The sequence below is a fragment of the Nicotiana tomentosiformis genome, chromosome 9, assembly GCF_000390325.3.
Source record: "Nicotiana tomentosiformis chromosome 9, ASM39032v3, whole genome shotgun sequence".
Taxonomy (NCBI): domain Eukaryota; kingdom Viridiplantae; phylum Streptophyta; class Magnoliopsida; order Solanales; family Solanaceae; genus Nicotiana; species Nicotiana tomentosiformis.
The window spans coordinates 39,169,956-39,242,044 of NC_090820.1; the positions used below are offsets into that span (position 1 = coordinate 39,169,956).

General features: G+C 38.5%; 1 protein-coding gene and 1 long non-coding RNA gene across 2 annotated transcripts; one reads left to right on the forward strand and one right to left on the reverse strand.

Annotated features, from left to right (window-relative positions):
• Positions 1–18,955: 18,955 nt before the first annotated feature.
• Positions 18,956–20,046, forward strand: LOC138899463 (uncharacterized). The gene is made up of 3 exons (XR_011411113.1): positions 18,956–19,234; positions 19,316–19,563; positions 19,842–20,046. It is a non-coding gene; the product is annotated as an uncharacterized lncRNA (long non-coding RNA).
• A 10,725-nt stretch (positions 20,047–30,771) lies between these two features.
• Positions 30,772–33,318, reverse strand: LOC104093772 (probable aspartic proteinase GIP2). Its single transcript, XM_009599587.4, has 2 exons — positions 32,647–33,318; positions 30,772–31,865 (listed from the first exon to the last, which is right to left on the reverse strand). The coding sequence occupies exons 1-2, from the start codon at positions 33,194–33,196 to the stop codon at positions 31,087–31,089; spliced, it is 1,329 nt and encodes a 442-aa protein (XP_009597882.1). The 5' UTR covers positions 33,197–33,318; the 3' UTR covers positions 30,772–31,086.
• Positions 33,319–72,089: the final 38,771 nt, after the last annotated feature.

Here is a 72,089-nt window from a genome sequence, read left to right on the forward strand (position 1 = left end):
TTCCCGGGGTGATGCAGAATAGTGATATCATAGTCCTTTAGCAACTCCAACCATCTTCGCTACCTCAAATTTAGATCCTTTTGTTTGAACAAGTGCTGGAGACTCCGATAATCTATAAATACCTCACAAGACACACCATAGAGATAGTGCCTCCAAATCTTTAATGCATAAACAATGGCAGCCAACTCTAAATCATGGACAGGGTAGTTTTTATCATGGATCTTCAACTGTTGCGAAGCATAAGAAATCACTCTACACTCCTACATCAAGACATATCCAATACCGATCCGAGAAACATCACAATACATTATATAAGAGCCTGAAGCTAAAGGCAAAACTAGAACTGGAGATGTGGTCCAGGCCGTCTTGAGCTTCTGAAAGGGGCACCCTTCTGGATCAACTTAGTCAAGGGCGATGCAATAGATGAGAACCTCTTCACGAAGCAACGATAATAACCGGCCAAGCCGAGAAAGCTTCGAATTTACGTAGCTGAGGACGGTCTGGGCCAACTTTGAACCGCCTCTATCTTCTTCGGATCCACCTGAATCCCCTCACTGGACGCCACGTGCCCCATGAACGCCACTGAACTAAGCCAAAACTCACACTTGGAGAACTTGACATAAAGTTTCTCCTCCCTCAACCGCTGCAACACAATCCTCAAATGCTAGGCATGCTCCTCCTGGATACGAGAGTACAACATGATGTCATTAATGAATACTATGATAAACGAGTCGAGATAGCGTTGAAACACATTGTTCATCAGATGCATGAATGCTGTTGGGGCATTGGTCAGCTCAAAAGACATCACAAGGAACTCATAATGATATAACGGGTCGTGAATGTCGTCTTTTGAATATCCGAGTCCCGAATCTTCAAATGGTGATACCCAGACCTCAAATCAATCTTAGAGAACACCCTCTCTCCCTGAAGCTGGTCAAATAGACCATAAATGTGCGGCAAAGGATACTTGTTCTTGATTGTAACTTTGTTCAACTCCCTATAATCAATGCACTCCGCATAGTACCATCCTTCATCTTCAAAAATAGAAGCGTTGTACCCCAAGGTGACACGCTAGGCCTAATAAACCCCCTATAAAGAAGTTCCTGAAGATGCTTATTCAATTCCTTCAACTCAGTTGGTGACATACGATACGGGGGATAGAAATGGGCTGAGTGCCCGGCACCAAGTCAATACTAAAGTCAATATCCCTTTCGGGCGGCATGCCCGACAGGTCTGCAGGAAACACATCCGGAATGTCTCGCACCACTGGAACAGAATCAATAGTTGGAGTATCAGCACCAACATCCCACACAAAGGCCAAATAAGATAAACAACCCTTCCCAACCATGCGTTGGGCCTTCAAATATGAAATCAGTCTGTTGGGGACATAGTCTAGAGAACTTTTCCACTCAATCCTTGGCAACCCCGGCATCGCCAACATCACGGTCTTAGCATGACAATCCAGAATAACATGACATGGAGACAACCAATCCATACCTAAGATCACATCGAAATCAACCATACTAAGCAATAAGAGATCAACTCTAGTCTCCAATTCCCCTATAGTCACTATACATGACCGATATACGTGCTCCACATCAATAGTATCGCCTACTGGCGTAGATATATGAACAGATGAAACTAAGGACTCACGGGGCATATCTAGATAATTATCAAAATACGATAATACATATGAATAAGTGGAACTAGGGTCAAATAATATAGAAGCATCCATATGGCATACTGAGACAATACATGTGATCACTGCGTCTGAAGCAATAACATCTGGTCTGGAAGGTATAGCATAGAATCAGGCCTAAACGCCACCTGATCGGCCTCCCCCTCTAGGCCAACCTCTAGTTGCCTAAGCCCCACCCCAAGCTGGCTGGGCGGATGGTGAAGAAACTGGTGCTGAAGTTTTAGTCCGACTCCTTTGCTGAGTTAGACCTCTCGAAAGGCGGGGACAATGTCTCTTTATGTGACCCAAATTACCACACTCAACATAACCCCTCCCTGCATATGGTGGTGAGTACTGAGGCGAACCCCGAGAGAAAGAATAACTATTAGAAGGACCTGGTACAGATTAACCCTCACCTGATGGTGCACGAGATGAACTCTGAGCTGGAAGGGCATTGAGAGATGACTGACCCTAATGAGCACTCCATGAACCATGGATGGATGATGCATCATGGGGAACCGAACGAGCCATCTGGGCATGCCTATAAGGACATCCCCAGTTGTGGTAGAACTGACCCCCAGAAGGAACACCGCTGAAACCACCCGATCTACTAGGCCTCTTGGCCTTCCTCTCTCTGTGCTCCTGACTGCGGACCATCTCTATCTGCCGAGCAATATCAACCACCTCATTGAAAGTAGCACAAGATACCCTCTCCCTAGTCATAAGCAATCGCAACGCATATGTGAGGCCATCAATGAACCTCCTAATCCTCACCCTATCAGTAGGAACCAACCAAACTGTGTGACGAGCCAACTTTGAAAACCTCATCTCGTATTGGGTCATAGACATGCCCTCTTGATGTAGCTGCTCAAACTGTCTGCACAGCTCTTCCCCGCGAGAGTGCTGTATGAACTTTTCCAAGAAGAGAACGGAGAATTCTTGCCATATAAGTGGTGTTGCACCGATCGGACTGTGCCTCTCATAAGCCACCCATAATCTGAAGGCAGCCCCAATAAACTGAAAAGTAGTGAACGAGACCCCACTGGTATCCAGAATACCCGTTGTGCGAAGAATCCGTTGGCACTTATACAAGAAGCCCTAGGAATCCTCTAACCTAAATGATGGAGGCTGAAGCCTTCCAAATCTCTATAGTCACTTCTGCTCATCATCAGTCATTACGAGGACCACCTAGGCATGAGCAGCTGGAACCGGTTGGGCTAGTAGTAAGCCTGTATCTAAAGTCCCTGCATCACCTGCTCCGGAGTTCGGGCAGCAGGGGTACTAGTACCTCCCCCAGCCTGAGAAGTGGCTGGTGCAGCTTGAGCCAAAACCACCTGAGCAAGGCAAGAACAAATAGTCAATGGTTGAGCCAAAGCCTCTTGAAGGCTTGGAATCACAATGGGCACAACTGGTACCTGAGTTGGCCCCGCTGGCTCAACCACTTTCGGAACCTGCTCCTGAGCTAGAGCAACTGGTGGATTTGCAGGTGCCGCTCTAACTGTTGTACAAGCTGCACATCTGCCCCTACAGCAGCCCCTACCGCGACATCAGCCTCATGTGACTTTAGCTGGTGGTATTGGTGGCTGGCCATCCAGTCCGGTAGCACGTGTCATCTCCATCTGTGAGAGAATAGAAAAATAGAAATTTATTGACCAGAATCAACAAATTCGCACGACAAGAATACAAGAATGTGAAGTTTCTTAAGTGTTCGGCAGCCTCTCGAAGATAAGTAAATACGTCTCTGTACCGATCGGCAAGACTCTACTAATCCTGCTCTGATACCAACTTGTCATGGCCCAAAACTAACTTGTCGTGATGGCGTCTATCATGGTACTAGGCATGATGACTACACAGACATTTCCAACACTCTAAAGCTTTGAAAGATAAGAAGTTAAAATTAAGGAAAACCTTTTTAAAAAAACAGAGTAAGAAATTATAATTCAATACAAAATCTCTCCCAAAACCGGGGCGTCACCGAGTACATGAGCATCTACATAAAGACATAGTCTAATACATCGTCTAGGTAATAAAAACCAAAACATAAAATGAAAGATAAGGAGGGAGAGTTAAGGTCTACGAACGCCAAGAAAATACCTCGATAGTCTCCAAAAATCCGGACTCCACAACTCAGCAACCGCCGTGACCGGAAGCACCTGGATCTGCACACAAGGTGCAGGGTGTAGCGTGAGTACAACCAACTCAATAAGTAACAAATCTAACCTTTGGACTGAAAGGTAGTGACAAACTCAGCAGGTACAGTTCAATATAGAAATAATACAGAAATGTAGGCATGCTTTCAAGTTCAACAGTTAAAATCAATTAAAGTAAAATAGATCAATTCTGAATTATATGAGAAGTATGGCTTCTCTACATCTACATGCCAATGCACATGCTGTATGTGATGCACCACGTTAAAAACCTCGTATACTCACATTCTCAGAATACTCAATCACTCACTACTGTATATCGCCAATCCAGCCCAGGGAAGATCCATCCCCTATATATATATATATATCAACTAACAGTCAGTCACTTAGTACTGTATAAGGCCAATCCAACCCAGGTGAGGATCTATCCCCAAATATAAATAATTCGAACAAGATCCATGTTCAGGGAAGATAAATCCCTCAATATAGTCAACTGCGCTCACTAGGAGTGTGTACAAAATCCGGAGGGGCTCCTTCATCCCAAGCGCTATAATAAGCCATATCCAGGTATAAATCAATAAAACATGTTGTTGCGTGTAGCTCGATCCCATAACTGTAACTCTCAATCAGGCCCTCGGCTTTACTCAGTCATCAATCTTTCCTGTCTCTCTCTTTCGGTCTCAAAAGGTCGTGAAACTAGCCCAAATTGATGATATGATATAGCAATAAATAGCAACGGAGACTGAGATATGATATGAAATGAATAAATATGACTGAGTATGAAATTTTAATGTAATAAATAAGTCGACAACAAGAAACGACCACTATGGGTCCCAACAGTACCAACATATAGCCTAAACATAATTTCTACCATGATTGGCAGCTCAATTACTTATCACATGATGAAAACACGGATATCAACAAGATAAATCAACTATACAGTTTCATGGGATCGACCAGGTCACAGTTCTTACGGTGCACGCCCGCACACCTATCACTTGGCAAGTGTGTTACTTCAACACCAATCATATAACACATAATTCGGGGTTTCGAACTCTCAGGGCCAAGTTTAGAAGTGTTACTTACCTCAATCCGAGCAAATCTCTACTCGAGCTGGCAAAATGGCCTCCGAATGCCTCAAATCTAGCCACAAACAATGCGATACAATCTACATGGGCTAAAGGAATCAATTCCTTAAGGAAATACTTAGTTATTAATCAAAATTCAGAAGTCGACTCCAAATCCGACCCCCGGGCGCACGTCTCGAAATCTGATAAAAGTCAAAAACCCGAAATCCCATTAGACCATGAGTCCAACCATACTAAATTTATCAAAATTCGACACCAAATCATCACCCAAATCCCCAAATCAAACTCTCCAAATCTCTAGCCTCAAACTCCCAAATTCCACCTTAAATACACATAAACTAGGTGGAAAACATCAATGGGGAAACACGATTATTGAATAAATTAGACCACAAGTGACTTACCTCAAGAAATTCCCCAAAAATCCTCTCAAGAATCGCCAAATCCCGAGCTTGAAATGTTAAAAATGGTGAAAATCTCGAAACCCTCATTTTAAATAATCTGCCCAGCATTCTCGCTGCTGCGGCTAATTTAGCCGCTTCTGCGGCACCTCTTTTGCGGTCCCTCATTTGTATATGCAGAAGCCACTAAGCCAACTAACTGCTTCTGCGATCAAAATTCCCGCTTCTACGGGTGCGCATCTGCGCAAACAATCCGCTTCTGCGGACCAGCCTCCTTAATCCTTTTCCGTTTCTGTGATCCTCCACGTGCAGGTGCGAGTCTGCACCTGCAGAATTCCTTCTGCATCTGCGCTCCACAGTACCCCAGTAAGTCTTGTGCTTTTGCGCATATCTAGCTGCATCTGCGGCATAGCACTTGCGGCCAATCCCAGCTTCAGAAATGCACTAAGTCTCTTTTTCGATCCGTTAACCATTCAAAATCAACCCGAGGCCCCAAATATACCAACAAGTCCTAAAACACAATACGAACATAGTCGAGTCCCCAAATTAGCTCAAACAACATCAAAAACACGAATCTCCCCCAATTCAAGCCTATTGAAACAAGAAAATTCCATCTTCTATAAACGACGCTGAAATACATCAAACCATATCCGATTGACCCCAAATTTTACACACAAGTCATAAATGACACCGCGGACCTACTCCAACTCCGGAACTGGAATCCGACCCCAATATTAAATAGTCCACTCCCGGTCAAACTAATAAAAAAATCCACTTTTCACCATTTCAAGCCTAATCCAACTACGGACCTCCAAATCACAATCCGGACACGCTCCTGAGTCTAAAATCATGAAATTGAGCTAATGGAACCATCAAAACTCCATTCTGGAGTCGTGTACACATAAGTCAACATCTGGTCAACCATTTCAACTTAATCTTTCAACCTTGAGACTAAGTATATCAATTCATTCTGAAATCCCTCTGGACCCGAACCGACTTACCCGACAAGCCACATAACAGCTATAAAGCGAAAAATAAGCAGTAAATTAAAGAACGGGGTTACAACTCTCGAAATGACCGGCCGGATCGTTACATGAGAAATGATAACGAGTCATTTGATGGCTCAAATGAGAAAAGGCTCCCACCAAATATGCTTTCTAGAATTGAGATACTTAATCAAGTGCAAGATCTTAAAGGGTTACAATTGACAAAGGATCCAAAGAAAAGGATTAAGATATCACATGATGTTTGGAAAGATAACTAGAATAAGAGGAGTATCTTTTTTAAACTTCCATATTGGAAATCTCTCTTGTTGCGACATAATTTGGATGTTATGCATATTGAGAACAATATGTGATAATATTTTGGGGACGATCATAAATGCCAAAAAAAAGACCAATGATACCATTAAAACTCGACTAGATTTGCAAGAAATGAACATTAGGCCGGAATTGTACCCTATTAAAAATGGAGAAAAATATGAAGTTCCAACTGCATGTTACACATTATCTCCCCAAGAAAAGAACAACATATGCCTTTTTCTTAAAGAATTTAAAGGTTTCAGATGGATTTTCATCTAATATTTCTCAGTGTGTTAACTTGAAGGTGCACAAGATTTCTAGCTTGAAGAGTCATGATTCTCATGTTCTTCTACAATATTTACTCCCTCTTTCACTACGTGGTATGTTGTCTAAAACTGTGTGTGAACTCCTTATCGAGTTGTCTTTATTTTTTAATGTGCTGGGAGCAAAGGTATGAAGGACTGATGACTTGGATCATACTGAAGCTCAAATTCCTATAACTCTTTGAAAGTTAGAAAAGGTCTTCCCTCCTTCATTTTTTGATGTCATGGTGCACTTGCCTACTCACTTAGCTAATGAAGCTAAGCTTGCTGGACCTGTTCAGTATCGATGGATGTATCCTATAGAATGATAGTTATATTTTTGAAATCTCTCATTGGTAATAGGGCTTGTCCAGAAGGTTCCATTGCAGAGGGTTACCTTGCAATTGAATGTATGACCTTATGTTCAAGGTATCTGCATAGAATCGACATAAAGTTTAATCATCCATAATGAAATTATAATGGTGGTTAAAAAAATTCGGATGGAGGTTTATCTCTATTTTGTAAATCTGGAAAAACTTTAGGAGATCCAAAAACTCATGATCTTGAAGTAGATGAATTGGAACAAGCAAATATATACATACTGAATAATTATGATGAGGTTCTACCATTTCTAGAGTATGATATCTTTTCCTTCATATCATATTTTGTTTTCCTTGTTTCCTGTCGGATTGTTTCTCCTTTATGTATGACATTTGTGATTCGAATAAAACTTATAGAGAGTTTGCACAAATTCATATAGATTCTACTCAACACTTATCTAATACAGAATGGAACATACAATTTATCGTATGATTTAAATATAGGGTGAGTAATATATACATATCAAATTTCAAAATCAAATATTATATTACTCATTCTAAAGTAATTAAGTTTATCCTATTGATAGGTTGCACAATTGTATAAAGGAGATGATAGCCGACTCATTGAAGATCTCTCTGCACTTTCACGTTGTCCAATCCAATATGCATTACATATAATGGCTACATTGTTAATGGATATAGATTTTATGTATAAGATTATAATAAACATTTAAGGACTCAAAATTGAGGTGTGGTTCTTGTCGATGAGACTGGTGAACATAGTGAGATTATTGATTACTATGGAGTTTTAACTGATGTTCTTGAATTACAATTCACCGGAAGAAGAGTGATTTTGTTTCAATGTAATTGGTTTGATGCGTATGATAAAAAGAAAGGAATTAAAACAGATGAATATGTCATTGTAAGTGTTAATTGGGGATGATTTTTGAAAACAAACGAGCCTTTTGTATTAGTAGACCAGACATATCAAGTATTTTATGCTAATGATAATTCCAATAAGGGTTGGCGTGTAGCAAGAAAGACATAACCTCGTGATTCCTATGAGATTTTGCAACAAATGGATGGTGATGTTGTAGCTTTAGAAAATCCTACGCAAAATAAACGAAAAAGAAAAATTGAGGTGAAGTATATCTTTATGCCATGACCATATTCATATTGTTATGAATTTTGGTTACCTGATCTTTTTGTTAGTACATTAATGTTTTAATTTGATTTTTTGTAGGTTTGATATGAAACCATCAAATAATAAAAATGAAGTGGCATCCACTATGAAAGTTACTACCAAATATGCATTTGTTGCACCAGGTTCTATAGGGAAGGGACGAGGTAGAGGGCTTAAATCTATATGCTCTTTAGGGGTATCTGGACCAGATATTCTATTTTTTTCATCTACTAATTAAGTTATGCAGTCCAACCAAATTGTTGAAACGAGTATGGTTTCTCAAATTTATTGTGTTATTAATTTGTACACTTAAAGTTTAGTGCTAAAGTTTTTACTAATATGATTTCCATCAGAATGCTCATTATGCTAGTCAAAGTATGTCAAGACCGTCTAAGAGCGCCATGTTTGCTGCTCAAGGACTTCGAAAAATGAAAAAAATCCTTTGGTTCATGACAAAGAGAATATAAAAACTAATATTCCGTTTTCTCCTTCTGATGATCAAGTTATGCAATCCACCCAAAAATTTGAAACAAGTATGTGTTGTTTTCGATTGAGAAATTTAGTATAGTTGTGAATGTAGATTGTTTAGTTGATGATAATGACTGCTTGGTGTATGTCTTTTTTTGTGTTCTGTTGTTTGCGTCATGCTTTTACATCACTCTGGACTTGCCAAATTTTCTTCACTTAGATGACTGTTAGGATGCCAAATGATCCTCCTTCCTATAAATGATATAATATTTGTTGACCAATATTATATGACCAATTGCTTCTTAGATCATTTTAGGAGTTACTTCTTATTGGCATTTTGAGGATCAAAATCAGAACTAAGAGAAATGGTCTCGTTCAATTCTCGTCTGTCTATGTGGATATGTCAAAACTGTTCATTGATAGATGGTTTTTATAGTTTTTGTTCTTGGTAATTATATTGCTTTGCTGAGGTGTTGAGCGCATGATATCTTGTGGTTGTCCTAGTTATTAAGATAGTTATAGGATATGGATCAGGTTAAAGGTTGTAGGATCTGTTTGGTACACGCATTGACCTTTTTCCATAACAATGCTTTCCTATTTAAAGTGTTGGTATTGAAAATGTTCAGTAGTAAAATAATGAAAACAGCTTGCGGCGTAATGTGCTGTAACTTCTCAATTCTGTTCTTTTTTTTAACTGAATTTAATTTAATGCCAAACTTTTAGTAATATGATTTCTTACATCAGGTGCCACGACCCAAAATCCACTAAAGGCAGTGATGACGACTAACATCGGTATCAGGCAAGTCAACAGTGATTGATCAACTTAATTACCCATTTTTGTATTTTGAAATCATAGTATTCGTCAATTAAATCGTATGAAATAGAATTTGCACAACTATAATAACGAACAACCCGTTGGAACCCCCAAAACTCGTTGTCACAAGTGCATGAGCAATTTCTAAGGAGAACAATAATAATACAACATATGTCCCGAATGTAATAAGACAGAATAAAATAAATAGTACAATGGAGACTCGGTGGACTGCGATGCATAGCATGGAATACAGCTCACATAAAGTCTCCTCAACAGGTGCGCCTACACGCCAAGGTGATTATCAATGAACCTGTCAGATCCTGCACATTTAGTGCAGAAGTGCAGCATGAGTACGTAAATCAACGCGTACCCAGTAAGTATCTAACCTAACCCAGGAGAAGTAGTGACGAGGCGTCGACATCGACATCGACACTTACTAAACGTCGAATAAAGAAATATAATAAAACATGAGCATATATGAGGTATACGGCAATGATGGGGTAAATCGGTAAGTTACATAATGTTCCAATTTCTTCTTTCAAAGCATAAATTTTCTAATGCTTGTATTCTACCTTAACTGCTCAGAAAAATATCAAGTGCCATTATCAAATAAATAAGAAATACCATATAAAATGCCGGACATCAGTGGAAGGATTATCTCATGAATATTCGGACTACTAGCAATATAACGCATGATTCTGCCGAGGTCATTCGGCCCGATCCGAAATAATGTGTACATTGCCGAGAGTCGTGCGGCATGAAACATAGATGCATCTATATACTGCCGAGGCGTTCGGCTCGCTCCACAAAAAAAGGAAGCAAGTTATTAAATTACGATATACGTGCTTACAATACAGTATATGAGCACAAAGTGAATATAATCTTTACCGTTTCTCAAATAACTCGCCCACAAATCAAAGTGATAATGTGCGGCCTAATATACATATATTTATTTCTAATCAATTTCAATTATAACTTCAATTAATCAAGCAAGCGTAATGAGTTCAAATAATTCAAATATTATATGATAAGGTCCAAAGTCTACCAGGACATAAACATGCTTTAGCTACGTACAGACTCTCGTTACCTCGTGCGTACGTAGCACTCATAACTAGTTGCACATAACAATAAGTATCACGTAGGGGTAATTTTCCTCTCACAAGGTTAGACAGGAGACTTACCTCGTTCCGAAGTTCCATAACCGGCTCCAAAGCCTCTCAAACACCTCAAACTAATGCCCATCGGTCCAAAACTATTCAAACAATATGCAAACCAATTAAAATATATTATAATACCCATAATTAATTAATTTAAACAATTCTCAATTCCGCTCGAAAAGTCGATAAAGTCAACCCTCCGGCCCACGTGCCGGGGTTTCGAAATTGTTTGAAGATAAACCTTACCCATAAGACCATGAACTCAAATTTATAATTTATTCCTAATTCCATGTCCAAATATCGTAGTAAAAAATCCAAAAATACCAAATTTCTAGGGTTTCTCTTAATATCTCAAAATCTCAATAACTTTCCATGTTTAAATCCTTGTATAATCCATGTAATTAGCTAACAAGGTGCGGGAATTACTTACCTTACAATAGATGATGAAAACCTCCCCTTGAAGCTCTCCAAAATCCCCCAAACCAAGAGAGAAATGAGTGATATGAGCAGAATCCCCGATTTAAAACAATCTGCCCAGGCCCCGTCCTTCATCGCGTTCGCATGACCAAGGTTGCGTTCGTGTGACCAAGGTCGAGTTCACGAAGGCCTGTCCATGTACAACATTGCGTTTGCATTCAAGCTCCTGCATTCGCGATAGCCAACTGCCCCCATCCTAGAATTCCTCTTTCGCGTTCGCGTATGTCCTTCCGCGTTGGCGAAGGGAAAACTACTAACCCAACAACTTACTGCGTTCGCGACTACCTTGTCACGTTCGCGTAGGGTAAGGTCCCCCCTGACCCCCAGCTCTCCTTTGCGTTCACGAAGCACAAAAAGCTAGCCACCATTTTTCCTTCTTTGCGAATGCGGGACTCCCTTCGCGTTCGCCAAGGACAAAATCAGAACCAGCAACAGCATCAGCAAAACAAGGAGAAATGACTCGAAACCATCCTGAAACACACTTGAGACCCCCAGGACCCTGTCCAATCACACCAACATGTTCCATAACATAATACGGACCTGCTCGAGGCCTCAAATCATACTAAACAACATTAAAACTACGAATCGATGATCAAAACCCTTCCTTAAATTTTCAAACTTTGACGAACGCATCCGAATCATATCAAAACATTCCGGAATAATGCCAAACTTTGCGCACAAGTCATAAATACCAATACGAACCTTTTCCAAGGCTCGAAACTTCAAACTGACATCGATAACACCAAAGTCCACTTCAAATCAAACTTAAGAAATTCTAAACCTTCAAAATGCTAACTTATCATATTAAATGCTGAAATGCTCCCGGCGACCCGATACTCAACCCGAACATACGCCCAAGTCCGAAATTATCATACAAACCTATTGGAACCTTCAAATCCCGACTCCGGGGTCATTTACTCAAAAGCCAAACCTTGGTCAACTCTTCAAACTTAATGCTTTTGAATTTAGAATTTTCTTTCCAAATCAACTGTGAACTTCCCAAAATTCTATTCCGACCGCACGTACAAGTCATAATACCTGAAGTGAAGCTACTCGAGGCATCAAACCGCCGAACGACGCGCTAGAGCTCAAAATGACCGGTCGGGTCGTTACATTCTCCCTCACTTAGGCATACGTTCGTCCTCGAACGTTCCAAGAAGTGTTTCGGAGTTGTCCAAAATCACTGTTTAACACCTCGTGCACCTACTCGTGCCACTGCAACCCATGTGAGCACATTAACTCAAGCCAGACTCAAGATCCTCCTTATAACTCCTTCCAACATCTAAAATTCTCCACGAGACTCGATTTTTAACATACAAACACCGCATCAATCACTGCACTTTGTACCAAAACATGATCATGCACCTATGCTGAAATCACATCATGTATCACATAAGTCGGTTGCCCATAATAACATGCTCCTGCCGCAATAGCTGCGATTTCATGAATTCGATGCCCGCAATATGCCTCATAACATATGTAAGCCTTGTTCCAATTCTCGCAATACTTCCACTATGGAAGAGATGTGTAGAAACTCATAATCACCTGCCAAATCAATAAATGATAGAGTCTCTCCTTCTAACAAGAACCATTATCTCATTCTGAACTGAATAACGGTATTTTCTCTTTCATATACCCTACATAACACTTATACTTACGAAATGCCCGAATATCGACCACAAGAACGCTAAGTGCATAATACGAATCCTGGGGAGACGGATAGCTTCATACTCTACAAAACCCAAGCACAACTAAGGTGTAATGATGACCTCCATCTCGAGAGCCACCTGCTCACATAACACCACAAGTTACACGGGACCTCAACATGCATGTCAATTATTAAACCGCCTCACAACCCACATGGCACAATAGAGATTTACATGGAATAGCTGACGATGGGAATAACATCCAATGCTCGATGACTCCTCCATAAGCAATGCTATAAGGAACCAACACATCCATCCTAATGTAGAGCACACACTCACACTAGACCCACCAACGGACCTCACACCGATTCTGATCATACCATACTGTGACAATAATATTCCAAAGATCCACAATGGCCCTATTCATGACACATAAGAACAATCGTCAAATCTAAAACAAACTCATACGGTCCGCAGCCCAGGGAAGAGGATGCCTCTGAGGCATAAACTCTCATATTTGCGATATTACCAAAAATCCCCGTACTTGATTTCAATCATTAACAATCAAGTAACTAACATGCTACACTTATACAAATCTCCCAGTGGGGTACGCTCCCATGACCTTCCGCCCCAAGTATCAAAGTCTGCACATCCATACCACCAACCGGTCTAATTCTGTAAGGCAAATCAAGAATCCACAATCAATACACAAATCCCCTTACTCAGAACGTCATTCTCCGGTGACATAAAAGAATATATCAGCTTACTACACCTATCATGCCGCTACACGAGAATACCAGAATTCATCATAACCCCTGAACTACTAGTAGAATAAACACTTCATTGGATAGAAACATTTCACTTAGCTTATTTCAGAAGAACCAATGCAATGCGCAACTAAATTCCCCAACTGCGGACAATACAAACCTCGAGTCGTGGTCTAAACTGTCATGAATCCATTTACACAACATGTCCATTTGAATCAAATACCCCCCAAATCAATCAAAATATGGTGGCTGTCAAGCCCACACGTACAACCATAAATCACATGTGCAACTTCACATACTGAGGGAACTGATCATTGCGACAATCATGCTAATTCAACCATTACTAACCGACCCAACTTCCTCAAGTTTACTCTCAACTTGACATATAAATGATAATAGCTCCATTCAGAACGTAACAAACCAAATCCGCACTCTTTCTGAGTGACCCACATCATGACACCACATCATCTCAATACTTATGAAGCATCTCATACCCTCTTTATGCTCACAATAGCATCTCCAACTGGTACACCAATTCTTCAAGACCTTCCGTGAATCCGAAGCTTTTTCTTCCTTTCTTCCAATACTGCACCTCATACCCAATGATAACATAGAACATTCCAAGTCCTGTTTGTAATCTACTACAAAAACTAGATCCTTAGCCACATAACGGACCCGAAATCTATAGGCACTACACTTTAATTCTTGAACCCACTAGGACTGTTGTCGAGAGTCACCCACGCTGACCTGGTCCTGAATACAACCAAACTCCAATGCTCCACTAGCACATGAACACTCTCTCAAAGAAGCAACCGGTTGAACTCTTTTCCTTGTACATCACATCCACAAAATCATAAACTCTTAGTCTTCCCCAAAACCTGAACATGAATTAATAAAGCCGAATATAGCACACATCCATCAAGTTCTTTGCGGAATTACCCCTGATGTTTCCTTTTCTTAGTCGTAAATAATCTACCAATACACCAATTACCAGAAACCACACAAGAAGACACCCACGCGATCCAATTGTAGACAGTGGGATCCCTCACTTAACTCTAAGCTACCACCACATAATGTAGAGCCCACAACGATTCCTCCTTCTCAATTACCATGTTCTCGCACCGTTAACCCGCCAAATTTCTCGAAGTCTTTTGTAAAGCTTTTCATGAACATTCTAAATCATCAGTCACAATCAATATTCGACCTCTTACCGGGTATCAAGTAGTATTCTTCACAGAAGCTTCATCAACATCACGCAACCGCTAACTTGCTCACAGGAGATAACCCGCATGTGAAATTCCTTACTGACATCTTCCAACGATGTTGCACTGGTACAAATACCACATAATCAGTAAATTCTCCTGAGCCCATGCTCGCCCACCGGTGGCATAAGTTTCTTGCTTCCCCATTGACATCAACTGAAAGTTCAACGATACCTTCCAAACTGAAGTCATATTGCATCTGAAATGATAATCAAATCGTCACGCTCCTCTTCATTTCAAGCAAACTCCTTTCTGCCATATTCAATCTTTCTCTGTACAGTAACCATCATTCCAAATAAAATTTGTAGACCAAATTACCTTCCATCATGATTCCCAAACCCTTTTACACTTTCTCAAGGTACGTGGCTTTCCTACCACATAATCCATATGCTACTCTGCCACTCCCACTTCGGTCAAACTATCTCCTCTAAGCAACTTCTTGACTTCTGCTTCTAATACTTGACCTGCTAGTAATTCATCCACCACGGGACACCTCCCGCCAGGTCCTTCCTCAACCTTCGCTACCCCAAATGTTGTCTCAAACCAAGTCCATACCTGTAGCACCTGAACTAATGGATTGCTACCAACTCTAAACCTCCTAGAAGATCATCTTTCTTGGGCCATCAACATTAAAAATACAAATTCGATTCTGAACTGTTGCCTACCGCTATCTCTAACAACTGCCCCTCAGGAACATTTCACAACACCCTGCCCCAAAGGCAAAATCAAAGAAGACTATAGCACCGGCCAACCTTAATGAGTTCCCAACAAGGACGACGATACCACATCACAAATGATAATTCCACCATGCTCGAAAATACCAAGTCTCGTCACTTTATCAACCAAACCTGGACATCTATAGTCTGATTGCCTTTCCTCCACTGGAATTAAATGTTGAACCCCTAAATCATGCTCTGAGAAATCCTATATTCAAGTCATTCACTTCCTCCACATATAAATGAGCACTCCACCATTACATCAATATTGTATGATAACGACGTATGAATATCGTAGCAATCTGTGCATAGCCTCAAAACCATCGGAAATAAATCTATTGAGCTTAAAGTATAGAACATCTTTCCGCAAGGTGACGATAATGGCTTGTACGAACATGCAGTGAAAAATGCCCTGCACTAAGTCTGCAGTACCAATATAACTCCTGGACAGCCAATTTGAAACTAGCACTTCACGTCGCATAAGATTGAGTAGGAAAAAAATAAAGGCACAAGCCTCAATGGAATCAAACCGCATGATGAGAAAATCAATAAGGGAAGTGCTCCTAACAGTCCGGTAGCCTCTCGAAGATAAGTACAGACGTCTCCGTACTGATCCGCAAGACTCTACTAGACTTGCTCATAACTCGTGAGACCTAAGTGAACCTAAGGCTCTAATACCAAGCTGTCACGACCCAAAATCTACTCGGTGGAATGCGATGCGTAGCCTAGAATGTAGCTCACATAAAGTCTCCTTAACAGGTGAGCCTGCACACCTAGGTGATCATCAATGAACCTGTCAGATTCTGCACATTTCGTGTGGAAGTGCAGCATAAGTACGCAAATCAATACGTACCGAGTAAGTATCTAGCCTAACCCCTAATAAGTAGTGACGAGAGGTCGACATCGACACTTTCTAAAGGTCCAATAAAGAAATATAATAAAACATGAGCGGATTTGAGGCATACGGCAATGATGGGGTAAATTTGTAAGTTACATAATCTTCCAATTTCTTCTTTCAAAGAATAAATTTTCTAAATCTTGTACTCTACCTTAACAGCTCAGAAAAATGTCAAGTGTCATTATCAAATAACTAAGGAATACCATATAAAATTTTGGGCACCAGTGGAAAGATTAATTCGTGAATATTCGGACTACTAGCGATATAATGCACGATTCTGTCGAGGTCGTTCGGCCCGATCCGAAATAATGTGTACACTGCTGAGGGTCGTGCGGCACGAACCATAGATGCTTCTATATACTGCCGAGGCGTTCGGCCCACTTCACAAGAAAAGGAAGGAGGTTACCGAATTATGTGACACGATCTTACAATACAGTACATGAACACAAAGTGAATATAATCTTTACCGTTACTCAAATAACTCGCCCACAACTCAAAGTGATGAGGCGTGACCTAGTATACATATATTTATTTCTTTATCAATTTCAATTATAACTTTAATTAATCAAGCCAGCGTAATCAGTTCAAATAATTCAAATATTACATGATAAGTTTCTAAGTCTACCCAGACATAAACATGCTTTAGTAACGTACGGACTGTCATCACTTCATGCGTAGGTTGAACCTACAACTAGTTGCACATAATAATAAATATCACCTAGGGGTAATTTCTCCCTCACAAGATTAGACAGCAGACTTACCTCGCTCCAAAGTTCCATAACCAACTCCAAGGCCTCTCAAACACCTCAAACCAATGCCCGTCGGTCCAAAACTATTCAAACAATATACAAACCAATCAAAATATATTCTAATACCCATAATTAATCAATTTAAACAATTTCCAACTCCGCTCATAAAGTCGATAAAGTCAACCCTCGGGCCCACGTGACCGGATTCCGAATATTTTTGAAGATAAACCTTAACCATAATCCACTAATTCAAATATATAATTTATTCCTAATTCCATGTCCAAATTTTGTTGTCAAAACTCAAAAATTACCAAATTTCTAGGTTTTCTATTAATATCTCAAAATCTTTACAAATTTCCATGTTTAAATCCTTGTATAATCCATGTAATTAGCTAACAATATGCCAGAATTACTTACCTTAAAATAGATGATGAAAACCTCCCCTTGAAACTCTCCAAAATCGTCCAAACCAAGAGAAAAATGAGTGATATGAGCAAAATCCCCGATTTAAAACAATCTGCCCAGGCCCCGTCCTTCATCGCATTCGCGTGACCAATGTCGCGTTTGCGAAGGCCTGTCCATGCACAACATCGCGTTTGTATTTAAGCTCCCGTATTCACGATAGCCAACTGCCCCATCCTAGAACTCTTCCTTTGCGTTCGCGTATTCCCTTCCGCGTTCACGAAGGGAAAACTGCCAACTCAACAACTTACCGTGCTCGCGACTACCTTGTCGTGTTCGTGTAGGGTACGGTCCCCCTGATCCCCAGCTCTTCTTCGCGTTCGCGAACCATCCTTCGCGTTCATGAAGTACAAAAATGCAGTCACCATTTTTCCTTCTTCACGAATTCGGGACTCCCTTCGCGTTCGCAAAGGACAAAACCAAAACCAGCAACAGTAGCAGCAAAACAAGGGAAAATGACCTGAAACCATCCCGAAACACACCTGAGTCCCCCGAGACCCTGTCAAATCACACCAACATGTTCCATAACATAACACAGACCTTCTCGAGGCCTCAAATCATATTAAACAATATCAAAAGTATGAATCGACGATCAAAACCCTTCCTTAAACTTTCAAACTTCGACGAACGCGTCTGAATCATGTCAAAATATTCCGGAATAACGCCAAACTTTGCGCACAAGTCATAAATCCTAATACGAACCTATTACGAGGCTCGGAACGTCAAACGGACATCGATAACACCAAAGTCTACTTCAAATCAAACTTAAGAAATTTTAAACCTTCAAAATGCCAACTTTTCATATTAAACGTTGAAATACTCTCGGACGACCCGATACTCAACCCGAATATATGCCCAAGTCTGAAATCATCATACAAACCTGTTGGAACCTTCAAATCTCAAATCCGAGGTCGTTTACTCAAAAGTCAAACCTTAGTCAACTCTTCCAACTTAAAGTTTTCGAATGTAGAATTTTCTTTTTAAATCAACTGCGAACTTCCCGAAATTTAATTCCGACCGTACGTACAATTCATAATACCTGAAGTGAAGCTACTCGAGGCCTCAAACCGTCGAATAATACGGTAAAGCTCAAAACGACCGATCGGATCATTACATCAAGTACTCTAGGTAAAGGACGAGGGCGAGAGCTTAGATCTATATACTCCTTTAAAGAGTCTGAAAATGAGGAACGATCCTTTCATCAGAATGCTCATTATGCAAGTCAAAGTATGTCAAGACCTTCTAAGAGTACAAGATTAGACTCTACCATGTTTGCCGCTCAAGGATTGCAAACAAAGAATAAAAACTCTTTGGTTCATGACAAAGAGAATATGCAAACTGATATTCCATTTTCTCCTTCTATTCATCAAGTTATGCAGTCCACCCAAACAGTTGAAAAGAGTATGGTTTCCCAAATCTATTTGATCACATATTAATCATTTTAACAATATTCTCTAATATTTATAAATTAAGCAAATTTAGGTTCATGTACTATTGGAAAGGTAAAAAAGGTTCGAGGAAGTAACAAGTACAAAGAATTTGCATCACTTGAAGTTGGAGAAAAGCTAAAAGTAACATTTTATAATAATCGAATAGTTTAAAAGAATATAAATCTATTTTCGAGGAACTTGAAAAAAATAGTTTGTAACCGTAATATATGTCCGCTGGGAATATCATCGTGGGATCGCATTAAGGAGAAAAAGTTAAATCACATCTGGGCAGCTGTTACGGTAATTGGATGGATTATTCCAATTTCTTCTTTGATTCCTCTTTTCTTACCATTCTTGGTACTTAATTATTGAGTTCTTATCACATTTTTACTAAAATAAAATAAAATTGAGAGTTCTATGTTTTAAATTCACAAAAGTTAAATAAAGCGAAGGGTTCTTTTTAATAATTTGGCCAGATCATTTCAAGACTCATTGTAGAACTATATTTTCTTGTATCACTTGGACTTTCTGTGATGATATTGGATATCAGCCTATATTTTGCTCATGATATATTGCAGGATAAATTTGAGAGTGATGACATGGATATTCATCACAATCACATTTTGGGATGGATGAAAGAGTTATGAAATAAATGGAGAGGACAATTGCAAGCAAAGTATGTGAAGGGTAAGCTAATACAAGAGGCTCTTAACAATGTGCCCAAGAGGGCAGATAAGAAACAATGGGAGTGGTCGGTAAAGGAATATTTTTCTACTGAAAGTTTTCAGGTTTGACATAATACCTAGTTGTGTAATTTTATTTTATACTATTATCTTTTGACTAATAATTTATTTATAGCATTTGAATTTAATATTGTTACTCAAATATAGGCGAGAAGTAACAGGAATGCAGCCAATTAGAGAGATTATTTATCAAAAGATGTTATCATCAAATCTATTTTTTCTTAATATTGACGAGACGTTATTTGACATATTTACTTTTATGTAAAAGGAGGAAAAGATGGCAAACCACCAGATTTGGCATCTATTTTCTTCGAGACTCGCAAGAAGAATAACACACTTGTTGATTCTGAAACAATTGAGAAACATGTGTGTTTGTTTAATTGAACATGTTCTTTACTTTAAGTTATTATGGGATCTAATAAAAATCTCTCTATATATTTTGTAGGCTCAAATCAAGAATTTGGTGCAGTCCTAGCCGTTATTTCCTAGCATAGAGATTGTAGAAAAATGCTTTGGACCTCAAAGTTATAGTCATGTATTTGGCTTCGGGGCTGGAGTAAAGGCGAAAGATTTGAAAGGTGGAACTTCCTCAAAAACTGGATTATTGGGTAAGCTACGTTCAACTCAAAATAAAAATCAGTCTTTGAAGGATCATCTGTCTAACTTCGAAAATGAGGTGAAAGAACTGAAGCATTTACTATTACTGCAACAACACACTAATTACCAGCCTCCAGTTCAAGAGAATGACAATTCGGATACTTGATGATACCAAGTGAATAACAAATTACCCGAAACATCAATTTATTTTGCTTATATAAGTATATGTTATTATATATTATTTGCGGAATTTATATCTTCTGCTGATTACGAGTTTATTGGTAGTGCATAGGGAAACAGTTGCCAATAATAATAATTGTTATATGCAATAAAAATTAGTTAAACATTGAGAAATAACTAAATTTTTTAAGAACAAAAAGTATTTTTATTCCAACAAAAAATATTACCAGTTTGATATTTGACTATTCTACTTGTTATTTCTTCATTGTCAATAGCATCTGAATGAAAAAACTGCATTCTTGCAATATCAACAAAAAAGTTGCAAGATGAACATAAAGCTCAACCAATAGGTACAAATTAGGATCAAAGAAATTCAGGTAGATTGAAAAGATTAAAAAAAGTTGAATCTTCAGTCTACAATTTGCTAAACATTGGTTGAAGGGGATTTCACCCTTCAACTCTTAAAAATAACTCAAAGCAGAAAAAGAAAGTAGGTTGAAACTACTACTGTAGCAATCAACTGTACAGTTAACAAGGATCAATATACATCAGTATCTATCTCCGTATTTTATCGCTGCCAGAATCTGTTAAGATGGTAAGCCTTCTAGCGGTCTTCACAAACTGACTGCAATCCCAAAAACAAGCAAAAGGACAATGTCAATAACTGCCCATGTGAACATTATTAAAATGAACATAAAGGAATCTGTGGCTTAGAACTTCACCCGAATGGTTCATCTCCAGCTCTGATAGGTTAGTTTTTCTACAGAATAGTTCGCCAAACTTGTCAGGAGCTTTCACATTTGGCATATGTTTGTTACTGTATAGCTCTTCATTTATTTGCATTGTCCCACTCAGATTCTTATTGCTTTTAGTATAGCAATTTAGTTAGGTGACTAATAAATACTGAAATCAATGTTGCAGCTTTTGCTGATCATTTGAACTTGTGGATTTGAACATTCAAAGGAGACCTGTCACTCTATATATATTGCATATTAACAAGTCTGACTAGCTAGTAGAAGCGATGTCTGATTTTTTGAGCTCAATATCCAACTTGTAAAAGAGCTATTCCATATAGGCTTCCCAACATACTCTTGTTGTTGGATATCAATGTCATTCCTTTACCTGATCAAACAAAAATTCTGACCAGCTAAGGAAAAAACTAGTAATAGTCTTGACTTCTAAACCCCTTTAAAACTGCTTTAATTGGGCCTGATAATTAAGTTTGAATGACTCTCATATCTGGTATGGGCTATGCTTAAAGCAAATCTTGAAGATGAAATATATGGAGAGGGTTGTAGACTATGAGAAATATGTCACATCATATTCGACGCTAATATGGCTTTATGCAATATCATCTGTGTTGAACTTTTAAATTCTACAGTATATAGAAAGAGTTCATCCTTCTGAGATAGCATATGATGGAAGTACATCAACTGATAGGCAGACTACGAGATTCACTTGTATGATAACTAGTGCTGTATTGTTATTTAACGATAATAGATTTCACCAGTGTCATTAGCTCTGATATGTTCTCATATGTGAACCATAGTGTTTCGTTGTATTTATCTCAGATTTGGTTTTTTGTTCCCTTTTCTTTTTAGGTAGCTTGTATTACTCATAGGTGATTTTATATAATTTATGCTTGTGTTGTTTCATCTGCAACTATTTTTGCAGATATTCAATTTCAGTCACAGCAGATTTTGTCTGCATTATCTGAAGTTGTCTAAAACTGACGAGAAAAACTATAGGATTTACCCCCCAAAATTCAATCAACTCAAATCTGTAACAATCTTGATACTGGGGAGGGCGTTGTCATGGGGGTGAGTAGTGGAGGCTGGCTGAGTCTGGGGCTAAGAAAGGTGGTAGTAGTTGGGCAGGGGTGGCATAAGGATGGTCTAGGGAGGCGTTGGTTGCAGATCTCACTTCCTTGTTGTTTAGGTACTTTATGTAGTCATATGTGATAAGCCAAGACATATAAAAGACATGTTAAGGACAAGGATAACTAGTACGTCTAAGCCACACCATGCCACAGATGATGAGATGGAAGTAGTGTTCTCTGGTCTTGTTAAACTGGTCATTAGTGTGACAAGCGATTGCCTAACTTCTATCTGATCCTCTTTCCTGTACTTTTGATGAAAGTGGGATGAAAAAGTATATATTAGTTGTTATGAGGAACAGAGGAAGTATACCGTCCATTGAAGGAGCCAAAACTTCTTTTCTGTTATCATCTTTTACAAATTATTTTGTATTGGACAATCTGTAGTATACTATATTGCATAATATTACCTTTTATTTTTTTGGAAAAGGTAAAACCATCTTACTTAATATATTTTTATTTATTTATAATGATCTGATGAATTTTATGATTAAAACTGAAACAAAACAAAAGAAGAAGTTTCCCTTTTAACTACTATTTCCCCTCTTATTGATATGTTTTCTTGTAAGCGTAACCTTTTATTCCCAAATTAGTACACAACCCCTTTTGATGTCACAACAATGCTATGACCGGGGCCAGCTATAAAGTGTTATTTTCATGCTTGGAACATGCTTCTCCTGCTAGTAACAAAATATGAGCATAAGCTTCCAGGAGCTCCCACATCTTTGCTTGAAATTCTGTTGTTGCTCCTTAGTCATTGGCTTAAAAATATCTTTTCTGGCACATATCAAGAGCTACTAGCTATGTTAAGGAGAGCTCATAATCATGGGCAAAGTTTTTACTCTACCGAAAGGAGCAGGATGCCTGCAACACGTTACAATACAAATCAATAAACTTCCTCACCGGAATTTCCTAGAGTTTCTCAGGAGCGGAAAGATGCATTAGCAACACGGCAACAAACATTTGCACATCTAATGCCACAAACTAGAATTCCCTCTTGTTTATGCAAGCAGTGGATTCCTTACTATAGATGGTTATTCTTAAAAAGAGATTATTGGAAGGAATCGATAACAATTTTTGAGAATCTGGGAGGAACGAGCAAGGAAGCTGCACCTTAGCGGTATGTTGTTGAGACTGGCACTAACGATCTTTGGAGGAAGATACAAGCAAGGGAATACTCTGTTGTTGACTACCTGAACAAGACTCGTGCTCAGATATCCATCTTATCATTGTTGCAAAACTCAGAAGCGCACAAGAATTCTTTGATGAAGTTGTTAAGTGAAGCTTATGTACCCGCCGGCATCACTAATAGAGAGATAGCTAACATGGTTGGACGGGTACTGGAGAGCCACAAAATCACTTTCCACGAAGATGAGTTACCACTAGAAGGACTTATTCACAACAAGGTGTTGCACATACAATGCAATTCAAGGACAAGTTCATCGCCAGGGTCTTGATAGATGGAGGTTCAAGTCTGAACATATTCCCACTGACCACTCTAAAGAGATTGGGTAAAGGCATGCACGGGATACGAATGGGAAGCATGAATGTGAAGGCGTTCGATGCATATCAGAGAACCAATATCAGAGAAATCAACCTCGGTCTACAGATGGGTCTAACTTGGTTTGATGTTGAGTTCCAAGTGCTAGATATATCTATTACTTACAATCTATTGTTGGGACAGCCATGGATACATGTAGCCAGGGCAGTGGCTTCAACTCTGCACTAGGCTGTAAAGTTTGAGTGAAATCATCAGGAGGTGATCATTTATGGTGATGTAAGCAACCCCATCTACACCAATCAGATCGTTTCAGACATCGAAAACAGGAGAAAGTTGGGTGGAGGGACATATCATCGCATTGAATGGGTTAGCACTATTGAAAAGGACCGATCGTGGAGCAACAAGATAGAAAACATATTGATGTGGATAGGATATGAACCAAGCAAGGGTCTCGGCAAAAAGCTTCAGGGGATCATCAAACCCGTACAACCACAATATCATGGCATGACCTTTGGACTCGTATATGAATATACATAACAAGAATATCAGGATTGGACACCGCCATGATTTGGAATTAGAAACTATTGTTCATGCATTGAAGATTTGGCAACACTATTTGTAATGTTCCCATGTGAGGTCTATACCGACCACCGGAGTCTCCATCATTTGTTCAAGCAGAAGATTCTTAACTTGCGGTAGCGAAGATGGTTAGAGTTGCTTAAATACTATGATATCACCATTCTATATCATCCGGGGAAGGCCAATGTGGTGGCCGATGCCTTGAATCAAAAGGCAGAGAGCTTGGGCAGTTTTGCATATCTACCGGCAGTAGAGAGGCCATTAGCCCTAGATGTTCAGGCATTGGACAACTAGTTTTTTAGATTGGATATTTCGGAGCCCAGTTGGGCTCTTGCTTGCGTGGTTTCTCGGTCTTCTTTATATGATCATATCAGAGAGTGTTAGTATGAGACCTCATTTGCTTTTCCTTAAGGACATGGTACAACATGGCGATACCAAAGAGGTTTCTATTGGAGATGACTGGGTGTTGCGGATGCATGGCCGATTATGTATGCCTAATGTGGATGGGTTGCGTGAGATGATCCTTCAGAAGGCCCACAGTTTGCGATACTCCATCAATCCCAGTTCCGCTAAGATGTATCAGGACTTGAGGCAACACTATTGGTAGAGGAGAATGAAGAAAGACATAGTGAAGTATGTAGCTCGGTGCCTAAATTGCCAGCAAGTGAAGTATGAGCATCAGCGGCCAGGCGGTTTTCTTTAGAGACTTAGGATTCTCGAGTGAAAATGGGACCGTGTTACCATGGACTTCGTTGTTGAGCTCCCACGGACTCAGAAGAAATTTGACGTGGTATGGGTGATTGTGGACAGGTTGACCAAGTCGGCTCATTTCATTCTGGTAGTGACAACCTGTTATTCAAAGTAGCTGGCTTAGATTTATATTCGCGAGATTGTCCAACTTCATGGTGTGCCGGTATCCATCATCTCTGACTGGGGCACGCAGTTCACATTGCGTTTCTAGAGAGTTATGCATCGTGATTTAGGCACCCAAGTTGAGTTGAGCATAGCATTTCACGCCTAGACGAACGGACAGTCCGAGCGCACTATTAAGATATTAGAGGATATGCTTCGTGCCTGTGTTATGGATTTCGGGGGTTCTTGGGATCAGTTCTTACCTCTTATGGAGTTTGCCTACAACAACAGCTACCAATCAAGTATTCAGATGGCTCCTTTTGAGGCCCTATATGGGAGACGGTGTCGTTCTCCAGTTGGTTGGTTTGAGCCGGGAGAGGCTAAGTTATGGGGCATAGATTTGGTTTGAAATTCCTTGAAGAAGGTCAAATTGATCCAGGATCGACTTCGTACTGTCCAATCTAGACAGAAGAGTTATGTCGATTGGAAGGTTCGTGATGTAGCATTTTTGTTAGAGAACGGGTTTTGCTCCGGGTTTCACCCATGAAGGGTGTGATGAGGTTTGGGAAGAAGAGAAAGTTGAGCCCTAAGTATATTGGACCTTTTGAGACCCTTGAGAGGATTTGTGAGGTGTCTTACAAGCTTATATTACAACCTAGCTTATCTGCGGTTCATCTGGTGTTCCATGTTTCTATGCTTCGGAAGTATTATGGTAAACCGTCTCATGTTTTACACTTCAGCTTAGTCTAATTGGACAAGGATTTGACTTATAATGAGGAGCCAGTGGCTATCTTAGAAAGATAGGCCCGGAAGATGAGATCAAAGGACATTGCTTTAGTGAAGGTTTAATGGAAGGGTCATCCGGTCAAGGAGGCGACTTGGGAGATCGAGCACGACATGCAGAGTCGTTATCCTGATCAATTCATCACTTCAGGTATGTCCTTATGCACATTTAAGGACGTTTGTTTTAAGAATGGGAGAATGTAATGACCTGACCATTTATTTTGTGTAATGGTGCCCTGTTTTCCCTTTTGATACTTCCCACATGTGTGTTTACGATTTTATGACTTACAAGGTCGATTAGTTTCGTTACTGGAAGATTTTGGGTTGATTTGAACCTTTTAATTCTTAACTTAGAAGCTTAAGTTAGAAATATTGACCAGACTTTGACTTTTGTGAAAACGACCCCGGAATGATGTTTTGATGGGTCTGATAGCTTTGTATCGTAATTTTGGACTTGGGCATATGCCCGGAATTGAATTCGGAAGTCCGTAGGTTGATATGTGTTATTTTGCATAAACTTGACAATTTGAAGTTGAAAAGTTTGACCGTAAGTTGACTTCTAGCTATCGAGTTCGAGTTTTGATTTTCGGACTTGGAATAGCTCCGTTATGCTATTTAGAACTTGTCTGCAAAATTTGGTATTGTTTGGAGTTGATTTGACAGGATTAAGACGTTTAGTGGTAATCTTAGAGATTCTTGAAATTTACTTTGAAAATCATACGTTTTAGTGTTCGATTTGTAGTTCTAGATGCTATTTTTGTGTTTTTATCACGCCTGGAAGTTCGTATGATATTTTTAGACTTGTGTGAACGTTTGGTTTGGATCCCCTAGGGCTCGGATAAGTTTCGACATGATTCGAAATGGATTGAATTGAAAATGAATTGTTGGTGTTGCTGGTGCTCTGTTATCGCAATTGCGACGACAAAGGCATCGCAATTGCGAGGTGATAGTGGGGGCTCTGATGTCGCATTTGCGATATTGACTAGCTTCGCAATTGCGATGCCTTTGTCGCAATTGCGACTTATCTTAAGATTGTCAAGGTTCGCAAATGCGACCCCTGATTCGCAATTGCGAACCCTCTGTCGCAAATGCAACATTTGTATCTGGTCATAAGGGTCGGGAGACGGGATTTTTCAACATATTCTCTCATTTCATCAATATATCTTAGATTTTAACATCAAAATCATGTGAATCAAAGTAAAAATTTGTGAAACTTTATCAAATTTTTGAAAAATAAGAATTTGAGTTTTAAGAGTCGATTTGGACTCGAATTTTGAAACTAATCACATATATAAACTCGTGGGATTATGGATAGTCATAATCTACCCTTGGACCCAAGTTTTGACTGAGCGGGCCCCGAGATGACGTTTGTTGACTTTTTGAAAAAGTATAAAGATAATAGCTTTATCTATTATAATTGATTTTTCTTACATTGTTTGATGATATTAAGTCGATTTTGGTTAGATTTGAGCCGTGTGAATGCCAATTTTAGGGAAAAAAACTATTTTCAAGGGTTGAATTGGTCTAGTTGGGGTAAGTATATTGCCTAACTTTGTGTGGGGGAACTACCCCTTAGGATTTGTATTGATTGTATCATTCGTGCCATGTGAAAGTCATGTACGCAAGGTGACGAGTGGGTATACAGGTTATATGCGGCATTTGACCGGTTTAGGCTACTTAGACTCTTTTCATGCTTTAATTTTATTGTCATATCATGTTCTAAATTTCTATAGTCAATCTACTCTTACTTGTGTTAGACTATTCTTACATGCCTTAAATGACCTTGTTAATACTTGTTCTACATCTTACTTGATATTTTGCTCTTATGCTTTAGTTGAACATGTTGTCTCTTCCATTGTTGATTTATCACTATTTGAAGTTATTGTTACATGTTATCTCCTTCATTGCAGATTATTATTATTTGAAGTCATTGTTACATGTCATCCCTTTCATTGTTGATTATCCTTATTTGAATTTGTTATTACATGTTATTTCCTTTATTGTTGATTATCATTATTTGAAGTCATTGTTACATGTTATCCCTTTCATTGTTGATTCTCCTTATTTGAAGTCATCATTACATGTTATCTATTCCATTGTGAGTTATTCTTATTTAGTATCGTGCTTGCACATTATCTTTTTCATTGTTGTGTTATTGATGTTGAAGTTGTGAAAGTCATTTTCACGTTGAGGCGAAGTTGTTTATTGTTGAGATATCCTTCTTGTTGATAAATTTACATTCATAGTTATTGTTGACATTTGAGCCATAGGCTATCCTTGTGCTATCGTTGTGGAAACATTGAATTGTTGATTATTGGCAAGTAGTAGCATATGGACACTTGTGGTGCGAGTTGTTATTGTGATGTATTATTGATGTGAATGCGGCAGTATAAGGATATGAGTTAATATGCATGCGGCGGCATAAGGTGAGACTTATGTGCGTATTACTTGTAAGGGAATTACTTGAAGCCATATTGCATTACAAGGTGGGCTAAAATGCGTGTAGCTATTTCGGGAAAAATATTTTCAAAACTATTTAAATGTAAGGCTCGCGCAGCGGTATAAGCAAAGATTATGATTGAATTGAGAAATATTGCATACGAGGCGGTTCCTCAGTTCTGATTCTTGTTATATACGAGGCGGTACCTCGGTTGTGATTCTTGTTGTGTACGAGGCGGTACCTCATTTTGTGATTCTTGATATTTATCTCAAATTATAAAGAGTTATTGGTGAAACACTTCTTGTTGCTTTTACTCTTCTTGTCTTATCAGTTTCTGCCTGTATTTGTCCATTGAGGTTCTCTTTAAATTGCTTCCCTTAAGCTATCTCTATGCTTACGATTCTGTCATTAGTCTATGCTATTAACTTGTTTCGTATCGTCATTTCTTCGCCTGCCATTACTTCTCGTTATTATGTTTTTATTCTGTTATTTATATCCTAGTAGGTGTCTTGACCTGGCCTCATCACTACTCTACCGAGGTTAGACTTGATACCGTTGAGGTGTACTCACACTACGCTTTTGCACATCTTTTTATGCAGATCCAGGATGTCTGCACGTGTTGGATGATAGTGATTGGTTGTAGCTGATTTTCCGGAAACTTCAAGGTATACCTGCTCGGCGTCCGCAGGCCTCGGAGTCACCTTCCTTTATCTTTCGTTTCGGTTGTATTAGACATTCAACTTTATTCTATAGAGTTTATGACTCAGTTCCACCGGTATGGGGAAGTGTGTTGTTGAGATCCTATTTCAGAAGGTTTTATGAGTTTATCAGTCTTGCTTTAGTATTACTATTAATTATTTTTATCAGGTTATTATTAAATGTTAGGCTTATCTAGTTATAAACACTATGTGTTATCACGACATCCTACGGTGGGAAGTTGGGATCGTGACAATTCCATTGGAGTGAATTCCATCAAAATAAATGGTAACATTATTGTGCCAATAAAACACCAAATTGCTGACCATAAGCAAGTATGGCACTGGAGGAACCAAAATCAACTCAGTTGATCCTTACACGAAAATCCAGACTTCGATTTATAATGCTTTTATAAAGGCATTTGACATATCACTAGCTAAGGTTCCAGGGGTGACACCCGTGGTTCCTTTTAAGGTGTGTTATAATAGAACAAATATTGGAAGCAATCGCGTTGGTCCTAGTGTTCCGCCCGTTGAGTTGATCCCGAGAAACAAAAACGCTATGTTGAATTCCATTTGGACTATTTGGGGTGTGATTCAATGGTGGCTGTGAATAATGAGGTGCTCTGTCTTGGATTTGTGGATGGTGGACTTGAACCCAGCACCTCTATAGTTATTGGAGCGCCTCAAATTGAAGACAACTTTTGCAATTTAATACTATATTGCTAATAAAAGGCTGGACTTCAGTTCTTCACTCTTCAATTTTACTTCCAAGGCTTGATGGTACCTGTTCAATGTTCACCAAAAACAGGAGGCACTTGTGGGAAAGTTAGATTCAAAATATACTAGGAGTACTGCAGTTATTTTCTTGTTACAAAAAATGGAGTTTCTAATATATCAATTTTTTCGATTTCTTTTCGTTCACTTTCTGAAGGTCATGACGACATGAATTTGCCAAACGTCTATCAATCTTGAAGAAGTTTACTTTGATGATGAAGGATTAGAATGTACTCAATAACTTTTTTTTTTGCATGATGAGAATATTAAAAATATTTGTAAACCAAAAAATTACTCCTATGTTTCAATTTCTCTTTATGAGATTTAAATTACCAATATTTTGAAATGCGTCTTTTTTTTCATAAGAGATATGAGAAAAATTATATCTTATTGTATTTTTCGTATAGTTTATGAATATCGAAATTTTAATTTTAAAATACCGAGTTAATTTAATTCAGTTTATCTCGAAAACAATGTTCATAAAATTAATTAAGTAGTACACCTTGACATATATATTATCAATAGGAAACACACCGGAAACCTTGTAGGGACACAAAATAACTTCAGAACTTATTTTACTCCATATGATAAAAATAAGTTTTACACTCTTATAAAAATAACTTCAGTCTTGATTAACCATCAAAGATCTCTCACTTATTTTACTCTTTTTGATAAGCTCGACATGCTACTCTTGTTGACTCCAACGTGCGTAGAAACAGTTTAAGAACCAAAAAAAAGGATTAAGAAAAAGGAAATGAAAAATAAGAGTTAATCATCTGCCTTAGTAAAGAGAATCTTGATCAAGTCTTAGATGTGTAATCGTAGTTAGCACATGATGTTTTTTGAAGCTTGAGGGAGGAGCTGAAACCAATCCTCCTTCTTGCAAGGTCAAATACCAACAAGTTCTCTTCCATTTGATGCCCTCCAATCACAATCGATGGTTCCCAAGTTTGGTCTTCTCCAACAAAAGCTAAACACATAACATCCTTTGTAACTTGTACCATTGAATTTGCCCCATAAATCCTCCAATATGCACTCCTCTTGTGCAAGACAAAATCTATCACAGGAACATCTGGTCCAACGTTTGTGCTTCTAATGTTTTTTGAACTAAAGCAAGCTCCAAATTGTTTCATCGGAGGTTCTACAATTGTCACATTCTTAGGGAGCGCCATGAGAAAAGCAGTTTTAACAGCATTGTAAATGCTATTGTCCAAGATTGTGAAAGGTGTCGTCGTGCTGATTCTCGTCCCACCTACTCCATTTCTTTTATTTATAGATAGCAGTGTTTTATTTAGTGCCACGTCTTTCCCTGCGATTCGAATGGATGAAACTTCGATATGGTACTCTGAAGATTGCAAAAATGCCCTGGGATTTGTTATTAGTTTGGTATAGACAAGATTGTTGGAGATATCAACCTTCTTAGGGTTGTAAAAATTATATGGGCCAGAACCAATGAAGATAACTCCACGAGAACTTGTAGATGAGCTCAAGCAAATACCAAACTTCCTGGCAAATCTAGGGTCTAAAGCCAGTTGATTAGGAATTGAAACTGGACTTTGGTGTCCAAAACCTGCAATTCCTGTATTGAGACATAATATAATTGAGTAAGTAAAAAGCGCCTTCACTCTAACTGATTAAAACTTTAGATGACGATTAGAGCAGGTAAGAGGTTATTTGTTCAAAAAGCAAAAATATATTCCTGTGGGGCTCATATTAAAGAAAAACAAAGAAAATGGGAGGTGACTAAATTTGTTCACATCTTTGTTGAAGAAAATGGGAGGTGCCTAATTTTGTTAAAAACTTTGTTGAAAAAATTGGGAGGTGCCTAACTTTGTTGAAAAATTATAGGACTAAATCAACAACAAGACATCTTCTTTGTAGTAGTTGAATGAAATCTCTTACTATAAATAGAAGCCTCCATTCTTCATTTCAATCACACCAAAATTAGAGAGAAGCAATAGAAGTTAGAGAGAGTAATCCAGAGATTGTAATCTTTGAGATAAATAGTGAATGTGGGTAATATTGTAGTGAACTGTTTTAAATAAAAAGTATTATTTCTTTTAGATTGTAGTAGTCTCTTGACACTATAAAGTTGTAATATTATAGTGGTTATATTGCTCCGTTCGGGTATTATATTTTACCCATTAAAAGAATTGGTGTCGTTGTTACTCTCTTGTGTTATTATTATTTGTCGTGGATATTATTCCTGGGCGAGATTATTATTTTTTCCAACAATTCCCACACGTGAAGGACGTGTTGGTACATGCAAGTAATATAATTGAGTAAAAGAAGTGTGCTAGCTCTTTCTAAGAGTTTAATCTTTGTAATAAAATAGTACGTCACACAATATAATTCAGTACCTGTGACTCCTTGTGCAAGGTCTTTCGATAGAGTGGAGTCAACACAACTGAAAATAAACCGCGGCCAAGTGACAAGGATGCCAGGAGTAGAACCAATTGCCAATACATCCTCAGCGATTTCTGCACGGTCCATATAAGTATTAATCAAGGGATTTTCACCCCAATTATAGCAAGTATTGTTGTTGCACCCCGGCTGTAGTTGAGGTTTGAATAGGCAGTCTCCACAGGAATGAGATCTGGCAAAAGAGCATAGTGTGGAGTTGCAGCGAGCTGGTTGGTAAGTTGAACTATTATAACCTCTATCACAGTCCACCCATAAGCTTATGCCACCAAGATGGACTGTGAGTTTGACGGAGATTAAAGGAGTTCTTTGCCCTATTACCGTAATGTATTGTAGGGTTGATGAGTCTTTACTGACTGGAAGGTATAAGGTTGTAGGTAGTACCTCAGCTGAACATAAAGAAAGGAGTGAAAGAGATAAGAGGAAGAAGAAAGTGTAGTTGGAAAACAAGGGAAGTTTGAATGTCACCATGCTAGAGAAAGAAAGCATATGCTATAATTAGATTGTAAGGTATTCGATAGAGTTGCAAACTTATAACCACTTTGCAGCCCCCAACACAACCATTTTTTAACACAAGTATATGGATAATATGACCCAAGTTTGTTTTAAATTCTTTTTAGTTTCGTTTGACCTTGGGAATTAAACCCTATAACGGCTCCTCATTTCTTATATCACTGCTTGACTTTGAATTTAGTCGAGTCAGAGTGATCCAAACACGTAATATGGAGTTCTTCGATCCTATGCACATGGCCAAGTTGAATAATTTGAATAGAGAAAATTGATACTATGTGCCATGTCCGCGCGTGGAGAGCGCGTAGAGGAACTTATTGATATATCAACTTGAAAACAAGTACTATTGTATATACCATGTCAACTATGCTCATCTTTGAATAAATTAAATTCTGAACTTATATGGTAATTTACCACTCAACGACTTATTTACTGCACTCCCTTCACTGTCATCCAATTTTTATTTTGAGTTTATGAGTATTGTATACTAAAAAAACAGCTTATTGAGTTTTGAATAAATTATAGTAGATATTTTAGATGCAAATACAGAATTAGAATAAAAATTACTAATTCGACATACCCCATAGAACATAATTGTATGGAGTAAATATATTTCAGCTGTTCAGTCACCTAAACCCCGCCAAACTCCTTGTACTATAAAGATTTGTATCGCAAATCAATGGAGCGGTCAATAATCTTGTCGTGTTTATGTTGACCGTGTGCATATTAATACTATTATTTATATGCATATAATTATCTATTGTATTATTTTATCTTTCAATGACTCCCAAGAGATTCCACTATGGAATAGACATTTCGAATTTTCCGTGTTGCTTCCTTCGCCCTAATTATCATGTCGCATATTGTGATGATGTATTCTTAATTTATACCCTTCTTTTACTGGACAAAGTTTAGACTTCCTTTTTATGTTTTCGTTATTTTCTTGAATATTAGAAAAGATGCTAAGAATGTATGCATGAGATATATATGTGAAGAAATTAGTTTTTGTTTAAACGCAGTAAGAGAGACACGATTAATGCAGCAAAACTTGATGGTATTAATCAACGGGACTTCGTCTATTTATGCAATACAACAGTAGCAATAGCTAGAATTAATTTTATATTCCTAGTCAAACACAAACTCCTACTCTTGTACTTCAAAGACTACATGTAATCACATAACTACGTTTAATCTCTTGGCAGCTTGCATCTATCTGTACATGGCTTATCTCTTTTGCAGCTTGCAGTTATCTGTCCATGGTTTATCATCCACGTGAGGCTTGTGTATGGGGTGAAATTGGTTGATTACAAGTACCTAAATAGCGAGTTGATACGTGGAACCGAGACCAGACAGAAGTTGAATCAATGAATAATCGGCATTGGTTACGAAGTGCGTAACCGGGTCCCGAAGAGAGCACAACCGATGACAAAGACTCAAAGGCTTGACATCGGATAGCATTCAATGAACAGCCATTACAAAAAATATTTGTATTCAAAGCCAGCCGTTATGCACACATCAATGGCATTTTTATTCTCATTCAAGAAGGGCCTGATTTTAGGATTTTGTCTCCCTAGAAAAAGCTATAAATATCATATTGGCAACTCTTGTAAGAGATGAAACATTGTGCAAACAAAACTGTACTTCGCAATTTTACGCTCAATCTAATAGTTTATCATTGCTTTCATTTCTGCTCTCGGAAAGACCGAGTTCGGAGCCATGCTTATTATCTTCTTTAATTTCAGTCATTAAATCTTATTTTTGTTTCATTTCTTTATCATTTTTGGATCAAATCAGTTCGCTTGTCTATAAACCACGTTATAAATTTAACTGTACCGTTTTACGGGTAAACAGTTTGGCACCACCGTGGGGCATATACAACTGCATAATTGCCTTGATCCATTCGTTTATTACTAACGAGTTTTGGTTCTTTCCTTAGTAAAACCAGATATGACAGCTAATGATGTCAACAACACACACAACATTGAAGAACGCGTTGAACGAGAAGAATTGTCCAAGCATAATGACTTAATCAGCAAGACCCGCAACGAGGGGGACGAAACAACTCCGGTTCGCAAAGGTTAATACCCTCGACACGTGCGGGACCCAACTCCTGATGATGCGGAGGAGGAGCATGTCGTAGAGACAATCAAACTCCTAAAGGAACAACAGAGAGAAATCATGGATCACCTCTCAAAGCAGGATTGGGTGATGATGGAATTAAAACAAGCATTATCAGGTGCTTCTAACAACACGAATGGAAGGAGTCCGATTCCTCCTAGTGTTCCCGCAAATCAAACGGCTCAGAGAATCGATTGTCGCGCCCCGTTTTCTCACGAAAGCGGGTTTCGATGTGTGACAACTCTTTTAATTAAATGGGTATTAAAAGCTCTATAAGAATGTACTAAAAGTCTCAGAATACAATACTGTTTTGGAATAAGAAATAAACAGTAGAATATCTAAAAGCAGAAGGTGACTTCGAGGCCTGCGAATGTCAAGCAGGTATACCTTGAAGTCTCAAAAGCAGCTAATCAATCAATCACTAGCGTCCAGCACGGCCAACCGTACCTGGATCTACACAAAAATATACAGAAGTGTAGTATGAGTACACCACAACGGTACCCAGTAAGTATCAAGCCTAACCTCGGTAGAGTAGTGACGAGGTCAGGTCAAGACACCTACTAGGACAAGATAAATGGGACAAAATATAAAAACGAGAAGTAACGGAAAGCGGAGAAATGAATAATAACAAAGCAAGTTTAGTAACGTAAGCTAATGTCATAATTTAAAACAAGAAAGCAACAAGAAGGGAACACATAATGAGAACCACAAGTGATCAAATATTGACAAAACATGTAAGACAGGGAAGAAACAACAACAACTGTTCAACCAATAAACCTTTTCAATATGGAATGTACAACAAGAATCACAACCGAGGTACCGCCTCATATTCACATTTAACAATTTCAATCACAATCTTTTCTTATATCACCGCGTGAGCCTTACATTTAGTATTTAAAAATTATTTTCCCGAAATAGCTACATGTGTTTCAGCCCGCCTTATCTCACCGCGTGGCTTCAAGTAGTTCCCCTACTAGCAACACATGTATCAAGCCCACCTTATCTCACCGCATGTGTATCAACCCCTAGTCTTATAACTCTGCGGGCATATCAATATCACAACACAATCACAACTCGCATCTAAGTGCCTATATGCCATAACTTGCCAAAAAGTCAACAATACCAATGTTTTCACAACAAATACACAATATTTTCAATAATCTCAATAACAACAAGATGAATGAGGAATACTCAACAAGGAAAGATACCTCAACAATTAACAACTCCACCTCAAAGTGATAACGGCTTTTACAACTTCAACACCAATAACTCAACAAGAAGATATTCCACTAAATAACAACTTCAAGTAAGAGTAATTCAACAATAAAGAGGTAACAAGATAATAAGGAAAGCAACAACTTCAACTAAGACATATGAGAACAAATAAAACAAGTAAGAGGTAGAACAAGTGCTAACAACGTCTAATAAAGCATGTAAGAGTAGATTAACACATGTAAGAGTAGACTAACAATGAAAGATGTAACATGTTATGACAATTCAATTAAGGCATCAGAGGCTCTAAATAAACTAAACCGATCAAAAATCACATATAGCTCGTATACACACTCGTCACCTTGCGTACACATCTTTCACATAATACAAATAGCACAATCAACCCAAATCCTAAGGGTAGTTTCCCGACAGTCCCCCCACAAAGTTAGACAAGATACTTACCTCAACTAGGCTAAATCAACCCTCAAAAGTAGATTTTCCCTTAAAATTCGCCTTCACACGGCTCAAATCTAAACAAAAGTAACTTAATATTATCAAACAATGCAAGAGAAACCAATTAGAATAGATAAACTATGATCTTTACATTTTTTCTAAAAAGTCAAACTCCGGGCTCGCCCTGTCAAAACTCGGGTCCAAGGGTAATGATATCATTTGAGATAGAGGAACATAAATTTTACTAGCTAACATGGTAGAAGGCTTAGATGTAGATATAACAACCATGAAGGAAAGCATGATCTTTATAAGCTAAACAAATAGAAGGCATGAGTAAATAATATGATAGAAGGCTTATATGAAAGTGCAACAAATGAGAAACGGCACTGATGTAGATATGACAAACAAGAAGGAAAGCATGATATTTGCAAGTTAAACAGGTGGAAGGCATGGACAACACAACAACAATTGAGATAGAGGATAAAGACAGAACAACAACGACAAGTCACATAGAAAATATAAGTGCAATAGTAATAACTCAAGATAAAGGAATGTATACACTAGGAAAGGATATCACCACATAATGCATGTCTCTCTTCCTCGCTTGCACAGAAACACCATTCGTGCCATGAACACATGATAATATAAAAACATGGTAATGTAAATAAAATAGCACGGAATCACCCTTCGTACTTTTACTCTCATCCTTACAGGATAATGTAAATGAAAACATGACAATGTAAATAAAATGGTACGGCATCACCCTTCGTAATTTTACTCTCATACTCATATGATAATGTAATGAAATGGCACGACATCACCCTTCGTGCTTTTACTCTCATCCTCACATGATAATATAAATGAAATGGCACGGCATCATTATTCGTGCTTCAAACTCTTCCTCACATATTAATGTATATACAATGGCACGACATTACCCTTCCTGCTTTACACTCTTCCTGTCCAAGCACATGTATATCAATAACAAGTAAGGTAGGAAGCATGAATAACATCAAGGAGAGTGATTAAGTGAATATTTCAAATGAACATCAATCACGGCTTTCAAGCCAATAACAATTCAGTAAACCCCAAGAACCTTATTATTCAAGTATTTCAACAAGTCTCAAAGATGATCTTCAAATCAAGTATAGAATCCAATATCTCAAGAATAACGGTCATATCGATGTATTTGTGATTAATTATAATAACGACCGGATTAAGCACATTAATAATTTCACAAAAGTCCATGAAATTTTTAATCAAATTATAATAAGCTAAATCGTGGTTTCTAACATTTAATTTCATATTCATAGTAATCTAGAAGTTAAGGAAGACATGAAACAAAAAGGTCACATAATTCCACAAAGACGCAATTAATCTTATAATTTACCACCGAACACGATTAACCCTAGAACATGCATATACGCCTGTCACCTCATATATGCATCACCCCCGCAAGTAGCAAACAATATCAACTCGTCGAAAAAATTCCCTTGATGAAGTTAGGTAAGATACTTACCTCAAACAAGCCAAATCAATACACTAGAAGCGCCATCCCACTCAAATCATCCTCCGAACGGCTGAAACTAGCCAAAAGAAACTCAAAATTATCAAATAATACCATAGGAATTAAACCCAAATGATAAAGGTAGAATCTTTACACATTTACTCAAAGTCAACCAAAAAGTCAAACCCGGGGCTTGCACCTTGGAACCCAACAAAACTCACAAATTCTGATAACCCATTCGAATACGAGTCCAACCATACTAGTTTCATTTAAATCTGACTCCGAATCGATTTTCAAAACTCAATTAATCTCTTTAGGAAAATTTAGACAACCCCCCCCAAAACCCCCCAATTTCTCTTTTGAAATCATCAATCAAATGCCAAAATCGAAGATGGAATCATGGAATATAATCAAAATAGAGTAGAAAACACTTACCCCAATCCATGTGGTGAAATATCTCTCCCAAAATTGCCCAAATCCGAGTCTAGGGTTCAAAATATGAATGAATGAGCTAAAATCCCGAAATTCCAACTCATAACCCAGCTGCAGATGTCGCTTTTGCGACCAAAAGTTTGCAATTACGGACTGTTCGCAACTGCGACCACATGTTCTCAATTGTGACCAAATGTTCGCAATTATGACCAGATGTTAGCAAATATGGTAGTTTGCAATTGCAACAAAAAGTTCGCAATTGCGAAGTACCAGCACCAGCAAACCTAAACTTCACCGAAATGATCCAAAACCACCCCGAAACTCATCCGAAACTTCCAAGACACAAACCATATATGCATTTCAATCATAAAATATGCTACGGACCTGATCGCGCACTCAAAATATTGAAAAGAGGTGGTCTTGACCCGATATTGACCATGGTCAATCTCTAAATTTCTTAACTTAACTAGTTTCTCAACCAATGATCCAAAATACACTAGAGCCCCTCGGGACCCCGTCGAATTATACCAACAAGTCCCAAAATATAACATGGACCTACTCGAGGTGTCAAATCTCACATAGCAACATCAAAACCACGAATCGCACCTCAAATCAAACTTTTTGAACTTTTGAACTCTCAACTTCCAAAACTCATCCGAACCATATCAAATCAACTCGGAATGACCTCAAATTTTGCACACAAGTTTCAAATGACATAATAAACCTATTCCAACTCCCGGAACTAGAATCCAAACCCGATAACATTGAAGTCAACTTCCGGTTAAACTTATGAACATTCTAAACCTTCAAATTTCTAACTTTCGCCAAATAGTGCCAAAACCTTCTAAAAATATCAAAATGAAATTCCAAGTATACGCCCAAGTCAAAAATCACCATCCAGACCTACTGGAACCATCAAAACTCCGATCCGAGGCCAAATACACAAAAGTCAAACCTGGTCAACTCTTCAACTTAAAGCTTCTAACATGAGATTCATTCCTCCAAATACATCCCGAGGCACCTGAAAACCAAAATCGACGATTCACACAAGTCATAATACACTATATGATGCTACTCAAGACTTCAAACATTTGAACGGAATGCAAATGCTCAAAATGACCGATTGGGTCATTACATCCTCCCCCACTTAAACATACGTTTGTTCTCAAGCATGCCAAGAGTCATTCCAAAGCCATCAAATCACTGCATGAGCTCACTATACACATACCTATGGGTGATCCTATGTTAAACCCATCCATATAAATCTGCCAACTCAGCATAACTAAAAATTCTTCCTTCAACCTAATCCATAAACCTTGAAACCCAATTTCCAACATCGAGAATTCATTATAAGACCCAAATTCTCACATCCATACACTACATTAGTCTGAACAAGCTGTATCAACTATAACCAAGATGTAATCATATGATATACCACATAACGTAGATACTTACACCAATAACTTCTGACCACAATAGCTGCCCAAAAATGAATCTGGTACCGGTAGTAAACCTCATACCAAATAAAACCTCATTCAAAACCTTCATACATTGTTGATGATGAATGAAATACGCAGAAACTCATAACCACTCATCAGATCAACAAGTCATGGAGTTCTCGAGTCCGACAAGGACTATAGCCAAATTCTGAGCGGATATATGGTATCATTCTCCCAGATGTTTCTCATCCCAATACGATCGTGCAAGTATCAGATCTAGAAACCTCATATCCACCAATATAAGCAACTCAACCCACAAGTCACACCAAATCCATATGGAGCCCCACACAATGCGTTTCCGTACACCAAATAAGTAATAACTCAGACATGACAGATAATAGTAGGAAAGTTAAATAAGAAGGCTGCAAAGCAAGTTAAGCAGATATAGTAATATTAACATATTCCTATGAACTATTATCAAACAAGTAAGATCAAAACATACAGCGCGCAACCTGATCTAATCATATCAATCCACATAGGGGTAACCATCGAGCTGTAATGCTCGGGCTCACTTATCACATGTGCGTCAACATCAAGCACGATAGAGTGCACAAAAATAATTGTGGAAAAATGATTAGGCACAAACAATACTGAGAAAGAAAATCACAACTATGGTGCAATAAGAAAGTCAACATCACGAGGGCTATCTCGCCCATAACACCATAAAGCCTAGACAGAATTATAATATGCGTGTGAAAAATCATGTAACCCTCACAACCCGTCATAGCATAAGAGAGAAACACATAACATAGACCAAGGTGTGAATAACATCCATTCTGTACGATGATATACCTGTGGTAATAGCTGCGCAAGAGCAAGCAAATCCGATATGATATAGAATACACATTCTCATTACGCTCACAAATAATCTCCAAACCAAATTCCGATCATTACCAAACAGGTAAATAACCTTCCAAAAGTCCATAGAAACCTTTCCATAACAATACCATCAATGATCCAATCATCAACATTTCTTCATAATTTGCAATTAAGGAATAGTCTGCCAACGAGAACATCCAGTCTTTGAACCTCATGAATACCAGAATCTCCATATCCGATCTCAACACCGCTACTAATGGCTGATACGTCACTCATACTCCATCATCTTATAGAAAAATACCCACAAGTCAAAACATAATGCACCTGCCAATAGGCGCACTCTCCCCCGGCTATATCAAATAGTGCAAACATTCTCTTAAACACCCGAAATCATCCCTTTTTATCAAGAACTCATATCCTTCCCTTTGAAACTAATCTGCAACCTTGAACTCATAGCTTTCAACCCCACACGGTGCACCACCACTAACATTCTAACTTGTGAAAATACGAAAATCTCATAATCAACTCTGAACCGCAAGCAAATTGTACATATTATCAACCGAGAACCTTTCATTTAACTCAATACAGGAGAACATTACCACATGCAATATAGATTCAATACCTATATAAAACATTAACTCCGTCTATGGCCATAACTACGGTGAAGCCTTTGGAACTCATTAACACATAATCGAGTAATCAAAACTGATCTCCTCTAACTCAAACAAGTCGCACAGACTACCAACCCAAAAGTAACTCAATCCGATATGTTCGCTCTGAATGAAGCTTCTGTGAATCCGCAGTCGTTTCTTGCATCTCTCTAATATTTCCATGTAGAATCATTCTTGACATAGAAGTATAATAGATCCGGTTAACATTCACTACCGATCTCAAGCCCTATTCATTCACAAATTCAGAAGTCTTTAAATGTCACATTTGATCTGGAACTCATCAGAACCTTCTCGATAACCACTCACCTTACTCTGATCTTCAATACACAACTAATACGCACCGAGCAACTCGCGCTTCAACAGCACATGACTATTCAAAGTAACAACCAAGCAATCCTTCAGCCTAGAAACTGATACCACACATGATTCGGCAATCCGATCATCGATACCAGACTCCCCCACTTAGTTCAAAGCCATAAAACACATCGTCGGTAATCCATAATACCATATATTCACAGTTTCCCCGATCATGCACTGCGAATTTGTTGGAAACTTCATAAGCTCAGGTGATACTGGCCGTAGAACACTCCGAAGACACTGCCAAGCATACACCCATCCTTGCGATAGTCAAGCAAACTTCCCCCAAATTCTCTGAAATAATATTATGTGCATTCCACCGAATGGAAACCTCACACGAAACACGACATCCGAACTCATCACGCAGGAGATAACCCCTCGCATGTACGCAAATCAACACCACTACAAGCAAAATACTTAATAGCGAAAGGAAAAATGGTCCCTAAAAGTAAGGAATTGGTCCCTAATATTTAATAGCGACCAACGAATTTGGTCCTTATATATTTCTCCGCTAAAGGTCATTAAGGACGAGATAGGGAGCTGGTCGTTAAAACTATTTTGCGACCAATTTAAAACTAGACATTAAATCATTTTAAAGGACCATATTTATAACAACCCGACCAGTCATTTTGAGCTCTAGTACGTCATTTGGTGGTTTGAGGCCTTAAGTAGATTCGCTTCAGGCATTATGATCGGAATTGAATTTCGAGAAGTTCGGGATTTATTTGGAAAGAAAATTCTAATTTCGGAAGCTTTAAGTTGGAAGAATTGGTTAAGGTTTGAATTTTGAGTGAACGACCTCGGAATCAGAATTTGGAGGTTCCAATAGGTTCGTATGATGATTTCAGACTTGGGCTATGTTCAAGTTGAGTATCAGGTCGCCCGAGAGCATTTCAAAGCTTATTGTGGAAAGTTGGCATTTTGAAGGTTTTAGAATTTCCTAAGTGTGATTTGAAGTAGGCTTTGATGTTATGGATGTCCATTTGGTATTCTGAGCATTGGAATGGGTTCGTATTATGATTCATGACTTGTACGCAAAGTTTGGCATCATTACGGAATGTTTTGGTATGGTTCGAATGCGTTCGTCGAAGTTTAGAAGTTTGAAAGGTTTTAAGAAGGATTTTTGTCACCGATTCGTAGTTTTGATATTTTTTGATGTGATTTGAGGCCTCAAGCAGGTTCGTGTCATGTATTGGGACTGGTTGGTATCATTGTATGGGATCTCATAGGCCTCGGGTGAGTTTCGGATTGGAATCAGATCGAATTTTGAAGTTGAGGAATGAACGTTTTTGCCAATTACTGGTGCAATCGCACCTGCGGAAATAAGGTCACAGATGCGACTCCACAGAAGCAGCTAGGCTAGCGCAGATGTGGATTTTGCTGGGGGAAGGCTGAGACCACAGATGCATTCGAGGGTCCGTAGAAGCAGAATTGCACCTGCAGGTGAGGCATTGCAGAAGCGACCTCGCAGAAGCGACCTCGCAGAAGTGACCTCGCAGAAGCGAGAAAGTGGGTCGCAGAAGCAACTAGAGGTGATTAGGGCAGAGGCCGCATGTGCAAAGATATTCCCGCACCTGTGTGAGCGTAGATGCGGTGCATGGAGCACATAAATAGGCATGGCTGTTAGGTACAACTTCACAAAAGCATGGATTTCACCGCAGAAGTGACGCCGCAGAAGCGGCCAAGATGATCGCAGAAGTAGAAGGTCGTCTGGGCAGATCTTCCATTTTCCTTTGGTTGGGGCAATTTTGGAGAGCTTAAAGGGGAGATGTTCAACAAGAAACACAAGGTAAGTGACTCCTACCTATTACAAGTTAAATACATGGTTTGTATATGGATTTAGACATGAAAATTAGTAGGAATTTGGGATTTTGGTAGAAAACCTAGAATTTGGCATTTTTGGATTTTAACCACGAAATTGGACATGGAATTTGGAATAAGTTATATATTTTAGTTCGTGGTGTTATGGGTAAACTTTATCTTCGAAATATTTTAGAATTCGGGCACGTGGGCTCGAGGGTTGTCCTTGTTGGCTTTTTGAGCAGAGTTGGGAATCATTATAAATTGTTAAATTATACGTATTGGGGTATATTTTGATTGGTTTGCACGTTGTTTGACTAGTTTTGAAGAGACGGGCATCGAGTTGAGGTATTTGAGTGGCTTTGGTGCCGGTTATGGAACTTTGGAGAGAGGTAAGTCTCATGTCTAACCTTGTGAGGGGAAAATCACCCCCTAGTTGATATTTATTGTTATGCGCAACTAGTTGTGGGTGATACATAGGCACGAGGTGACAAGAGTCCGTGTGTAGCTAAAGTATATTTATGTCCGGGTAGACTTAGGATCTTATCATGTAATATTTGAATTATTTGAACTCATTTTGCTAGCTTAGTTATTTGAAGTTATAAATGAAATTGATTTAGAAATAGATATATGCATACTAGGCCAAGCCTTAGCACTTTGATTTTTGAGCGAGTCATTTAAGATATGGTAAATATTATATTTATTTTATGCTCATGTGCTGGATTGTAAACACGTGTCTCGTAATTTGGCAACTTCCTTCCTTTTCTAGTGGAGCGGGCGAACGCCTCGGCAGTATATAGATACATCTATGGTTCGTGCCACTCAACCCTCGGCAATGTACACATTATTCTATATCGGGCCGAACGACCTCGGCAGAATCGTGCGTTATATTGCGAGTAGTCCCAATATTTACGAGCGAATCTTTCCACGAATGCCTGACATTTTATACGGTATTCCTTATGTATTTGATATCGACCCTTGATATTTTCTGAGATGTTAAGGTAGAATACAAGATTTAGAAATTCATTGTTTAAAAGAAGTAATTAGAAGACTATGTAACTTACAGATTTACCACATCATCATTGTATACTTGATATCTGCTTATGTTTTATTATATTGCTTTATTGGACCTTTAGTAAGTGTCGATGTCGACCCCTCGTCACTACTTCTCCGGGGTTAGACTAGATACTTACTGGGTACGCATTTATTTACGTACTCATGTTGCACTTCTGCACTAAATGTGCAGGATCTAACAGGTTAATTTGATGATCACCTTGGCGCGTAGGCGCACTTGCTGAGGAGACCTTATGTGAGCTGCATTCCAGGCTACGCATCGCAGTCCACCGAGTCTCCATTGTACTGTTTATTTTATTCTCTCTTACTACATTCGGGACAGATGTTATATTATTATTGTACTCTTTAGAAAATTGCTCATGCACTTGTGACACCGGGTTTTTGTGGTTCCTACTGGTTGTTCGTTATTGTAGTCCACGTAGTTATTATCTTTTTACCTTGTAAATTCCATTTTATACTATTTAAGTAATGGATATTATGATCTCGAAAGTAATAAAATGAGTAAATAAATTGGTAAATCAATGTTGGCTTTCCTGACGGCGGCTTTAGGCACCATCACGACCTATAACGGATTTTGGGTCGTGACAGCTTGGTATCAGAGCGTTAGGTTCACTTAGGTCTCACGAGTCATGAGAAAGTCTAGTAGAGTCTTGCGAATCAGTACAGAGACGTCTGTACTTATCTTCGAGAGGCTATGGGGCTGTTAGGAGCACTTCCCTTCTTGATTTCCTCATCGTACGGTTTGATTCCATTGAGGCTTGTGCTTTTATTTCCTTCCTACTCGATCTTACGCGACATGGGGCACTTGTTGTCTATTGGGCGTCGAGTAGTTGCATTGGTAATGCAGGTATGGTGCAGGATGTTCTTCCCTGCGTGTTCGGACAAGCCATTATCGTCACCTTGCGGAAGGATGTTCTATCATTTCATCCTAGTAGATGTATTTTCGATGGTTTTGAGGCTATGCACATGTTGCTATGATATTCATGAGTCGTTATTGCACATTATTGATGTAATGGTGGGGTGCTCGTTTATGTGTTAAGGCAGTGAATGACTTGAAGAGAGGATTTCTCAGTGCATGATTAAGGGGCTCAACATTTAATTCTAGCAGAGGAAAGGCAATCAGACTATAGATGTCCAGGTTTAGTTGATGAAGTAACGAGACTTGATATTTCCGAGCATGGTGGAATTTTCATTATGATGCGGTGTCATTGTCCTTGTTTGAACGCATTACAGTTCGCCGGTGTTTTGATCTTCTTTGATTTTGCCTTCGGGGTAAGGTGTTGTGAAATGGTGCCTGAGGGGCGGTTACCTGAGATAGCGGTGTGCAGCGGTTCAAAATCGAATTGGTATTTCTAATGTTGATGGCTCGAGGAAGATGATCTTCTAGGAGGTTTAGAGTTGGTAGCAATTCATTAGTTCCGGTGCTACAGGTAAAATTTAAAAGTTTGGCCAAATACTAATTAACTACTAAAAAAATGGCAAAACTCATCCACAGAATACCGACCGAAATCGGTCGGAAAATAGGTAAATTTGTTGCAAAAGTCAAAGAAAATATTTCTCACAAATATACCGACCACCATCGGTTCGGAAATAGTGATCCCACAATAAAGAAACATAGCTACGTCTGACTTATATAAAAATTTCAACCAATGTTAGTCGAAAACTGGTCAATCTTTGACCAAGACCTGGTCATACTTGCATATTATCTACCAAAATAAGTTTTAAATAAAATATTCTAAGTATACCAACCGAAATCGGTCGGAAATTTGAAATTATTTTCCCTAGGGGCAATTGATTTTTTAATTAATTTTGACTGAATTCGGTCGGTGATTTTAATAAAAAAAAAATTAAAATAAATAAAAATCAGATTTCCGACTGAATTCGGCCGATAAGTTTATGGTCAAACAGTCAATACTTCACTTAAATGTACCGACCGCCATTTCCGACCGAAGTCGGTCGAAAATCTGCAAATTAGAGCCCACCAACGGGCTTTGTTCTCCATTTCTCTCCTCCACCCTTTTCAACCCTAAGGCGATTTCGCCCAAATCCCACCCAAAATCTATTGCTACTTTCATTCTCTCCCAAAATCAATGCCCAAAATCATCCCCATTACCTTCATCTCCCAAATCCTCAATCCCACCGCCTCACCATCGCCACCGCCACCGCTGTTGCTTCTTCCACCACCTGCCTCCCTTCTCACTACTGCTCAACCGCTGCTTCTTCTACCACGTGAAGGTTAGTCACCTAGCTTTTTTTAAGTTACTTTAATTCTTAAAATTTAGGGTTTAATTTATTGTTCTATTTTTGTTTATTGCTTTTAGAAATTTAGGGTTTAATTTATTGTTCTATTTTTGTTTATTGCTTTTACAAATAATTTATTAATTTAGGGTTAAATATATTATTCTATTTTTGTTTATTACTTTTAGAATTAATTTATTATTTTAGGGTTTAATTTATTCTTCTATTAGTGTTTATTGCTTTTAGAGATTTAGGATTTATTAATTTAGGGGATAATATTTTTCTATTAATGTTTATTGCTTTTAGAAAATTAGGCTTAACTAATTATGCTATATTAATTGAATGAGTTAGTATAATTATTTAAATTTACTACTTTGTAACTAAAGTTTATTATGTAACTTAAACTATAAATTAATTTAAATATTCATGTAATATAACATGTAATTTATTTATTCTTTGTGTAGATGGAATATCGTAGTTGGATGTATAATAGGAATTATCCTAATCGTCGGTTTTTGAATGTCATGACCTAAAATCCAACCCTCTAGGTAAGCCAATTAACAACTATCCAATTTATTGAGATTTATTAAGAAAAGAAATGATAATACAACTACTTTTATACAATAATTTTCCAAGGACTGGTAGTACAAATTATGAGCATCTAAGATTTAGATTTCTTTACAAAATTGAATTGAAATAATTACAACATCTGTTTGAAATGTAAATGAACATAACTCGAATCTAATGCTACTAGGGCATAGTGATAGCCATAACTGGAACGCATGTACATCTTCAGATCCAGCTCTCGCAGTACGCAACAACCTCATCATCCAATAATTGCACGCAAGGTGCAGAAGTGTAGTATGAGTACAACCGACCTCATGTACTCAATAATTAACAAACCTAACCTTAGGTAGAAAGTAGTGATGAGCTGGGACAAGGGTCAGAGTCCAACTCCAATAACCAACAACAATTCATAACAATATCATAAAGATAGTACATGAAAGAACTCAGCTGGTTCACAGTTACGGAAAACAGGCATGATTTTCAAGTATAACAGTAAGGGTGTGTTTGGTATGATGGAAAATATTTTTCAAAAAATATTTTTTTATTTTTCACTGTTTGGTTGCACAAAATAGTTTGGAAAATATTTTTCTAGATATCATATTTTTCTGAAATTGAAGGAAAATGACTTCCCTAGAAAACGTTAGGAAAATATTTTCCAAAAACTCTACTTACCCTTACATCTAACCCCAAAAAAGATATATTTTCAATTTTCTACTTTTTCATTTTTTTGAACCACTCACCCCAACCACCACCCCACCCCACCTATCCCCACCCCCGCAATAAAATATATTTTTTTACCTTTTTTTTTATTTTTGATTTTTTGTTGTTTCGTTTTTCTGGACCACCCACCTACCCCACACCCACACCCCACCGCATTCCCCCATCCCCCGCAAAAAAATATATTTTTTTTTATATTTTCATTTCTGGTTTTTTTATTTTTCAGTTTACAGGTTCGAAATTTTATGAGTTCTAAAGTTATGAGTTCAGAGGTTTATGTGTTTGGAAGTTTGCGAGTTTAGAAATTATAGAGTTTACGGGTTCGAAAGTTTAGCGATTCAGAAGTTTATGAAATTTGTGAGTTCGGAAGGTTATTGGAACGAAAGTTTATGGCTTCATATTTATTGTATCTAAATTATAATTTATGAATACTTTTGAGAAATTATTTTCCTTAATTTGCGTACCAAACACCGAAAAATGAATAAGATTACTACTTGTAAACTTCATGTTTATTGTATCTAAATTATAATTTATGAATACTTTTGAGAAATTATTTTTCTTAATTTGCGTACCAAACACCGAAAAATGAATAAGATTACTACTTGTTTTTTACGAAAATATTTTCCAAGAAAATATTTTCTTGGAAAATATTTCCCACAGAAAATATTTTCCGTTATACCAAACACACCCTAAATCTCAAATCTTTCACCGAAAACACAAAAAAATATAAGTTTGAAAATTATGATTTTTCCCAAAAACTTTCAACAACAGTTAAGAAATCTCATTATCAGATGGCATGAGGAAAGTACATCTCTATGCCTACATGTCAATATGCATGTGAATGTCATAAATGTCACAAAATGCACCACGGTGCCAAGTATACATGTCAATGAAATGCATCACGGTGATGAACTCATGTACCCACACTCTCAGAGTACTCAATCACTCAACACAATCGGTCACTCAATACTGTAAGGTACCTGCTGCGGCGCGAATCCCGATCCCATCATGAATCAATAGAACATGCGCTCATTGTGGGTGTGCAGACTCCGGAGAGGCGGATCCTGCCCAAGCGCTAATATAACTTATTGCGGCATGCAGCCCGATCCACATATATCCGTAAGGCCTATTGTGGCGTGCAATCCGATCCACATATAGCCATACGGCTTATTGCGTCGTGCAACCCGATTCACACATATATAGCCATAAGGCTTGTTGCGGCGTGCAACCTGATCCACATATATATAATACCTGTTGCGGCATACAGTCCGTTTCCATCATTATCACTCACAATCTGGCCCTCAGGCCTCCAATTCAATCACCAATCTCTCCAGTCTCTCGGGCTCACAAATCTAATGTCAATCAGCCCAAATAATGACAACAATATGATGTGACAATGAATGATAACAGAGACTAATATATGATATGTAAATGAATGAACATGACTGAGTATGTAGATGCAATTTAATCAAATAACTCAACAGCAAAGATGACCTCAGTAGGTACCAACAGAATAAATATATAGCCTAAACATGATTTCTAATATGATTCACAACTCAATTTCTCAAACACGTAAAAATTTCATGGATAGAAACAAGATTAAGTAACTACACAGTATCACAGAATCAACCGAGTCATAATTCATACGGTGCACGCCCACACACCCGTCACCTAGCATGTGCGTCACCTTAACACTAAGCACATAACATGTATATTCAGGGGTTCATACCCTCAGCACCAAGTTTAGAAGTTTTACTTATCTCGAACAAGCCAAATCCAATATCGAGCAAGCGAAAGGATGTTCCAAAAATTCCATCCCGCGCGTACCAATCTCTGAACGGCTCGAAACTAGCCAAAAGCAACTCAAATACATCGAATAATTCCTAAGGAAAAAATTCCAAATGATAATGGTCGAATCCTTAATCAAAGACAAAAATCAACTCAAAAGTCAAACTGGGCCCGCACCTCGGAACCCGGTGAAACTCACAAAATCTGACAACCCATTCAATTACGTATCCAACCATACTAAGTTCACTCAAATCTGACTCCGAATCGACGTTCAAAACTCAAAAATTCACTCTATGAAACTTTAGGCAAAAAACACCAAATTTCTCCCTTGAAACCCTCAATCAAATGCCAAAAACGAGAAAAGATTCATGAAATATAATACAAAATAAGTAAAGAATACTTACCCCAATCCACATAGTGAAATTCATCTCCAAGGTCGCCCAAACCGAGCTCCAAAATCCCAAAAAGGTGAAAAGAAAATGACCAAGTCTCGAAATATAATTTGTCTAGCTTCATCACATTTGCGATCAAATTATCGCATTTGCGACCCCCGCTTCTGTAGTAAATATTTCGCTTTTGCGAAGAATCCCTGAACCAGCAGCCATCGCTTTTGCGATCGCACTACTGCGCACATTAAACCGCATCTCTGGTCTCGCAGATGCGTCCATGCACCCGCACCTACGACTCTCACGCCTAGTTGTCCTTGTTCACTTCTGCGAAGAAGACCCCACATCTTCAATGTCGCTTCTGCGACCAATTATCCGCAGATGCGGCCACACCAGAACCATTAGCCTTAGCCAAATGCAACATGCGACAAAATGGTCAAAGCCTCGTCTGAAACTCACCCAAGCCTCTCGGGACCCCATCCAAATACACCAACAAGTCCCATAACATAACAAGGGACCTAGACGAGGCCTCAAAACATGCATAACAACATCAAAACTATGAATCGCACATCAATTCAAATGTAAAGAACTTTCAACTTCCAAAACTCGTGCCGAAGCATAACTAATCAACCGAGAATGAACTCAAATTTTGAACACAAGTCCCAATTGACATAACGAAGATATTTCGATTCTCGGAACCACAATCTGAATCTGATATCTTCAAAGTCAACTCTCGATCAAACTTATGAACTTTTCCAAACCTTCAAATTTTAATTTTCGTCAATTAGTGTCGAATCCCTCTAAAAATATCCAAATGCAAATTCGGGCATACGCCCGAGTCCAAAATCACCATCCGGACCTAACAGAACCATCAAAACTCCGTTCCAGGGTCAAATTCACAAAAATCAAACTTGGTCAACTCTTCCAACTTAAAGCTTCAACAATAAAATTTATTCTTCCAAATCGATTCCGAATAACCTAAAAACCAAAACCGACGATTCACACAAGTCATAATACATCATACGAAGCTACTCATGCCCTCAAACTGTCGAGCGTAGTGCAAATGCTCAAAATGACAGGTCAGGTCGTTACATCCTCTCCCACTTAAACATATGTTCATCCTTGAACGTGCCGAGAGTCGTTCCAAAGCCATCAACCGCCGTGTAACCTTACCTTGTACATACCCGGGGATGATCCCACGTCACCCTATTCCATATAAGCTCGATAACACAACATAACTAAAGATCATTACTTCGATCTTAGCCCGTAAACCTTAGAATCCAATTCCAGCATCCAAAATTTCATATGAGACCCGAATCTCCCACCTACACATTGAATAAGTCCGAACCAGCTGCATCATGCCATAACCATAGCCCAAGATAAAATCACATGATGTACTACATAACTCAAATACTCACAGCAATAACTTCCGATCACAGTAACTGCTCAAAACAATCCCATACCGGTAATAAATCTCATATCAAACAAAACCCCATTCTAAAACCTTCGTATACTGTCGATGATGAAAGAAACACGCAGAACTCCCAACCATTCATCGTATCAACAAGCCGTGGAGATCCCTCTCCTTCAACAAGAACTGTAACTAGTTTCTAAGCCACTCGGCGACACTGTCCTTTCAAACATACTACAATCAAATCCTATAGCACCCATTTTACGTCTGATGACCTCCTCTTATCAAAGACAAGCTACTCTACTGACACACTACACCAATACTACACAGAGCCACAAACTGTGCAATCCGTGCACCAATACACATCAATTAAAATGTACTTAAACATAGAAAATGACTCAAATGAGAGAACCGTCCCGCAAGCTCAACAAGTACCTTCACAACGAAATGCTAAGAACCTATCCAAACACTGATCTATATGAAATACCCCAAGCCACCATGCTCAAAAGCAATAACCACATGCAATTCGATATCAAGTACCCAAGGTGCATAAACATAACTATGAAGGAACTAATAACACAATACCACCGCTCAGAAAGAACATAACCAAATGCGCAATCAATCATTCGAGACTCTAATATCCATCTCGCTCAAATTCCACTATAAGGCCTAAATAGACCTGCACCATATGTGCCTATAACCAACGGATTACAACATCTCGTAGCATAGAAGGGTAACTCATAGAGCATCTTCGAACACGAATAAGCTTAACTCTAACCGAATGGCACATCCCTTAATAACAGTAGTGCGGAGTCAACCCATCCGACCCGGTGTAGAATACACATCCTCATTGGGCCTACCAATGGACCCCAACTTAACTCTGGTCACCCATAAATAGATAAATAACCCTTCTAAAGTCCACAATGACCTAACCATAACACATGCCATCATCTGGCTAGCTTTAGCCACATCTTCACAGTCCACAACCACGAAACAACCTGCTTTTGAGAATTCCCGGTCTCCAAGTCCATATAACACACGAATCACCATATCTGATCCCAACTCCATCGCCTGAATGTCTAACACACCTCTCACACACGATCATCCCATGAGGAATAATTCTATAATTATTTCGTGCCACATCGTATAAATCTGAATATCAGCAGTCTATCAACCAAACGAGTACCACAATACCAATGAAGCATTTGTAAGTTAGAACATAGTGCGCCTTTTGATATGCGCACCCTTCTCATGAATTACCAATTAGTGCTGACATCCGAAATTGTTTGTGCTGCATAAACTCATTATCTTCCTTTTGGAGCTCACCCGTGACCTTGCACATGCAAATCTCAATCCCACACAACACACCACATCTATCATGCCATCATAGGAAAAGTACGAGAATCTCATAATCAATTCTGAGTCACAAGAAAACTATATACTCAATCAGTCATAAACCTTCCATTTGATCTCATCTAGGAGAAAATCACAATACGCAACATGTTCTTCACGCCAGTAGGAAATATACACCTCTAAATGTGGTAAAAACCATCGAGAACTCTTCGAAACCTTTTTGCACATAACCAAGCCATCATAACTGAATATCTCTAACTCAACCAAGTCGCGCAGGTCACTAAATCCAAGATTATTGCCACAAAATACCTGTAGAGACTCACCACATCATAAGTACCCAAAGAACTAATCATATCCATCACCATGCTGATCCAACCTACTACCAAGTTGTCCTATTTCTCCGAGTTTCTTCCGAATTACTCTCAAGTTGACACTTCTCCTTTCCAGAACACCACGATCCTTACCCAAATCTCACCACAACAGGTCCTAACATAAAACCACGCGCCTTAAAACCCATAAGGCGATGTATTCCCTCTTAAGCACCCCAAAAGTATCACAACCGAGATACCTACTCTGAAGAGACATTATTTGAATCTAAGGACGTTTCTTTTACCTTCCTGATACTGGAATGTAGAATCCATAAGGATATAGGAATATCGCGAATCTCGACACCATCCAATGTAAATCTCAATTTCTAACCATATACCAATCCGCAAAATTCTCAATTGCTACATATAAATCTTGAATCTATTAGAACCTTCTCGACAGTCATCCTTTCTACTCAAATCTCAATTGCACCACCCAAACGGGCCGAACGACCTGTGCCTCATTAGCATGACAACACCCAAAGAAGTAAATTCGCCTTAACGCAACCGAGCAAATTCCTACACCATACACACTACATCCTTCACGAATAATGATGCAATTATTCCTTGCTTAAGTCATTCTTAGAACTAGCTTCTGCAAGTTATAACTGATCCACAAGTATGCCTCTGACTGAAACCAATACAACACATAAACATGTAATCAAATCATCGGTAGCAGACTCCCCCACTTGGCTCAAATCCATATATCAAAATACTCGATAACTCACAATGCCCATACTCTACTACTGTCATAATCCAGCAACAAAATTCAACTCAATCCTTTATAAGCTAATGCAACACAAACCATCTAATACCTCAATTAGTCTGCAAACCTCGCATTCACCCTTGTGATGGTCAGGTCAACCATTACAGCCGATCCAATCTCAAATCGCACAAATATAACCCATTGGTAGAAAAACAATCCTCCACACAGCATCATAAGGATCACATATCCATAGATTATCTCACAAGTTATAACCCACCTACTTAGCCTCAAACTGACATCTCTCTATACCCTTTCACAACCACAACTACTACGCAATCACTAAATCTTCCCGAGTCTGAACTCATCAACAAGATATGAGAACCTAATTCGTTCCATAATTAAACAACATGAAATATCCTTCAACACACTCATAACCCGAGATTGTACATCATGTCAAGACAAAAATTAAGCACCCAATAAACCTTTTACATCTCAAGGGAACTCTTCTCATCACATTTAAACCATCTGAACATATCCCGCAGTCATATCCTACTCATCATATATCCATCCAACCACTCATCGAGCCATAACTCTACTCAAAGGGACACTACCGGGCATATAAGTCCAAAATCACGTGCTCACACAACCGAAATCCTCATGCCCAAGCTACAGTCAAAACCCGGTCTCACGTGCTCCAGACCAGCCAATCATCAGCACACCGAAATCACATCCCGTACCTCATCCATGAGATCACAAGCCGACGATACACAGCTGATACCGAGTGCTGCTTACATGCGCATACGAATGCGTGGAAGGAATTCAAAGAGTTATGTCTCAACCTGAAACAATTTCGCACGATAAGGAAAGAAAGATGGGAAATTATCCTAAATTCCATGTAGCCTCTCGAAGATAGGTATGGGCATCATCATACCGATCCGAAAAACTCTACTAGACACTTGCTCATGACTTGTAGAACCTAAGAACCTAGAGCTCTGATACCAACTTGTCACGACCGAAAATCCAACCACTCGTGAATGTCACGACACAAACCGATGGGCCGCGACGGGCACCCGGTACCTTACTCAACCGAGTACCAACGTAACATATCTTTTCGTATCATACTATTATAGGTACATGAGATGGAAAGACTGCCGTGAGATAACCAGAATAAAATATGAGGGAATACTCGACATAAAATGACCTAATATGTAATACAAACTTATACATATTACAGACAGGCCTATAAGACCAAAATGATCACGCGTATACTGAACATAGGCCGACAAGGCCATACAATCTTTCACGTACATGACATATGTCTACAAGACTCTAAGAGTAGATAAATACCATAAAGGTCGGGACAGGGCCCCGCTATACTAATTAATACATGTCCAAATCATACTGACCAAATAAGCAACTCCGGAGCAAATGGAATGCATCAACACCTTCCGCTGAGCTGATAGCCTACTTAGATGACTCTCAACCTATCTATCGGGACCTGCGGGTATGAAACGTAGCATCCCGGGCAAAAGGGACGTCAGTAAAAATAATGTACCGAGTATGTAAAGAATGAAAATCAGTAAATAAAAGACATGAGAGAAACATGGAGTAAAAGACTCAACATGTAAGTCTAAATAGCTCTGTGAATTATTTAATATTTATAATGCAGTGCATATGTTTATAAATGTCATACCATACATAGGTATATGCGTACATAACATCTTCAAGCCTCTGAGGGTATCCCATCATATCATCTCGGCCAATGTGGGTAAATCATCAACGTATACCTGATGATCAGGAGGTGGTGCGTATATAACGCCGTAACCTTTTCCCATATCTCATATACATATAATATACACGTATTTAACGCCGTCTGGTCATGGGTCAATGTACATGTATAATTGAATAAAATGCATGAGAAGTACATTAATAAGATTTCTCAGAATATCATAAGATCAATATGCCTTTCAGATAACTTTACCAACTACATATTTTTCTAAGACCCATGAACATAAGATATAATAATAAGACACAAGGGGAATCAATAATATAGACACCTCAAGTACTTCTATGAATAGAGTCATTTATGAAAGCTATATGTTTGCTAGTTTCGTTTGTATTGTATGAATCATGCCAAAAAGAAAGAAGGGATATCCTTAACATACCTAAGCCGGTTCTCTTGACAATTCCTCTAACACACGACAATTGCGACAAAATACGTGACGAAAAGATCGAAGTAGGGAAAAATCCGTATGATATTCTTGAGAAAGATTGCACTGTACTTCTTTAGAATCGCAAATCTCACATTGCTATAATATTATGCAGTTTCGTATAAATTCTTGTTTGAGATTTCACCCGTTGCTTAGAAACATAAGCATCTCACTTAACAATGCAGGGAAAATCTCTTATACTTGTAGGTCATAAGAACGTTTGGTAAGCTATAAACATTTCCCTGATGATATATGAATATGTAGGTGTCTTTATCATAGGTGTGGGTCCCACTTTATGGATTACTTTTGTCCAAAAATCCCCTAAATAAGCCACCTAATTACCTAAACCAAGAGTCACAATTTGGCTTGATTAAGAATGTAACTTGCTGCCACGTTGGGAGCTTTGTCCCCACCTACTAATTATCCATAATTTCCTAATTACATGGTTAATCTCCCATTAAACCAATAATTAACCAATTACCTACATAATTAAGAATTATCTCAAATTACTTAAAATACAAATCACTTTTAACACACTTCATACACCTTACTATCATGGTCATGTGGTACGTTGTATGGCACTAGCCCATAAATACGAGGTATTATAGCTAGGACTGTATTTTATCCCAAATTGACAACTTTCAACGGAACTCATTTTCTTTGATATGTTTACCCTCTCACCTTCACGAATTTACCTATCCCGTGTTTGAAATAGCATAATACTTATAACCTCAAAATAATCTTGTCTTTAAACTAATGTCAATTATCTTACGACAAATCCAACGTATAATACTACGGGGTGTAACATCATTCCCCCTTTGGAACATTCGTCCTCGAATGTTGGTTGATGCACTTATCATCTGTCCTTTCCATCTAGGCAACTGTTTTGTGAATAAATTCAAAGGCCAGGGCATTCCTCCCTTTGCCTCTTTCTCATACCACGACTTGTGGTCGGAATTTTTCCAATCTCGCAACTATTGCTACCTTCTATCATGCAGTCTGTACGACTTTGTCCTTGTATGTGCACTTATGCAACTCTTCTCTCCTTTTTCCTCCAGCCTTTAGCCAATCTCTAGGCCTCACTTTGTGAACATATATGAAATTACGATAAGCTGCCCTCTGGGCATCAATGGCTTTACTGTATCTAATTAGGTCATACTATATCATAACTCTTTGTTCGATTTACTATTACTGAGGTCTGCTACCAAACTCCAGGTTACACTCGTTGCTTATCCTATATGTATAAATCTAAGTCCTTTAATGCTTTCTCATTACTGTTCATCTTCAGAATGATGGCCTAATCTCATCTCATACTTTGTAACTTTTATCTATCCATTGTTGATTCACCTCAATGTTGATCTATAATTTACCATTGATAACTTGAAAGTTCTTACGTAATACATTGCCACTAGGGCTTACGTCTCATCGAGGGATATCTGAAGTGGCTTGCCTAGACCACCTAGGGGCGATACTATACTTCAATAACCGCATTTCATAGCATCCCAACATGATTCATCTTATGGGGGGTGTATTCTAATCCCGTGCCATCCGTGAAATCTTTTTTTTCCTTCAAATAATTACTCAATCGAAGGCCCAAATGTCATCCTTTATTTGTCACAATTACACCCTTATTCTACTACCAGGGCAGTATTCCATCTCTTCTAAATGCTATTAGTCTTAGACTCCTTTGTGTTCATTCAAGCTATACTAAGCTTTCTATAACTTAGAGAAATCACCAGCTCTCTTGTTTTCATGGGCTTAATCCCGAGGACTTATCCATTCTCATCACCTTCTCACTCGGCTTTCCTTATCCTTACTCATGTCTTCCTAAAACCTTGTCGCTCTACTATACTTTAGCTTGCAACCTGCCCATACCTATTTATACTACTCGCAACCTTCCTTCAACATGCTTGCACCATAGATTTCATTATGTTATTCTGGAACATCAAGCGAGACATCACATCGTCTCTAACTTTTCTTTACTCTTTTAACTAGACCTCTCAATACATAGAAACCATAGGCTGGAAAATATGACACTGACGCTGCCGCTATCATTCCTGGATACAGAATCCCAGAGCTTCTAGCCTTCTATCTGAATTATGGACTATACACAACCTTACACATGTGAGTATCTTGTACGATGTTCATATTTACCTTACTTACCTTAAAATCTCGCATTACATCTTCTGTCTCTTTCATGACCTCCCGTCCACATAGGTATAATTCGCATCCACAAATTGAAGCTCTATTATAATACTTGCACCTCTGGTGCATACACAATCCAGTGGGAGCTTCATACTGACTTCTTATGAGGCTGGTACTCTTCTAACTCGTAGAGTCATTCTAGAATGTGGTCGTTGTACTATCTCTTGTGCCTCTGATATTAAGAGTGATCCTACAATGTTGTCAATCTCGATTTCTATAATTTTCTGGGTCCAATAATCAGACTCCTGATTTACTTGGTTAATGTAACTCTTTAGTTTCCTCTTCCTTCTGATCAACCTTTATGTAGGCTTAACTATCTTCCGATCTGTGGCTCATGGTATTAATTATTACTTTAGCGTTTCATGGACGCTATGGAACATCCATGATACAATCTTCTAATAATTCAATCCTTTGTCTATGACCTGGACTCAATTCTTTCTTTTAACTTATACTAGAGTCTTCTACGGCTGTATGATTGTCAACATATATGCTGCATGGATAATACTCTGAAATATTAAGTGCGTTCATAACGTAACTAACTATGGATCATTGCTCGAATAATTCCTTTCGTTCCTTCTCAGATTTCTTTAAATGTAATCAATTACTTTTCCTGGTTGTTCTGCCACTCTACATGGATATTTAGCTCATCTTAGTGCCCACATATATTGGAATTCCATACAACCCATATGATCTTGAATATCACCTTTTGATTTTTTTTTCTTCTTCCCGTTCATTAGCCACGATAGGTGCTACTTTCTTATGGAGTGCACAAAATGTCGTAGTGAGACTGTTTTTACATGACCATTTCTTTTTCAAGTTATTATGCTTAGGTTGAAGCCTTCTTCCTTATTTCCTCAGCTATTCTTTCATTGTAGTACTTAGGGAGGATCCTCTGACTCTTTTAAAGCTGCGGGCTTATTATATCGTAAACTCGACAGAATGTTTGATGTCCTTCCTCGACTATAATTATCCGTAGTTACTTAACTCCACGCCCTTGTGCTTGTAAGGTTGATTCTGAAATGATATTTTGACTGTCTTCCCAGTGGCACTCTCTTTTATTTCCGTAACACTCATACGGTACCTTTAATTACCCCAACTCCTATCTAAATTTTTTTTCTTTTCAACAATTGCGATCTCGTATCTGCGAGACTGAATTCCCTATCAATACATTTATCTTGCACAATCAGTTGATTTATTTGTATCCTCTTGTCTAGACATAACTAGAATCTTCCTAAATCAATTGCTAACTACTCGTTGGTCCATTCTCATATCTATATTCCGCGTAATCTCTCTTGGGTTATATCCTTCGTCTTAACTTACCTCTCGTACTGCCTCCTTATTAATCAATAACATCTCGGGGGAACCCTTACAGCCTCTCCCCGGCATCATGCTTGCATAATGTTCTTGAATCGTAGCGTATCTGTAGGATTTGAATAAATGCAATCTCGTTCCTTTAGCCTTTTCACCGCATTCTTCCTTTACTATTCCATAGTTACCTCTTCATCTTTGGCATTTTTTTTCCTTTTCACATCTTCACTGACATCTTACTCGCCTTGCGGTAACCCTTCTATACTAGGGACAGTTGAATATCTTATGCACAAGGGTGACACTTAGTGTAACTGGCACACTTAGTCCCTTAAGCTTAAATTTGCTCACCGTGCTTGCTTTATGGAAGCGTCTTCCTGAATGAACTTTAAAGGTCCTTCTTCTGTTGTCTATTCTATTATTGCTAGAATGCGATCTCTGAAATTCTCACAATGTCAACTATTATCAAATCTTCCGATACCTAATTCATGTTCAATATATCTTGTTCACTAGCCCATACTGATTTTTATTACTCTGGGAGTCTAACTTTTCCTTATGGTAATCACGTTAGAGCCACGAACTTATTTCTAGAAATGAGGATATGACTTTATGGCATATACGTTTTTGTTGTCTCAAGGCCTGTCACATCTCATCTTTTCCTTCCCTTGACTATAGATTCTGTAATACTGTCATTTTGTTTTATCTACCGTTGTCATCCACGTATCACATCTTACTCACAATGCTTCATTAACCCTCTTCTTATTTTCCTGCTAACATTTATGTCTATCACTTTATTCTAAAAACTTCAACAAGACATTCTTTTGCTTTCACCTCCCCTTGCTCTATCCACTGGCTTTTCGGGTTACCTAACATTCTCTCTCTACTAGGGACGGGAGCCACATTAAGGTAATATTTATCCCTTCCAAGATTCCAGTGCCTATCTTTGTAATAAATTTTTCTTTTTTTTGAACATTCTAGTATTCATATCTAGTTGTACTATTCCAGAGTGCACCATCTGGGTGTCTCACAAGGAGATCCATTACCACATTTGCACTATCCTTCGGAAATGTCAACTAACACTAACAATTCATCCACCATTTTGGGTTACTCTAACCCCAGCTGGATCCTGATATCCCGTCCTTCTCTTAAGCCATATCTGTTAGCTCCCATAGGGCATAACTGAGATCGGTGTGGCCAATTGTACATACATCTATTACTGTTGAAGGTAACCCAAAATGCTTATATTTCTCTGCCTGAATTGTAATTCTGATAATCTTCATTAACTGGGTACCTCGTACCCTTCTTTACCTTGCTTCCTTTAGTTGTTGAAACTTGTATCTACCTTCTGAATCTCTCATTGCTTTTCACTATATGGGTGGATAGATATTCCTGCCTTAAGGCTCCTTATCAAGAGGCTTACGTGTCTTAGTACACACATGTTCTGCTGAAAACCTCACATTTATCCATCATAAGAATGATGCAAAATTGAGTTCCTCTAACTCAACTCTTCCACCACCACATGCAATCTCTTACCAACTGTCCTTTGGATGTAGGTATCGTCTTATTACGAATAAAATAGAATTTAGGGGTTTGAATTCTTACAAGTGAGCTCTACCATACGATCTAGAGCAAGAAGAAAGAGTGACAGTCCTAAATGCCCTGTAGCCTCGTGCTTATAAGTGTGGTACACAACACACCACTAAACAAGACTCTAATAGACACAACTTTTAGACTCCCTAGGATAGAACTGCTCTGATACCACTTCTATCACGACCCAAATCGATGGGCCGTGACGGGCACCCGGTACCTTACTCAACCGAGTACCAATGTAACGTATCTTTTCGTATCATGCTATTATAGGTACATGAGATGGAAATACTGCCGAGAGATAACCAGAATAAAACATGAGGGAATACTCGACATAAGAAGACCCAACATGTAATACAAACTTATACATATGACATACGGGCCTATAAGACCAAAATGATCACTCGTATACTGAACATAGGCCGACAAGGCCATACAATCTTTCACGTACATGACATATGTCTACAAGGTTCTAAGAGTAGATAAATACCATAAAAGTTGGGGCAGGCCCCCGCCATACTTATAATACATGTCCAAATCATACTGACCAAATAAGCAACTCCGGAGCAAATAGAGCGTACCAACACCTTCCACTAAGCTGATAGCCTACTTGGAGGACTCTCAACCTGTCTATTGGGACCTGGGGGCATGAAACGCAGCCTCCCCAAGCAAAAGGGATGTCAGTACAAATAATGTACCGAGTATGTAAGGAATGAAAATCAGTAAATAAAAGACATGAAAGAAACATGGAGTAAAAGACTCAACATTTAAGTCTGAATAGATCTATGAATAATTTCATATTTACAATGTCATGCATATGCGTATAAATATCATACCATGCATAGGTATATGCGTACATAACATCATCAAACCTCTGAGGGCATCCTATCATATCATCTCGGCCACTGTGGGCAAATCATCAACGTATACAAGCTGATCAGGTAGTGGTGCGTATATAACGCCGTAACCTTTTTCCATATCCCATATACATATAATATATACGTATATAACGCCGTCTGGTCATGGGTCAATGTACATGTATAAATGAATGAAATTCATAAGAAGTACATTAATAAGATTTCTCGGAATATCATATGATCAATATGCCTTTCGTATAACTTTACCAACTACATATTTTTCTAAGACCCATGAACAGAAGATATAATAATAAGACCCATGGAGAATCAAGAATATAGACACCTCTAGTACTTCTATGAATAAAATCATTTATAAAAGCTGTGTGTTTGCTAGTTTCGTTTGTATCGTATGAATCATGCCAAAAAGAAAGAAGGGATAGCCTTAACATACCTGAGCCGATTCTCTTGAAAATTTCTCTAACACACGACAATCGCGATAAAACACGTGACGGCAAGATCGAAGTAGGGGAAAATCCTTATGATATTCTTGAGAAAGATTGTACCGTACTTCTTTAGAATCGCAAATCTCATGTTGCTATAGTATTATGCAGTTTCGTATAAACTCTTGTTTGAGATTTCACCCGTTGCTTAGCAACATAAGCATCTCACTTAACAATGTAGGGAAAATCTCTTATACTTGTGGGTCATAAGAACGTTTGGTAAGCTATAAACATTTCCCTAATGGTATATGAATATGTAGGTGTGTTTATCATAGGTGTGGGTCCTAATTTATGGATTACCTTTGTCCAAAAATCCCTAAATAAGCCACCTAATTACCTAAACCAAGAGTCACCATTTGGCTTGATTAAAAATGTAACTTGCTTCCACGTTGGGAGCTTTGTCCCCACCTACTAATTATCCACAATTTCCTAATTACATGGTTAATCTCCTATTAAACCAATAATTAACCAATTACCCACATAATTAAGAATTATGTCAAATTACTTAAAATACAAATCACTTTTAACACACTTCATACACCTTACTATCATGGTCATGTGGTACGTTGTATGGCACTAGTCCATAAATACGGGGTATTATAGCTTGGACCGTATTTTATCCCAAATTGACAACCCTCAACGGAACTCATTTCTTTGATATGTTTACCCTCTCACCTTTACGAATCTACTTATCCCTTGTTTGAAATAGCATAATACTTATAACCTCAAAATAATCTTGTCCTTGAACTGATGTCAATTATCTTACGACAAATCCAACGTGCAATACTACAAGGTGTAACAGTGATGGCACCTAACCCAACCCGCTAGGTAAGCCAATTAACAACTATCCAATTTAATGAGATTTATTAAGAAAATAAATAATAATACAACCGGTTTTGTACAAGAATTTCCCAAGGGCTGGTAGTACAAATCATGAGCTTCTAAGATTTAGATTTCTTTACAAAACTGAATTGAAATAATTACAATATCTGTTTGAAATGTAAAGGAACGAAACTCGAATCTAATGCTACCAAGGAGTAGTGATAGCCATAACTGCAATGCGGGTACTTCTTCAGATCCAGCTCTCGCAGTACGCAGAAACCTCAACATCCAATATCTGCACGCAAGGTGTAGAAGTGTAGTATTCGTAGTACCGACCCCATGTACTCAATAAGTAACAAACCTAACCTTAGGTTGAAAGTAGTGACGAGTTGGGACAAGGGTCAAAGTTCAACTCCAATAACCAGCAAAGGTTCATAACAATATAATAAAGATGGTACACACAATAACTCAGCTGGTTCACAGTTACAGAAAATAGCCATGCTTTTCAAGTATAACACACAATCTTAAGTCTTTCACCAAAAACACAAAAAAAATATGAGTAAGTTTGAAAACTATGATTTTTCCAAAAAACACTCAACAATAGTTAAGAAGTCTCATTATCAGATGGCATGAGGAAAGTAAACCTCTATGCCTACATATCAACGTGCATGTGAATGTCATAAATGTCACAAAAACGTGTAACATGAGGGAATGCATCTCTATGCATGTGTGCCAAGTATACATGTCAATGCAATGCACCACGGTGATGAACTCATGTACCCACACTCTCAGAGTACTCAATCTCACTACCTCACTCTCCCACTCATCATGCACAATCACTCAACACACACGGTCACTCAGCACTGTACGGTACCTACTGCAACGCGCATCCTGATCCATCATGAATCAATAGAACATGCGCTCACTGTGGGTGTGCAGATTCCAGAGGGGAGGATCCTACCCAACCATTAATATAACCTGATGCGTCGTGCAACCCAGTCCATATATAGCCCTAAGGCCCGTTGCGGCGTGCAACCCGATCCACATATGGCCATAAGGATTGTGGCGGCGTGCAACCCGATCTACATATATATAGCCATAAAGCTTGTTGCGGCGTGTAATCTGATCCACGCACATATAGCCATTAGGCTTGTTGCGACGCGCAACCCGATCCATACACACACACACGCACACACACACACACACAGATATATATATATATATATATATATATATATATATATATATATATATATATATATAATACCTGCTGCGACATGCAGCCCGATCCCAACAATATCACTCAGTCTCTCGAGCTTACAAATCTCATGCCAATCAGCCCATATAATGACAACAATATGATGTGACAACGAATGATAAGAGAGACTGAGATATGATATGTAAATGAATGAACATGATTGAGTATTTAGATGCAATTTAACCAAATAACTCAACAACAAAGATGACCTCAGTAGGTACCAACAGAATAACCAAATAGCCTAAACATGATTTCTAATATGATTCACAGCTCAATTTCTCTAACACATGAAAATTTCATGGATAGAATTAAGATTAAGTATTTACACAGTATCATAGAATCAACCGAGTCATAATTCACGCGGCGCACGCCCACACGCCCGTCACCAAGCATGTGCGTAACCTTAACACTAAGCACTTAACATGTATATTCAAAGGTTCATACCTTCACCACCAAGTTTAGAAGTGTTACTTACCTCGAACAAGCCAAATCCAATATCGAGAAAGCCAAACGATGTTCCAAAAATGCCATCCCATGCGTACCGACCTTCGAACCGCATGAAACTAGCCAAAAGCAACTCAAATACATCAAATAATGCCTAAGAAAATAATTCAAAATGATAAAGGTCGAATCCTTAATCAAAATCCCAAACTTAACTCAAAAGTCAAACCCGGGCTCGCACCTTGGAACCCAGTGAAGCTAACAAAATCCGACAACACATTCAATTATGAGTCCAACCATACTAGTTTCACTCAAAATCGACTTCGAATCGACGTTCAAAACTCAAAAATTCACTCTATGAAACTTTAGGCAAAACCCCCAAAATTTCTCTTGAAACCCTCGATCAAAGGCCAAAAACGAGAATAGATTCATGAAATATAAAAAAATGAGTGGAGAACACTTACCCCAATCCACATGATGAAATTCTTCTCAAAGGTCGCCCAAACCGAGCTCCAAAATCCCAAAAAGGTGAAAAGAAAACGACCAAGTCTCAAAATATAATCTGCCCAGCTTCATTGCATTTGCGATCAAATCGTCGCACCTGCGACCCCCGCTTTTGCTGTAAATTTTTCGCTTTTGCGAAGAATCCCTGAACCAGCAGCCATCGCTTATGTGATCGCGCTTCTGCGCACATTGAACCGCATTTGCGGTCGCGCAGATGCGCCCATGCACCCGCACCTGCGACTCTCACACCCAGCTGTCCCTGTTCGCTTCTGCGAAGAAGACCCCGCTTCTGCAACGTCACTTTTGCGACCAATTGTCTGCAGATGCGGCCACACCAGAACTAGCAGCCTTAGCCAAATGTAACATGCTACGAAATGGTCTAAACCTTATTCGAAACTCACCCGAGCTTATCAGGACCCCGTCCAAATACACCAACAAGTCCCATAAAATAACACTGACTTAGACGAGGCCTCAAATCATGCATAAACACATCGAAATGATGAATCGCACATCAATTCAAACTAAAAGAACTTTCAACTTCCAAAACTCGCGCCGAAACATATCGAATCAACACGGAATGAACCCAAATTTTGCACACATGTCCCAAATGACATAACGAAGCTATTCCAATTCTCAAAACCACAATCTGAACTCGATATGCTCAAAGTCAACTCTTGATCAAACTTATGAACTTTTCCAAACCTTCAAATTTTAATTTTTGCCAATTAGTGTCGAATCCTTCTAGAAATATCCAAATGCAAATTCGGACATACACCCGAGTCCTAAATGACCATTCTGACCTAACTGAACCATCAAAACTCCATTCCGGAGTCAAATTCACTAAAGTTAAGCTTGGTCAACTCTTCTAACTTAAAGCTTTAATAGTGAAATTCATTCTCCCAAATCAATTCCGAATAACCTGAAAACCAAAACTAACGATTCACATAATTCATAATACATCATATATAGCTACTCATGCCGTCAAACTGTCGAGCATAGTACAAATACTCAAAATGATCGGTCGGGTCATTACATTGAGGGAGTAATTTATATAAGGGGTTAATGAATTTATTAGGCATGCAATATCACTTGAACCATTTCAAATCGGAGGGATGATTATGTGTCCTTGTGTGAAGTGCAAGTTTTTGTATTGTTTTGAATCGGATGATGTTAAGACTCATCTTTATAAAAAAGGGTTTATGGATAATTATTTTGTGTGGACTAGTCATGGAGAGGTTGATGGTAGTGATGGTGTATTCCATAACATAGTTGTTGGTGAAAGTAGTAGGTCGGAGGGGAATAATGTTCAACATCCTAGATACCATGAAATGGTTGCGGATGCTTTTGGGATGCACTTCGAATTTGAACCCCATGAAAGTGTTGAACAAGCTCCTAACAAAGAGGCAAAACATTTTTATGAATAGTTAGAGGCCGTTAGTCGTACACTAAGTGAAGGGAGTATGCACTCTCAGTTGTCTGTTGCTGTTAGATTATTAAGTATCAAATCATATACCAATATTTCTCAAGCGGGAATGGATTCTTTCATTGGCCTTATGAGTGAACTAGTTGACCCAACTTTCAACATACCTGAAGATTTCTATAAGGCTAAAATATTGGTTTCAAAGTTAGGACTCTCGTCTATGAGAATCAATTGTTGTGAAGATGGTTACATGTTGTATTATAAGGGTGATGCAAATTTAGAAAGTTATAAATTTTGTGAAAAAACTCGTTTTAAGTGGGTTTCCAACGGGAAGAAGGTTGTTGTGAAGTCGATGCATTATTTACCTCTTATTCCTAGATTAAAGAGGTTGTACGTATCAATGAGTTCCGCTCCTCATATGAGATGGCACTATGAAAATAGAAGGTTGCCCGGTGTTTTGTGTCATCCTTCAGATGGGGAAGCTTGGAAGCATTATTATAGGATGTATCCATTTTCTGTTTCTTCAATACCATATTCATGTTGGCTAGTCTTTATTACGCCGTATAATCTTCCGCTTGAAATGTGTATGACTAGTCTATATATTTTCTTAAATTGTGTTATTCTCGGTCCCCGAAATCCAAAGATTTATATTGATGTATATTTGCAACCTCTGATTGATGAGCTAAAATAGTTGTGGTATGATGGAGTTGAGGCATATGACATATCAACTAAGCAAAACTTCAACTTGCATGCTAACTTAATATGGACCATAATTGATTTTCATGCGTATGGAATATTGTCTGGGTGGATGACTGCTAGAAAGTTAGCATGTCCTTACTGCATAAAAAATGGTAAAGTGTTCACTTTAAGACATGGCCGAAAAAAGTCATGGTTTGATTGTCATCGTCAGTTCTTGCAAGTTGATCATGAATTCAGAAGGATGAAGAATGCATTCAAAAAGAATACAGTTGAACATGATTTGCCACCTCCAATTTTGTCTGGTGAGAAAATTTGGGAGAGGGTTCAGAACTTCACTAAAGTTACCAAGGCCCCACCTTCTAGATTTCCTGGATATGGTATTACTCATAACTGGAAAAAACAAATCATATTTTGGGAGTTTCCATATTAGAAAGATAATATTCTCCGACACAATCTTTATGTCATGCATATTGAGAAGAACTATTTTGACAATTTGTTCAACACAGTAATGGATGATAAGAATAAGACAAAAAATAACCCAAAGGCTAGACTGGACTTAGAAGAATATTGCAGGCGACCTAAATTACATTTGCAGTCTGCGAACAATGGTACGGTGTTCAAGCCTAACTCCAGCTACACATTCACTTTGGAAAAAGATCACAGATTTGTGAGTGGGTTACAAACCTAAAGATGCCCGAGGGCTATGCTTCGAACCTGGAAAAATGTGCTGATATGGTTGAAGGAAAGATGACTCATATGAAAAGTCATGACTGTCATATCTTCATGGAAACCTTAATCTGTATTGCATTTTGTGGTTTGCCTGAAAATATCTGGAAACCCATCACAAAGATAAGTTTGTTCTTCAAAGACTTATGTTCTACCACATTAAGGGAAGAAAACCTATTTCAAATGAATTGGAACATTCCTGTAATCAGTAATAAGCTGGAAAGGATTTTTCTATGTGGTTTCTTTGATGTAATGGAACTCACCTTGTACACGAGGCGCGACTTGGAGGGCCGGTTCAATGTAGGTGTATGTATCCATTCGAGAGGTAATGATCAAAACTTGATTCATTCTTGTAATTTGATCAAAACTTGATTCATTCTTGTAATTTTCTTTAACATTATCATCTAATATGACAATGTGCAGCACTATCGGCAAGTGTAAATGATTTGTTAAATAGAGGAATAGGATTGAAGGATCCATATGCGAAGCCTATATTGCAAAGGAAACTGGCCATTTTTGTTCTTACTACTTCGGCAGTCATGTGCCATGTACTAGAAATAGACCCAATCGGCACAATATCGTGATTGAGAATGGTCAATTATATCCACCAATGTCCATATTTTCAATCTTTAGAACCAGGACGAGGTTCTAAAGATCGATCAAAAGGGGGCCTAAGTAGTATGGAGTACAAATCAGCTTCAAATTATGTGTTGCTAAATTATCTGGAAGTTCAACCCTTTCTTAAGTAAGTGTTGATGTAAGATTAATTTACATGGACTACAATTTAATTTGTTTGATGCAGCTAACAAAATTTTCAATGTGTCGCTCAATGACTTCGTGAGTCAATTTGGCCATGATGCTGTATATTCTACATTTGAGGCATGGTTTAAACAGTGTGTAAGTTCATCTTACATACTTTCTCACATGTGAATATACATACTTGGTCACTTGTGATTTATTTAACACTACATGTAGGTCAATAATCCAAACAACGGTGTTAATTAATTTTTGAAAGATATATCTTGGGGACCTGCACCTACGGTTACAACTATGTCTAAGTATTTTGTGAATAGTTACAAATTTCACACCGAGGAATGCTCCAAGTATAAAAAATCAATAACAGTGGGGTTGTAATGACCCGGCCGGTCATTTTGAGTATTACAACCCCTTTTCCCTATTTACAGCTCAATTTATGCTTTACATTAGTTATGCGACTTGCCGAGGGTAATTGGTTCGGGTTCGGTGAGGTTTTGGAGTGATTTGGAACACTTAGTTTCAAGGTTTAGAACTTAAGTTGAAAAGGTTTACCGGATGTTGACTTATGTGTAACGACCCCGGAGAATTTTTGCTAAGGAAATTAAGGTTTTGTGGTGCCAAAGTAGAACAATTAGTACAAAGGTTATAGAAATGCACCGAGGAGTAAAGGAAAATTTTCAGCAGAAGAGGACATTTCTACGGCCCATTATGCGGTCGCAGAATCACTCAGCGGACCGCATAATGGCCGCAGAGTGAAGCAGATGTGAGGCAAGATTTGAGGAAAACTGTGGTGCATTATGCAATTAATGCACAGCAGAAAAGGTCTGCGGGCCGCATAATCACCGCAGACCTATCCAGGCGACCCTCGTTTTGGAGCTTCAATTATGCGGTCAGTTTACAGACCGCATACGTGTTATGCGATCGCATATGCGATCGCAAATCTTCGTCGGGGCTTCAATTCTTTCTAATTTTTTACCCGACCCAACTTCTATTTATAACCCTTAAAGCTCATTTTGTAGCAAAAATCTGACATTTTTAGAGAGAAGGGAGAGTGTTCTAGAGAGAGGAAGAAACCCAAGTGCTTTGTTCAATAAGATCTTGTTCAAGCTTTGAAATCCAACAAGGAAATATCACAAGATCTTCACCCAAGAGGTAAGGTTCTAACCCCTAGTCTTCAATTTCGAGTTTGGGTAAAGATGGCTGATTAAGAGTATGATTCTTGGTTGTAAGAGTATTATTTATACGTATCAATAAGGTTTATGGAAAGATTGTTAAGTCCAAATGGGTAAAGATTGGGTTGAAAATGGTAGAAATCTTCAAAGACTTTAATTGAAGATTTGAGGGTCGAGTTGATGTCGGAATTTGGTGAATTTTGTATGGTTGGACTCATGGTTGGATAGGCGTTCATATTTTGTAACTTTTGTCGGGTTCCGAGATGTGGGCCCCACGGGCGATGTTTCAGTTAATTTCGGATTTGTATTGGAAAATTAGTATTTCCATATGGAATTAATTACAATAATTTGTATTGACTAAATCAAATTAATTGTGGCTAGATACGAGGCTTTTGAAGACCAATTCTCATGGCAAGGGCATAGCGGAATAAAAAATTACAAGGTTTGAGGTAAGTAACACTTCTAAACTTGGTTCTGAGGGTATGAATTCCCGAATTTGTGTTATATGAATTGTTTGGAGGTGACGCACACGATAGTTGATGAGCGTGTGGACGTGCACCATTGAAATTTGTAACTTGAATAAATCCTGTGAAGTTGTAAAAATTAAAGAATCATGTTATTATCTGAACATTTTACCACGTGTTAGGGAAATCGAGCTGAGGTTTTATTAAAGATCATGTTTAGTCTACGTGCCAATATTTCTGGGACCCATGGGGTTGTGTTGCTGTTGAATTAATTGTTCAGAAATATACATTTCACACTCAGTCATATTCGTCCATTGTGAGGATATTTATGGGATCGAGTTGCGCGCCGCAGCAGGAAATATTGGCTTTATATATGTTATCATTAAATGGATCGGGGTTGCCCGCCTGCAGTAGGCCATAATGGCTTTATACATTATTATTTTATGGATCGGAGTTGCCCGCCTGCAGTAGGC

Coding starts and splice junctions, on each gene's coding strand:
- LOC104093772 (XM_009599587.4), bottom strand. CDS start 33,196: ATGCTTTCTTTCTCTAGCATGGTGACATTCAAACTTCCCTTGTTTTCC. Junction 31,866..32,646: donor CCTTGCACAAGGAGTCACAG/GTACTGAATTAT, acceptor GTCTCAATACAG/GAATTGCAGGTTTTGGACAC.